At 41.9% G+C, this 72,089-nt stretch overlaps 1 protein-coding gene and 1 pseudogene across 1 annotated transcript; both read right to left on the reverse strand.

Moving 5' to 3' along the window:
* Positions 1-278: 278 nt before the first annotated feature.
* TMEM233 (transmembrane protein 233) lies at positions 279-40,557 on the reverse strand. The gene is made up of 3 exons (XM_047762328.1): positions 40,254-40,557; positions 11,881-12,017; positions 279-851 (listed from the first exon to the last, which is right to left on the reverse strand). Exons 1-3 carry the CDS (start codon positions 40,437-40,439, stop codon positions 845-847), a joined length of 330 nt encoding a protein of 109 aa, XP_047618284.1. The 5' UTR covers positions 40,440-40,557; the 3' UTR covers positions 279-844.
* A 25,810-nt stretch (positions 40,558-66,367) lies between these two features.
* Positions 66,368-66,849, reverse strand: LOC125116688 (ubiquitin-conjugating enzyme E2 variant 1-like; annotated as a pseudogene).
* Between the last annotated feature and the right edge of the window lie 5,240 nt (positions 66,850-72,089).

A 72,089-nucleotide genomic window follows, 5' to 3' on the forward strand; every position in this document is an offset into this window, starting at 1 on the left:
TTACGTTTGACAGAAAATCCATAAAATGAGTGGTATTTCCTAGTGGCACCCGGAAAAATCAAAGATCTTGCCTGAAACTTGCTACAGAGAGAAAGATAGAAAAAAAGCACATTCCATAAACACAGCCAGTATATTCCCAAAAGTGGGATGGGAAAGAGTCTGTCTGAGTGAAAAATGAGGGTGTGGTCGAGTTGACCCATGGTGGATGCAAGCAAGGGGTTATTGGGGGCGGGAGTGGTGGCATCGGGGGTGGAATTAGGGTAAGTGAGACCAAGACATAAGACCAGAAATCTTCTTCGCTTTGATGCCAGTATGTTGAACTCTTGGGGGCTGACAGAGGAGGAGCTACGGAAGACTGACGTGAAGCTGCAGTACATAAACATACAAGGACACAACACGCAAATTCAGTTCTATTAGACAACTTTAAACATGCTCAACATGTGCTCAACACTGCCAACACCAGCATCCACTGCTCTTTCTAGAAACTCCCTTTCCTCCCAGATCTGGAACCTCTCCCCCTCCACTGAAAAGTGATGAGATTTCCTGAGGCTCATCTCTGGAGGAGAGGCCTGGATACATGGACACAATGGCTTTTGATAAACTGAAACAGTTAGACTTAGCTGACGACTCTGGCTGATCTGGCTGTGCAGCTTGGTTTTCCTAAATTTTGGACTTTTTTTTTTTCTTTTTTTCTCGTTTAGTTCCTTTGCCAGGGGCCTGCCTCTGGAGAGTCCTAGAGGAAAAGATCTCACAGTCTGAAGTCAAGGATCCATTCCTCAGAAACTTCTTTGGGGTGTGTGTGGATAAGGTCCATCCTCCATGCTTGTGGCTGACCACTGGCTGCTCACGCTCTGTGTGTACAAGAGACAAAATGAGAGGGAAGGGGAGGGGCAGGAGAAGGGGGAAGGGGAGGGAGAGAGCAGAGCCTCCTCACTTAGGGCTTCGTTCTTCAATAACGATGACTCTTGTTCAACCAGTGCTGATCTGGACTGGCAGATCCGCATACCTCTGAGTCTTTGGGGTCTAAGGGCTGGCTTCTTTTGGAGAAACAAATTTCATTTGGAAACATTTTGTTTTACATGTGGCACATCAAAAAACCAAATGATACAGATGTAGGCACACTCATGCCTTGGAGTGTTTCTGAATCTTATTCTCCTCCTCAAGGTTAGAGCATTGATAGCATTTGGGGTGAATCCTCCAGGCATTTCCTTCCACTGTTTAAATCCATAAACACGCACTTAGAAATTGACCCTGTGTGTGCACGTGGGTGGGGGTTTATTTATTGAAACTCATTCATTCATTCATTTAATAAATATTTACATGCCAGGCACTGCACAAGGTGCTGGTCTTAACAACGATACCCAACAGTTACACAGTGAATACCATGTGCCAGGCACTGTGCTTTACAACGTAGCCTTCACAGCCCTATGAGGTAGGAACTATTTTATCCTTATTTTATTTATTCTTTTATTTTTGTCTTTTGTCTTTTTAGGGCCCCACCTGTGGCATATGGAGGTTCCCAGGCTAGGGGTCAAATCAGAGCTATAGCTGCCGGTAACACCACAGCCACAGCAGTGCCAGATCTGAGCTGCGTCTGTGACCTACACCAAAGCCCACAGCGACACTGGATCCTTGACCCACTGAGCAAGGCCGGGGATCAAACCTGAGTCCTCATGGATACTAGTCGGGTTCATTAACCACTAAGCCACGATGGGAATTCCCTCATCCCTATTTTATAGATGAGAGAACTGAGGCATAGGTTGGTTAAAAGATGTGCCCAAGGGCACACAAATACTTAGATTTAAACCCCAATGGTCTAGCTTCATAATAAGCACCTCTAAGTGTTATGCTCTATTATTTTGGGCAATGACAGAAAGGAAATGAAAATGTTCCTGGAATTTTCATTCCAGTAGGAGGAAACAGACCATTCTATATATATATATATATAGAATGTATGTATGTATGTATATATATGTACATGTATGTATATATGTGTATATACAGTATATATGTATATACATATATGTGTATGTATATGTATATAAATATATATTATATTTATATAAAACTATATATATAAATTATATTTATATAAAACTATATATATAAATTATATTTATATAAAACTATATATATAAATTATATTTATATAAACCTTTATATGTACATATAAAGTTTGTCAGGGAGAAGTACGTATTAGGGAGCAAAGTAAAGTTGGTTAAGGGGACGGAGGGAAGAGGGGTGGAGCTGTGGGTGCTATTTTAGAGAAGCTGGTGGGGGTTAGCCTCTCTGTGAAAGTAATCTCAAGGAGAGATGCAAGAGATGAGAATGAGCCATGGGAACATGAGGAGGAAGAAAATTCTTGGTAGAGGGATTGATAATTGCAAAGGCTCTGTGGCATGCTTGTATTGCTCAAAGAACAGAGAGGAATTCAGTGCAGATGAAGTGGAGGAGTGAGGGGGGGAGAGTGCTGGGAGATGAGGATGGAGAAGCAGCAACCAGATCATCTGGGGTCTTAAAAAGCTGTAGGTAGAAAGGGAGATACTTTCATGTTACACTGCAGTGTAATATTCCACCCTAGGAATGAACCACTGTGCATTTAAGCAATTTCTCATGGAGGGACATTTAGGTTGTTTCAAGGTTCCCCCCATTTCAAACAGAGCTTCAGTGAACATCACTGCACATCCTTGGTTCACATCCTGGGCGCATCTTAGAATCATCTGGGGGATGTTAAAACCTACCAGTGCCCTGCCCCATCACTGGAGACTCTAATATGACTGATCCAGGGTTGGCCCTGGGCACTGGAGATTTTAATCTGTAGGGAGGAGAACTACTATTTTACACGCCATTTTATGACACTAAAAAGTAGAACTGCTGGGTGGACAGGCACATAGACTTAACTGACCTCCCAAGATTGTCCCAATTTACTATTCCACTCATGGTGTAGTATCCAATTCTTCACACTCATCAATTTTGACATTATCCATCTTTTACGCTGTTTCATATGGCAAACCAAAAAAAAAAAAAATATATATATATATATACACATATAGTATTTCATTGTTGCTTTAATTTGTATTGCCCTGGTTATTGGAGAGGTTGAACTAACTTCCTTCCTTTCTTTCTTTATTTGAACACTTTTTTCATCTTTATCCTGATTTCTTCATCAATGTCCCACAAGCTTATATCTTTTTCAAAGCAAAAATCTTTCCATTGTTGATGACTTAGGTCTGACCTGTCTTTACCTCAGTTTATCTGAACCAACAAAGAAAAGCCCTTCTGATCTTCTGGAAATAGGTAATATTCCCCATTTTTTATCATGGAATCAAAAAACTCTCTGAAGATAACATCTGTGCAAAACCGGGAAGCCTTACACCAGCCAATAAAACAGGAAATACAACAGATTTGCTGTTGTTTTTGCAAGAAGGCCAACTTTTACTTATCCCCCTTGATATACATGCTTACTTTCCATTCTATGCAATGGGAAGATATTCTGAGGCCAGGAAAGGACCCATTCCAGTCTGTTTATAGGACAGGAGTTTTACCAGTACAGAATGGGTCAACTTCTGCTAACTCTGAACCTGCTAATGGGTGACAGTTGTGGGACCCTTAACCTTAGAAATTAAGTTATTCTTTAATGGAACGTTGGAACACGAAGGCTCTTATTGTTAGAATGACAAACAATGGAGTTCCCGTCATGGCTCAGTGGTTAATAAACCCGATTAGCATCCATGAGGATACTGGTTCAATCCCTGGCCCCGTTCAGTGGGTTAAGGATCCGGTGTTGCCATGAGCTATGGTGTAGGTCACAGACTTGGCTTGGATCCCATGTTGCTGCAGCTGTAGCATAGGCCAGTGGCTATAGCTCCAATACGAACCCTGGCCTGGAAACCTCCATATGCCATAGCTGCGGCCCTAAAAAGACAAAAAGGCAAAAAAAAAGGGCAAAAAAAAGAGAATGACAAACTAGCATTTTTAATACATGGTGGGCATATGCCTGGCTGTTTAAGTCCCTACAACACCACCCAGAAATGTAGGTTCAGTGGAATTGCAATGCACATGGATTTCACTTACAGAAATCAACTATTCATGTTCTTCGAAAAGAAAAAAAAGCAACTGTTTAAATGGAGATTCTGGCCACCAGATTGCTCAATGTCTAGGGGTATGAATGGGTATGTGATTCCTATTAAGCTTGGAGTGTGGATCCAGTGTTTGAACATACAACCCAAGTCCTAAACACCTAATGACTTCAACTGGTACTCAATCCAAGGAACATCATCTCTTCCAGTATTTGAGAAATCATTGGCTCTACTGGGCTGATGAGGAGATGGTGTGTGAGTCTCTAACAGGGCACCCTCCCGTGGATGCTTCCAAGATTAATATTGACTATACTCAAAGCTCACCTTATATCCTGACATTATAACTTCACTCCTGAGTAAGAAGCAGCTCCACTTTTTGTCTATCTAGGTAAGAACGTTCTCCATTAAATGCAAAGCCTTAGCACAGTGCTTCTGCAATGTCAGAACACTTAGAATATTTTTGGGGGTGGGCATACTTGTGGTAATGCATATTTCAGGGCTGCTCAGGGTTTTGATGAGGACCTGGGAACCTGCATTTTCACAAGCATCCACGCTGAATATGTTTTGTGAAACGCAAATAGAATAACCAAACCTTCCCTAAATCCTCAGGTACCAGCAGAACATAAAAGTCTGTGGACTTGTTGATTTAGGCTAGGGATGTGGAGGATTAAGATCAATAAATAGATGGCTGCAATACTTGAATGTTTCACCTCCATGATTCATTTCTCCACTTTCCCTGGTAACATGAGAGCAGGGAACTTTATATAACTCCAAGAGACTGCAAGTTTCTGATTCCATTTGGACCAGAACAGTTCTTTTCCGCCAGCTCAGCATTCCATCCAAAACTGTTGAATATTTTAGTTCAGTGAGTCCCAGATCTAAGGGATTTGATGTCATGAAACTCTATCTTTCTTGCTCCAACCACCACATGGCTTATAGAGATATCCTGTAAAATTAGGATCAATGATAGAAAAAGATCAGATTTGTGGTTACCAGAGTAAGGGAATGGGAGGAGGGAGAACTGGAGGAAGGTGGTCAAAAGGTACAAATTTCTATTTGTAAGATAAATAGGGAGTTCCCATCCTAGGAATCCCACTAGGAACCATAAGGTTGTGGGTTCGATCCCTGGCCTCGCTCAGTGGGTTAAGGATCCAGTGTTGCCGTGAGCTGTGGTGTAGACTGCAGACGTGGCTCAGATCTGGTGTTGCTGTGGTTCTAGCGTAGGCCGGCGGCTATAGCTCTGACTGGACCCCTAGCCTGGGAACCTCCATATGCCACAGGTGTGGCCCTAAAAATAAAAAGACAAAGATAAATAGGTACTGTACATTGTGATAAATACAGTGAACACACATGAACATATATGAATAAATAGAATGAACACAATGAATATAATGAACATACATGTTATATATGAAAGTGGCTAAGACAGCAAAGCCTAAGAGTTCTCATCACAAGGAAAATATTTTATTTCTTTTATTTTGTATCTACATGAGCTGACAGATGCTCACTAAACTTACTGTGATAATCATTTCATGGTGTATATAAGTCAAATCATTATGCCATACACCTTAAACTTATACAGTGCAGTATGTCAATTATATCTCAATGAAACTGGAAGGAAAAAATTAAGTGAGGTTTTTGATGAATTTGGGTAAAGACTATCATGACCTGAGTCTATTCTAAGAAAGTAAACTACCTGAGATTTCAGTCATTTGAGGAAGAAGAGACTGGTTACACTTTACTTTTTCTTTCTTTTTTTTTTGTCTTTTGTCTTTTTTGTTGTTGTTGTTGCTATTTCTTGGGCCGCTCCCGCGGCATATGGAGGTTCCCAGGCTAGGGGTCGAATCAGAGCTGTAGCCACCGGCCTACGCCAGAGCCACAGCAACGCAGGATCCGAGCCGCGTCTGCGACCTACACCACAGCTCACGGCAACGCCGGATCGTTAACCCACTGAGCAAGGGCAAGGACCGAACCCGCAACCTCATGGTTCCTAGTCGGATTCGTTAACCACTGCGCCACGATGGGAACTCCCCTAGTTGGATTCTTAACCAACTGAGCCACAATAGTAACTTCCAGTGTTCTAAATAAGGATAAAACATCAAGAACCACCTTTTTCTTAAAGGCAAGACTTCAGAATTTTAAAAAAGCAATCGTTTACTTCAGACTTCCTTTCTTTTTTTTTTTTTTTGATGAAACTCTGAAAACTGCCATATTTAAAGCATTTGGTCTCATCTCTAGGCCAGGTCTTTCCTAAAGTCAGATTTTCCCAGTGCCTCCAAGGAAGTCTTTGCTGCCTTTTTAGATGTGTTACAAAAGAACCTCTCTGTGGGTACATTTTCTACTTGGTAAAATGACTCCCCTCCTTGGCCTTGACTTAGATGTAACACATTAGGATGCTGATGTAAATGAAAACTGACCACTCTGTTAACCACTGGCTACTGTGAGTTCTTCCTTTAAGATTTGAGGGCAGGAAGTTTGGAGGTTTGGTGATCAGCTGAACCGGAGGAACACCAGGGTGGGAGTGGGGAGCTTGAAAAAGCAGATTCTTGGTCCTCACTTCCTTTTTTTTTTTTTTTTTTTAAAGGCCTCACACCCATAGCATATGGAGGTTCCTGGGCCAGGGACTGAATCCAAGTCTCTGCAGTGACCTGAGCTGCTGCAGTAGTATTCTTAGTCCACTGAAGCACAGTGGGAACACTCCTGGTCCTCACATCTGACTTAGTGAGTTGGAATTCTTTGAGGTAGGGCTCCAATGTCAACTTCTTTTAACCGCGCATCCCCCCCCCCCCCCCCCCCCGGTAATTCTTCTGCAGCCCAGAGTTTGGAAACCTCTGCCTTAGTAATTCCATGTTGCCATTCAATTCCTCCAGTAAGCCAGGATGGGAAATTTTATTTCAAAGGATTACTGAGAAATTGGTCTTATTGCTCTTAACAGAAGATAGAATTGATTTCATCCACTAAAGGCTGGTTTCTTGCTCTCTCTTACACACACACACACACACACACACACACACACACACACACACACACACGAAAAAGCCTTTAGATTTGAGTTTCTCTGGGATTCTAATTCTGGAAAACAGTTTTGTTTTCTTCGAATATGAAAGGAAAAGTACTAAAAGGAACCTGACTATTCAGATGGAGAAATAATTCTATTCTCACTTTATAGAGCGGGAAATTGAGGCACAGAGAGGTTAATAACATGCCAGGGGGTCAGGTAGTAGAGCTAGGATTTGAATCCTGAGAAAACTGGTGCTAAGGGCCATGCTCTAACCACTGAAACATTTCCTCTCAGGGGGAAGAAGGAAGGAAGGGAGATGGAACCTCCTGTCCTATCTCCCACCATTTTGGGGTGTTTTTAGGGCCACACCCACAGCAAATTGAGGTTCCCAGGCTAGAGGGTTGAATCGGAGCTGTAGCCACAGGCCTACGCCACAGCCACAGCAATGCCAGATCCGAGATGCATCGGTGACCTACACCTCAGCTCACGGGCAATGCCAGATTGTTTAACCCACTGAGTGAGGCCTGGAATCGAATCCAAGTCCTCATGGATAGCAGGTGGGTTCGTTATCTCTGAGCCACTCTGGGAACTCCGCTGTCCTATCCTTTACTACTACTGATAACCTCAATCATGAGCATACAAACATCAATCCTTCATCTCCACATAGAAATGTTTACATTAAGAATGGTGAGAAGTTTCTGTGGTGGTGCAGTGGGGCTAAGGATTTGGCATTGCTGCAGCTCAGCTGTGATATAAAGTGCAGCTGCAGCTTAGATTCAGTCCATGGCCCAGGAACTTCCACACACCGTAGGTGTAGCCAGGAAAAAAAAAAAAAAAAGCCCCTCAGATCAAAAGACAAACAGAGAAAGTTCTCATATATGAAGACTTCTGGGTCACCAGTAACACTTCTTGCATGGTGTCTAACAGGCAAACTGATTTTGAAAGCCAATGGAAACTACAAAGTAGACAATGTCTGGGCTGCATGTGCAGATTTTGTATGGTTTTTGTTTGGGGCCCTCAACATGTGTTTAAACAATGTGAATAGGTTGTCTACAACGAAAAATCAGAATACTTTAAGTAAAAAGCCAGCTTTCCAATGTCTTTTAGAAAATTGTCCCACAAGGTCTGCCTTCTATGTGGTGACATGTAGCTGGCACAGAGCGGTGGCTGCTCCCTCTAAACGGCGCTCTCTCTTCTCACTACGGTCTCCACTGCTTCCTACTGCCCTACCAGCAAGTGGCTTCATGCAGGTATGTTCCCTGACTAGCTCCTGCAGCCCTTTGATTTTGTAACCCTTGGCCCAATCTCACCACATTCTTGGGTTACCTGTAACCTCACCACAGCAGCGCTAAATTAAAATTTTATCTAAATTTTAAAAGTGTAGCTAAATTTAAAAATTCCAAATTTAGCCACAAGTTTAGTGCCACCTACTGGCCTTTGTCACTGGGTGTACTAGAAAGAACATGAGGCTTAAAGGCTGTGGGGTGTTGTGGTTAAAGACAGTTTTCAAAGCCAGATTATCCTGGGCCTAACCCCTGCCTTTATCACTAATGAGGTGTGAGCCATCAGGCAAGTCATTTCACCTCTCTGAGCCTCAGTTTGTTCATCTGCAAAAATGGGGATAATAGTCCCTACTTCATGGGGTTGCTGGGAAGATATAAGAGTTTAGAGCAGCACCTGGCATGTGGTAAGTTCCATGTCAGTGTCAGCTGCTATTATTATAACCACTTAGCTCAAACACTGATCTGGGCAGTATGTATTTTCACAAGTCCCCAGGAGTTAGGCCAGGATCTGGCCTTGTACCCTTGGAGTTTAGCTCATGCGTACAAAGCTTTGAACTCTAGTAGTATCTTAAATTCTGAGGTCCATCCCCTATCATGTTGATAACCATGGGAATAACAGAATTAATAAATGGTTGGTATTTTTTGTGCACTACCAAGTGACCAATTTACACATATTCTGTGTGTCATCGAATTAACCTGCCCAACAGCTTTATTAAATGGGTACTCTACTATGATCCCCATTTTACGAAGGAAGAAATTGAAGTTAAGGGAGGTAAGCAGTTGGCTGAAGGTCTCATAGTAAGTAAGTGGCAAAGGGGGTATTTGTGTGCAGGAAGTCTGGTCTGAAACCTGCACCATTAACCCCAACCCCCCACAGCCCCATGCTCCCACGCACAAGTGCACTGTACTTTCCTCAAAGAACAGTCACGTGGGAGTTCCCTCGTGGCTCAGCAGTTAAAGAACCCGATTAGAATCCATGAAGATACAGGCTTGATTCCTGGCCTCGCTCTGTGGGTTAAGGATCCGGCAGTGCCATGAGCTGTGGTGTAGGTCGCAGATGAAGCTTGGATCTCTTGTTGCTATGGCTGTGGTGTAGGCTAGCAGTTGTAGCTCTGATTGGACCTCTGGCCTGGGAACTTTCATAATGCCGTGAGTGTGGGCCTAAAAAGCAAAAAAAGAAAGAAAGAAAGAAAAAAGAATAGTCAAGCATGTTCACATCTATCCCTCAGCTGCCTTCTCTTCTTTCACAGCCCAACGTCTATTTGCCATCTTGCAGGCAAGAGATTCTGAGGTTCTTTTGATGTTTTAGTGTCCTGTTTTCCCTCTCTTTGGCCAAAGCCAAACATGTTTGCTTTTGTGACACTTTCTATTTTGACATCTCCCCCTTCACCCAGCTGCCCCTAACTGCTTGTGGACCTGGCTTGTCTGACAGGAAGTTGACCAACTGTAACATCTCCTACCTCTTGGTTGCCAAGGTTGGGTTGGCTGACCTGGCAGGCTCAAGGGGGTCCCCTTCCTCCCTCACCCACCTTGTGACCCCTTCCTGAAACCAAGTCAGGAAAACTGATCTTCCCAGCTTGAGGGAAATGGAGCAGAAGTCCCCTACTGCTCTGTCAGAACAGCACCAGGATTTCTTTTTTTTTCTTTTTTTTTTTTTTTTGTCTTTTTGCTATTTCTAGGGCCGCTCCTGCGGCATATGGAGGTTCCCAGGCTAGGGGTCTAATCGGAGCTGTGGCCACCAGCCTACACCAGAGCCACAGCAGTGCGGGATCCGAGCCGCGTCTGCAACCTACACCACAGCTCACGGCAATGCCGGATCGTTAACCCACTGAGCAAGGGCAGGGATCGAACCCGCAACCTCATGGTTCCTAGTCGGATTTGTTAACCACTGCGCCACAACGGGAACTCCCAGCACCAGGATTTCTCAGCGTTCCTCTCTGCCTTGCCAGGAGCTGTGCAGTGAGACAGGGAGGATCTGGGCGTGTCATTTCCAGGTCTTGGTTGTCCAGCACACCACCCTGGCCTCTGTCAAACCTCAGATGGAAAGTATCATTGATTCTAGCAGATGGAGCCCATCTCAGCAGGCTGGAGAAATCAGAACACATTTGTCCAAATCTGGAGAGAAACATCAATAGCACTCATCTCTTTATGAGATGAGAGCTCATTGGAAATACCACAAATGTGTGGAGACCCTTCTGCTCTTCAGCTAAAACGGTTAGGCTAGTTGGATGCAATGTCGTGTAGGAACTCATTCAGCAGATCAGATGCGAAGGCAGAGTGAGTAATAACCTAAATATTCCATTGACTGTCCTACATTTCCCACTCTCTTACACTTAGGGGGGGGACTATGTGACTGGTGTTAGCCAATCAATTATGAGCCTAAGTGACACGTATCCCTCCAGGGCTGAGGCAGTGAAAACCCCCGTGGGATTCTCTGGTTTTTCTCTCCCCAGTCTTGGCCTGAGAAGCCCTCCTGTTCTAGATCAGAGGTTGGGAAACTATAGCCCATAAGTCAGCTCGCTGTTTTTGTAAAGTTTCAACACACACAGCCACACCCACACATTTACATATTATACAGTTGCTTTTGTGCTAAAATGTTGGAGTTACGTAGCTGCAACTGAGATGCTGATAGTGGCCTAAAATATTTACTACTTGGCCTTTTACAGGAAAAGTTTGCTGACTCTTATTTTTTTGTGATTTCGAAGTTGGCACTTTTATTTTATTTTATTTATTTATTTTGTCTTTTTAGGGCCACACCTGAGGCATATGGAGGTTCCCAGGCTAGGGGTCAAATTGAAGCTACAGCTGCCAGTCTACACGACAGCCATAGCAACGCCAGATCCAAGCCGAGTCTGTGACCTACACTGCAGCCCATAGCAACACCAGATCCTTAAGCCACTGAGCAAGGCCAGGGATCAAACCTGAAACCTCATGGTTCCTAGTCAGATTCGTTTCTGCTGAGCCACCACGGAAACTCCGAAGTTGGCACTTTTAAAAAGATTTTTAAATTATAGTTGATTTACCAGTGTTGTGTCAATTTCTGCTGTACAGCAAAGTGACCCAGTCATACCTATATATACATTCTTTTTCTCATATTCTTTTATCATGTTCTATCACAGTGATTGGATATAGTTCCCTGTGCTGTACAGCAGGACCTCATTGCTTATCCATTCCAAATGTCATAATTTGCATCAACTAACCCCAAACTTCCCATCTGTCCCACTCCCCCCCTCCCTTGGCAACCACAAGTCTGTCCTCCATATCTGTGTTTTGACTCTTGTTTCAGATAGAGCAGCTACAAGCTGATAGAGCTGCACAGAGCCTGGACTCTGAGTGACTGTGTGGAGGAAAGCAGTTCCATAAATGTAAATGGCCCAGGTAACAGCAGTGAAGAAAAATTAAAACTCTTTTTGTTTGTGCTTGTTATGGGAGCACAATTTAGCCCATCCCCGAAGATTCCAGTGGGCTCTCAAGAAAAGGCCTTTTATGTCGAGAGGGAATAAAAAATCCTACTTACTTCCGTGTGAAGTGAACGGCACAAGAAATAGCAATGATGAGAAGGCCAATGATGATGGAGGCAACGGCCACCCACTTGGCATTCCTCCCAAGCCGCTTGGCTCCTTCAATGTCTCCTTCGTTGTAGCTGTTCAGAGACTGGGGGACACAAAGGAAGAGCTGGTGATGACATCCCACAAGGAAAAACATGTGCTGATCTGAGCAGGTGACAGGGTTACCACCTCCTCCAGGAAGCCTTCCCTGAACTCTTCATCTGCATTAACTTTCTCTCTTGTATTTACAACACTTACCATAGCATATTGAAAAGACTGAATTAGCCTCTCCCATTAAAGCCTAAGTGCTATGTGGGCAAGGACCACTGTTCATCTTGTTGAGCATAGTATACCAGCACCCAGTGCAATAGTTATCATGAAAATATTTGTGCATGAAAGGGTGAACAAGTATATCTGTCCCACCCACCAGAAGAGGTGTTTGCAAATGATGGCTCATAGGCCAAATCCAGCCTGCTGTTTTTGGAAACAAAACTTGTTTGGAACACAGTCACAAACCATTTGTTTACTATTGTCTGTAGCTGCTTTTAGGCTACAACAACAGAGTTGAGTAGCTGGGACAGAGAGATACTGCCTACAAGTCCTAAAAATACTTGCTATTTGGTCCATGACAGAAGGTCAAGGACCTTGGCTGATCTGTTTACCTTTATGCCCAATTCAAGCTGTCATTCATCGGGCAACTGCTCATACAGCTTTCCCAGCTGTCAAAGTATTGGAATCCTTTTGTACTGGCTGGTAAATAGCAGCCACTGCCCCCTGGTGTCCCAGCCATCCTGTCCACTCCTCTGAGTTCCCCCAGGCTTCCCCATGGTCCAGCAACTTCAGGGTATCATTGGGCTCAGCAGGGCATCCCTGTGCAAAGGCAGAATCAAATTCTGTGCCCCTTTGAGCACTGGTCCATGGTAGGAGTTCAAGAAATACGAGTTGGCTGAATGTCTAAATGACTACATCCATTTCTCTACAGAATACGAGTTCATTGAGGGCATCTGGGAGTCCCAGGTAGAGGTGCTCAGAGAACGCTTGCTCCTGAGCTGAAGGCCAGATGCTATTCTTTTTTCTTCTACTAAGCCGTCTTTATCACAACTCCCATGCTGAGAATTCCCCTACAGCTGTGCTGCAGCTCAAAGAAGACTGGAAAAAGGCATTTATAAGTTATGAACAGCGCAAGCTGATCCATGCTATGAACTGAAGATTTCTGTGGGAACCTCTATTCTTGATCCTGAAAGCACAGCACTTCAGAAAAAAAAAAAAAAATCACTGCTCTTCGTGGACTATTAAGGGGAATGAGGCACATGCAGACACCCACAAGGCAGAGGAACACCCTGTGGAGCACAGAGCTTTCTGTTTCCGGAGGCTTCCACCAACTCTTAGACCCAGGCCACCTTAGGCAGCAACAGGCTGGGAGACTTGCCTTTCCCGTGAGTTTTGCTTTCAGGCCTCTTATGTGAATGGGACAGTAGGAACTTGCAATAACGTCCTGTCCATCAGGGACGGCCAGCCCTGAATTCTTGAGTTTTTAACCCTGGGTGCCCATTAGAAATACTGGGATAGTGTCTTTTTTTTTTAAAAAAAAATACAGATAACTGAGCCCTACTCTGGAGAGACTGATTTATCTTGTGTGAGAACCAGACACCGGTTCAAAAAAATAAACTTTGGTAAATATGCCTAATATAAAATACACCATTCCAGGATTAAGAAAATATGGTGCATATACAATAGAATACTGCTTAGCCATAAAAAGAACGAAAAATGCATTTGCAGCAACATGGATGCAAGTAGAGATTATCATTTTAAGTGAAGTCAGAAAGAGAAAAACAAATACCACATGATATCACTTATATGTGGAATCTGAAATATGGCACAAGTGAACCTATCTACAAAACAGAAGCGGACTCACAGACATAGAGAACAGACTTGCAGTTGCCAAGGGGGAGGGAGTGGGATGGACTGGGAGTTTGGGGTTAGTAGATGCCAACTATGACATTTAGAATGGATAAGCAATGAGGTCCTCCTGTACAGCACAGGGAACTCTACCCAATCTCCTGGGGTGGACCATGATGGAAGATAATACAAGAAAAAGATTGAATATAAGTATAACTGGGTCACTTTGCTGTACAGCAGAAATTGGCACAGCGTTGTAAATCATCTATAATTTTGAAAATCAAAAAAAGTACCATTTTAATGTTTTGAGGGAACAATTCAGTGGCATTAAGTATATGCACATTTCCTGTGCAGCCATCACCACCATCAGTCATCTCAAACTCAAATTCTATACTCATTAAACACTAACTCCTCATTCTTTCCACCCCACCCACCCTCCACCCCCTGGCAACCACCATTCAACATTCTGTCTCCATGGATTTGACTACTCCATGGAGTAGGAGTGGAATCATAAAACTTGCTTTTTATAACTGGTTTATTTCAATCAGCACAACGTCTTCAAGGTTCACCTATGTTGTAATATGTGTCAAAGTCTCCTTCCTTTTTAAGACTGAATTTTGTTTATCTACTCATGAATTGATGGATACTTGGGTTGCTGCCACAGGTCTTTTTATTTTTTGCATTTAAAAATTTTTTTATAGCTGATTTACAGTGTTACATAAATTTCTGTAACATATACATACATTCTTTTTCTCACATTATCCTCCATCATGTTCCATCACAAGTGACTAGATATAGTTCCCTGTGCTATACAGCAGGGTCTCATTGCTTACTCACTCCAAATGCAACGGTTTGCATCTGCTAACCCCAAACTCCCGGTCGATCCCATTTCCTCCCCCTTAGCAACCACAAATCTGTTCTCCAAGTCCATGAATTTGTTTCTTTTTTGTAGATAGGTTCATTTGTGCCATATATTAGATTCCACATATAAATGATATCATATGGTATTTAAATTTCTTATTTATGTATTTATGTATGTATTTATTTATTTATTTTAGGGCTGCACCTGCAGCACATGGAGGTTCCCAGGCTACTGTCTTTCTCTTTCTGACTTCACTGAATGTAAGAGTCTCTAGTTTCATCCATGTTTCTGCAAATGGCATTATTTTGTTCTTTTTATGCCTGAGTAGTATTCCATTGTGTATATGTACCACATCTTCTTAATTCATTCATCTGTCAATGGACATTTGGGTTATTTCCATGTCTTGGTTATTGTGGTCCACAGGTCTTTTTAAAAAGCTTCTAAGGATTGAAAATCTTTAGTCTAGATAGCTGTCCTTAATGTCCTGCAAGCTTTTCTCACCATCTTAAGAATTAATCCAAGGAAGTGTGTCACAGAGTATGGGCTCTAAAATTAGAGAGACCTGAGTTCAAATTCCATGTCTTATCAGCTATGAGAACTAGAGCAGGTTATCAAGCATTCTAAGCCCTGGTGTCCTCATCTGAAAATTGGGGACAACACTTTTAATGCCTCCTTTATATTAATGCATGCAAAGGGTTAACACTGGCCCAGAACATAACACATGCTCAATAAATGTTAACTTTTATGGTGAACTGTCACACCTGTTTTATTCTTTTTCTAAGGCTAGGATCACTGGGGTACAAGAGAATCATCTGGACTACTTATGAGAATTATAGGTGATCAGTCTCTACCCTTTGCCAGAACAGAACCTGAGGACCCAAGTTTGGGAAACTTTGTTTGGAGGCTTCACAATCAGAGTTAGTGCATAGAATCCTAGAACCTCAAACTGTGACTTCATAATCAGTTCAAAATTATCCTGACCCTGCTAAATCGATCAGCATTCCATCATGCTGCCTTGGAAAACCCAGTTCTGAGGTTAGTCATGGTGATGTACTTGTGTTGCTGTAACTAGAGAAAAAATGAGCCCCCTCACCCCAATTCTCTCCCCAAACACCGTCAACTCCTGGCTGTTTGGGTGAAAAAACAGTTCACATCATCAGCAGCAGCAACAGTGAAAGTGAGAACAGCCAGTGTGTGCCATGTTAAAGGGTACGCCTATATCTTTGCATTGCCCAGCAGCACAGGTGAAATGGAGCTACCTGAGCACCTGAATCAGCAGAGTCATGCCAGTGACCTGGCTGAGGGGGGTTTGAATCCTGCCCGACCCTCATCACCTGCTGCCAGTCTGGCATCTTGTACGTGACCCTCCTCTCTGCAATTCACCATCTGTCTGGGGCTCATAAGGGAGATGTTGAGTCATTCCAGGAATGGGTTTATGGTTAGCTTGAAAAAACAGATGAAAAGACTCTTTCAGTATCAAGTGTGGACTCTTCACTCCCCTTCAGTCCTTTTATGAATGCCTTTCCTCCTCTGGTTCTTGGAGAAGGGGCTGCTCAAGGGTAAATCTGCTGGATAAATATCAGGATCTGGGGCGGGTAGGGGAGAGGGGCGGGATCCTCTAGAACTCTCAGCTTTCACTCTAAAGGGCTTCACAGGTTGGGAGTTCAAGTTCAGGCTCCAGGGCTAACCCTGGAGCTGGAAGCATTCATCCCCCCACCCCCACCCCGCCTCAATTCACTGGCTGTAATTCTTTTCTTTTCCAACCGGAATTGCATAGTAAGGGGCTCCTGGAGGATGCTATAGACTGAAGTGGTAGAAATGGCTTTTAGAGAAAATGCATGATTTATATATCTTTCTGAAGAGCTTAAAAAGCAAACTGTCCCATCTGCTGTGGAAGAACTAGAAAGAAACCAGGGATGGATTCGCTATTTAAAATTTATATTATCTTACTAGTTCTTTCACCATTATTAATATTAGTGAACCTATAAAGTATTCAAATGCTATAGAAACACATAAACAGTAAGCTCTTCTCCCAATTCTATTTCCCAAAGATAATTAATGTTAGTAGTGTGGTGCATTTGCTTCTAGATTTTTTTCCCCCATGAATGATACGAAAACAGACACTTTCTCCTGTTTTCCTTATTACTAAGCCCATCATGTACTAGTCATGTGAAAGAATCAGCAATTTGTGTCCTGAGATAAACCAAGAAACACAGGTTAGTCTGTCTAGCCCACGTCCTTCCAATATTGAAACCAGAAGTCTTGGCAAAAGACAATTTTCATCCCTGCCTTTTGCAATGTGGATGCCTAAACACAGGCCCCTTGCTTTATGGATATTATAATCTCTTGAGCAAGATATATATATATATATATATATATATATATATATATATATATATATTAAATCATGAACAGACTAATGTAAAACTCTGTAACTTTGGCAGATTTGCATTTGTTTCCCTTAAATGCATGTACTGTGCTTTTTATTTGGCTGACTGGTCATTTTGAAGCTGGACTTCCTTGAATTTCAAGTCAGATTTTTAATTTCTAATTGTTTGGACCTCTGAGGTTTTCTTTGACAAAATAACAATGATAACATTGAGCAATAACATCACTTATTGAGCAACTAATTATGTGCCAGACACATTGTTAAATATTTTCAAGGATCATCTCCTTAGTTCTCACAACAACCTTGCATGGCAGATGCTTTGTTTCCATTTTACTGATGGGAAAATTGAGACACAGAGAAGTTAAAATGATTTGCCCAAAGCCACATAGCTACGTCTATTCTCTATTAACTTAGATTAACGGCACTTGGATATTGCCCAGAGTTCCTTTCCAAGCTGTGAGACCTCCTCATAATTTCATAAAATAACCACACTTATTTTAGGGAGCTAGCTAGCAATTTGCTGTCCCTGTTCACCATGAAAGTATGTTGACAAGAAGGACCTTTAGATTCCTTCCAGGTTTTAGATGTAGAACAAATGGGTTGTCCTCCCACATTTTAGAAGGCCCTCAAGGTAGAGTCCCCAGTGGTACCTCTTCCCCTTTCTCTGAGTGTGGGCTTGTGCTGGCAAAATGCAACAGTCAATACAAAACCTAAAAAGCATTTCCAGGTCTTGGTCAGCTGCCTCAAGCCTTGGACAGAAAAGTGGGCAAGTTCCTTCTTCCTGTAGTAAATACAAGTGACGTCATGGTCATTACATCTAGTTATTTTCACCTTATTTACATGTCTCTTCCCTGGATGGACACCTGAAAAGCAAATACCCTGGCAGGAAAGTTGTTCAGGAGCCAGAAATGAGGGTGTCTATTTCTACGCCCAACTTCAGGAAGGCTGCAACAGGGACCAGCAAGACTGTGTTGTGGCTACCTGTCGGAAGGCACAGGTAATTCCTGGCATCCACATTTCTAAGAAGGAGACACAGAGAATAACCCCGTAAGTTTTGATAACAGGAGTTGTACACCAGTGTTGCTCATGTTCTGGGAATGTGTGACACTTTCCACCAAGGATGAAGCTGCTCCCTTGTCCTGAGCCAGGAAAATATGGAAAGTGCTTCGTCCAACCCCTCTGGTCTTCAGAGGAGAGCTTTTGCTGCATTCCACACAGCACTGGATGAGACAGCATCAACTACTGGGGTGGCTTCCAGGTGTGGACCTGAGATGAAACCTTCTGAAATTACACTTTTTATATTGCCTGTGTTGGTGGCTGCTCCTGAGAATTACCTATTTCCCCAAAACGCCTTCCAAATGCCTACGGTCAAGCCCCATCCCAGACCAATTGCATTAGGATCTCTGGATACGAGACTCCAGCATCGGTATTTTTCAGAAAGCTTCCCAGATCATTCTGAGAAGAGTTGAGAATCATGATTCTAGCTGGACAGCCATTCATTCATCCAGTCATTCATTCATTCAAAAACTATTTATTAAGCGCCACCTTCCTGTTCTCACAGTGCTTACATTCTAGTAAAGATGGAAAAGAAATGCTTAAACATGCAAATAAGCAAGATTACAGAATATTTTTAAGGTAAGGAAAATGGGGTGGTGGGAGGGTATATTCTTCCTAACGTTGGGGCAGACCTTTAAGACCTGAAAATCTCAGAAGGAGCCAGACCTGCAAAAAAGCAGACGAGCATGCCTGGCAGAGAAACAGCAAGGGCAAAGGTCTAGAGGTGAGAAACCACTTTTATGGTGAAGGTGTTAGAGAAAGCCTGGTATGACAAAAATGTAGTCACAGAAGAGGGAAAGGAGAGAGAGCGAGGGGGGAAGGAATATGAGAGGAGGCTGGAGGTGAAGCCAGGGGCTATGTTATTACGATAATGAATTACCATGCTTCAATAATAGTTAATATTGATGGAGTGCCCATCCTGTGCCAGGCCCTAATCTAGACACTTGATGTGCATCATGTAATTGAAGCTTCATAATAACTCTCACGGGAGTGAAACATTTTATCCTCCATTTTACAGATGAGAAAACTGAGATTACGAGAGAGAAGCAAGTAATGTTTCTATTGTCAAAGGCAACGTGCTAAGGGGCTGCAAAGTGAAGCAAAAGATAGGAAATTCATTGACGAGGTCCCCACAGTAACTACTTCCTTATGTCCCAAAAAACCCAAGAGCTACATTTAATGCATTATTGATAACCCAGCACCAGAGAGATGACTTGATTCTAATTTAATAAAAATTTGGCTACTAATTAAAAAAAAACAGGGCACATACATCTCTTATCTGCGCTACTGATCTCCCTGACAAAAATTCATTCATCTTCTTTGTTCTTATCTACCACCAAATGTGTTCAGAATTTCTACCCTCACCCTCAAACAAAAAATAGACACCACACATCAAATAATAACAGTGAAAGACATTGTCAGTTATTTTTCATTTTGGCTTCCTGTTCATTACGGATTTAGTAAGTTTTTCTGGTTTGTTTTTAGTTTTTTTGGCTGTGCCTGCAGCATTCAGAAGTTCCTGGGCCAGGAATCAAACCCGTGCCACGGCAGTGACCTGAGCCACTGCAGAGACAACACCAGGCCCTTAACCTACTGAGCCATCAGGGAACTCTTGGATTCAGTAAGTTAATGTACATGAGGTGCTTAAAGCAGTGCTTAGGAAACAGTATCAATAAGATTAGCTATGATAATGATACTTTGATACTGATATCATAAGCTGATGGACAAAGATTAAAGAAATGAACCATTAAATATACTTTGGTGTGGGCCATATTCCTTTGCCCACTGCTCTCCTTCATGACTGTGCCCAAAGTTAAGGGGAAAAGACCTCAGCAAAAATCAAGTTATTCTACAGCAGAAATTATCACAACATTGTAAATCAATTATACTTTAATAAAACTTATTTTTAGAGCCACACTTGTGGCATATGGAGGGTCCCAGGCTAGGGAATCAAATCAGAGCGACAGCTGCTAGCCTACACTACACCGATAGCAACATCAGATCTGAGCCACGTCTGTGATCTACACCACAGCTCAAGGCAATGCCAGATCCTTAACCCATTGAGTGAGGCCAGGGATTGAACCCACATCCTCATGGATACTAGTCTGATTTGTTACCACTGAGCCACAATAGGAACTCCCTAATAAAACTTTTAAAAAATGGAAAAAAAAAAATCAAGAGTTTTTCTGTCAAGTCCCCTCCTTCCCCAGTATGGAACAGGAGGTACATTTCTGTTACCTGAAACAGGCAACAGAGTGAAGCCTTAGGAGCTAGTGACACGTTAGTGTGAGGTTGATTTTCTGGAAAGCTCCTGATTCTTGATAATAGCCTATGAAACTAGAGCATCAATCATTTCTGCAGGGGGATGGGACTGGAGGCTGGGAGTAGCCTCTCATTGTTGGCTCCTCTCGCCTTTGGAGAGACTCACATTCTCATTCTTAGTCTGGTCTTCCAAACCCTGGGGCATGCTTCTCCAGCTTTTCTGGAGCTCTCCTCCCTGCTCACCCCCTCCCTTGTCCCTGGCCCCGGTCTTTGTCCAGGTCATCTCCTCTCCTTGGAGCCCTCTTCCCTCTCCGTCTCACATGGCCAGCTATGCTCATTCTTCCTGTCTCAGCTTACATGTTAACTTCCTCAGGGCACAGCCTTCTCAGGTCCCCTGATGTCTGCTGTGACTCAGCCCTGGTCTGTTTCCTTTATGGCTCTGGAAAAAGAAAATTGAAATGGAGATGGTATAGCTGAGAGCTCCCAAAAATGCTGCTGGGAGGCCACTGAGGAAGTGTGACTTCTGCATGCCTCAGCCTGGATGGAATCTGAACTTGGACCATTTCTTGTCTTAATGCAGCATCCAGAAGCCCAAGATACTGATCAGACCCTTACCCTAAACAACTCATGTCAGGCCATCCCTTCAGGAGAAGAAATTTTCTTTCTTGTGTCAGAATCAATCCTAATTCCACCAGATATTTCTGACAACCTTGCAGCTTTTGTCTTTATAAGCTCCTCTTTCTCTTGCTTTGCCTGGAACACTCTTTCCATTTCATCTGAATCTGTGTCTCCTGAATTGCAATTCCTAAGATTCCAGTGAACTCTTTGATTATTTGCAGGCTTCTATGTGTTTTTGGTCGACAGGTCTTGGTGTGACTCACGGTTCTTTACTCTGTGGCTTACTGACTTGGTGAATCTTTGTGACGTGAGCTCCATAAGGGCAGACACCATGTCTCTCTCTTTTTTTTAATGGCTGCACCCATGGCCTACGGAAGTTCCTGAGCCAGAGACTGAACCCTAGCCGCAGCGCAACCTATACTGCAGCTGTGGCAATGTTGGCTCCTTTAAGCCACTGTACCAGGCAGAGGATCGAATCCACACCTCTGCATTGACCCAAGCCGCTGCAGTCTGGTTCTTAAAGTGCAGCACCACAGTGGGAATTCCACACCATGTCTCTTTTGACTTACTACTCCATTCCTGGTGCCTCATGGAGAGCACTTAGTATTCCTTTAATTCCCTCATATGAAGGTGGACTGACAGAAAACCAGACTCCACAAAGAGAAACCAAAATACTCCACCAGCTTAACTTTCTGACCAACCAAGGCAACCTGTTATTTTGGCACTGGTAAAACAAAGGGTATACTGAGTGGTCTAAATTTCTGAGTTCTGAAAGGTGGGCTTCTGCCCAAAAGGGCAGACATGGGCTCGTTGTCTAAATGACTGGTAGAAGGAATTTTTGGCTCTAAGTCAAGCACTCTATGAAGGAATTTTAGTCCTTTAGCCTTCACTTCATAAGCCAGAGTTGCTGACAAATTTTTCACTTAAATGGAACCTATCCTCCCAATATTTGTATGTGTGTCTATGAACTGAGCTCTGTCCTTTTTTTTCTTTTTTGATTTTTAGGGCTACAGCTGGGGCATATGGAAGTTTCCAGGTTAGCGGTTGAATCAGAGCTGTAGCTGCCGGCCTACACCACAGCCACAGCCACATAGGACCTGAGCCATGTCTGTGACCCTCCCCACAGCTCACAGCAATGCTGGATCCTTAACCCACTGAGCGAGGCCAGGGAGAGAACCTGCATCTTCATGGATCCTAGTTGGACTTGTTACCGCTGAGCCACAACAGGAACTTCTTCTGTCCAATTTTATTATAGACGTTATATAACAGATATATGGACCTTTAATATGGTATTAGCTGAACCCAAAGGAGAATAAGGCCTTGGAGGGATGGATCTGAGTCTCAGTTTTTCTCATTTGTAAAAAATGGGGATAAGAATATCTACAACACAGGTTGATGGTGAGGCTTAACTGAGATAATGAATGTAAGAGGGCCTAGCATGATCTCGCATCAATTTGAAAACAATGCATAGAGGTCTGCATTAACATTTGTGTTGTAGAGGTGGGAAAAACCTAGGCTCAGAAAAGTTAGGTGAAGGCATGGAGCTGGGATTCAAACCTAGGAACTGAGTGCAGAGCCTGAACCCATACAGCATCTGCTTTTCAACTATCCACAGCCTAGTAGTCACAGGTGAGCCAAAGGAAAGACAGGTTACAAGTAAAAAAGGAAGTGTTTCACTAAAATCTTTGCAACACCTTAACAGTCCCCTCCAAAAAGGTTCACAAGCCAAGTGAAAAAAGCAAGGCCCAGACCACCCACTAAAGAGGAGAAAATATTTGCAAGTTACATATCTAATAGGGACTTGTATCCAGAATATATAAAGGACTCTTACAACACAACAATAAAAAAACCCTCAAATAAAAATGTGCAAAGAATTTGAACACACATTTCTCCAAATAAGATATACAAATAGACAATAAGCACATGGAAAGATGCTTAATATCATTAGTCATTAGGGAAATGCAAATCTAAACCACAACGAGACACCTACTAGGATGGCCTAAACAATGAAGACAATGACAAGTACTACTGAGGAGGTGGAGAAACTGGAACCCTCACACATAGCTGCTTTGGAAACAGTATGGTATTTCCTCAAAAATTAAATGTAGAGTTACTATGACCCAACAATTCCATTGCTACGTATATATCCAAGAAAACTGAATGCTTATATTCACACGAAAGCTTGTACATGAATATTCATAGTGGCATTATTTATAATAACCCCCCAAAATGGAAATAAACCCAAATGTCCATCAACAAATGAATGAAAAAACAAAATGTAGTCTATCCATACAATGGAGTATCATTCAATCTTAAAAAGAAGCAAGTGCTGACAAAGGCAGGAACGTGAATCTTGAAAATGGTGCAAGTGAGAGAAGCTGTTGGAGTCCAAGGAAGGTCACTCTAAAATATGCCTTAATGGCATACTGATTATTTTTTAATTAAAGTTATTTAGGAAATGGCCAATGCAAGAGGGCCACTTTGACCCTCTTTTCTGCCTCCCTGAAAGCCGGAAAAAAATCTCTCATGTGAAAAAAGTGCATTCCCAGGATCTGGAGGTAGAAGGACACTTTATTGCCAGATACAGGGAATTTGGCTGTATAAGCAAACCTTGTTACTTTTTGCTAACCCAAGTCCAAAGTCTCTTTAGATTCTTCACCAACTGAGCACTCAGAACCTAAGTTTCTTTATCCTGTCAATTCCCCACAAATGTATTGTTTTCTTGGCTAAAAGGTACACAAGCTACTGACTTTGGGTACTTCTTTGGTCCCATCTCTAGAGACCTCTGTGTTTACACATTAAATTTCTTTTTCTTCTGTTAATCTGTTTTGTGTAATTTTATGATGAGTCTAGCCACAAGAACTCAAGAGAGGTAGAGGGAGAAAACGTCCCCCTTCTCAACAAAGCCAATCAGGAAAAATCCCAGAATGTATGATTACATTTATGTGAAATACCCACAACAGCTAAATTCAGAGACAGAAGGTAGATGAGCGATTGCCAGGGCCGAGGAGGATGGGGGATGGGAAGTGACTGCTAATGGGTTTGGAATTTCTTTCAGGAGTGATGAAAATTTATTGGAATTAAATAGAAGTGATGATATACTCATCTTTTAGATGATATATTCACAACCTTGTGAATGTACTAAAAGCCACCAAGTTGTACACAGTTTTTGTCCTCCCACATCCCTGGCCGCACTGGAAGTTCCCAGGCTAGAGGTCGAATCAGAGCTGCAGCTACAGGCCTGCACCACAGCCATGGCAACACAGGATCCAAGCCGCATCTGTGAACTACACTGCAACGCTGGATCTTTAACCCACTGAGTGGGGCCAGGAATCACACCTGCATCCTCATGGACACTATGTTGGCCTCTTAACCTGCTGAGCCACAATGGGAACTCCACTGTTTTGTTTTTAAAGAAGCAAGACCTGCAGTTCCTGTGGTGGCTCAGTGGTTAACGAATCTGACTAGGAACCATGAGGTTGTGGCCTTGCTCAATGGGTTAAGGATTCAGTGTTGCCATGAGCTGTGGTGTAGGTTGCAGACGCGGCTCGGATCCCCCATTGCTGTGGCTGTGGTGTAGGCCAGTGGCTACAGCTCCAATTAGATCCCTAGCCTGGGAACCTCCATATGCCACAGGTGCGGCCCTAGAAAAGGCAAAAAGGCCAAAAAAAAAAAAAAAAAGAGAGAAGCAAGACCTAGTGACAGATCTTGCCCTTTTGAGGGCTCCAGTGGATCAATGATGAAGTCCAGAGAAACTGGTGGGATCTGGCAAGAAATGGTGGCAGGACTTAGAAGCATCATGGGGGTGCCTGACAGATACCCTCAGAGCCCACCGGAAGCATTAGCCAGGCTTGCACGTGTTAACAGTTAGCAGATTAGACTTTTGTGTGAGCATGTGAGATACACCTCCCAAAAATAAAGCAAGGCATTCTGCAGGGAGTTGACTTAGCTGGGAGGGACAAGAAGCAATGAAACCCGGGCTATTGCATATTAATGTAAGCCCTGTTTAAACTCACATGTCATTAATATCCAAGGAAACTGGGATCCAGACAAAAACAGATCCTGCTCCAGGGACCAAATTAGCTCTGAGTAAGTATTCTAGTTTGTGATGAAGGGTGAAGTAAGAGTAAACCTAGAATTGATGCTAAGTCTTGGAGCAGGTTGGTTTGAGACCAAAGCAAAGAAATGGTCTGTTAAGAGGTCTGGTGTGACATTTCACTGGATAACAAAGCCCTACCTTTCAATTTTGTGGCCTCTTCTGGGCTTCCTTCCTGGGGGAGTTAAATCCATTTTTAGTGGATGACATAAATGTCATAATAGCATATGTCCCTGGAATACACCACACTTCCTCTCTAGGGCCTTTGCACTTCCTGGCTCTGTCCAGATCTTCCCATGGCTGGCTTGTTCTCATCCTTGAGCCTTTGCACATGACCCTTTCTAAAATAGATTTTATTCACAACCTGCCCCCAAGAATCCTACACTCTCATACTTCCCTGTTTATTATAATACGCAAAAACTTATTACAGTGAATCCTGAAATTATAAGGATTTATCAAGTGCTTTGCATATATTATCCTGCTGCATTCACAGAGCCCCTTGGAGGGAGGTGATACTGTTGCCAATTTACAGATGAGAAAACTGAGGCTCAGATGTTAAGTAACTTCATCGATGTCACATAACATTAAGCAGGAGAGGCAGGATTCAAACCCTGGTAGATGCAATAATAGAATTTGTGCTTTTAACCTTTATAGTTATAAAACTATTCATAATCCTACCATTTAGAGAAAATCATTGTAGACATTTTGGAATGCTTTCCAGCCTTCCCTCGCCACCCCCCCATGCATGTTCATGTAAGTGCATATATATGCGTATGTGGATAGCTTTAACTGATAAAGAATGTGTAATCTTATTGCATATACAACTTTGCATTCTGTCTTTTTCCCCCCATTTGATCTTTGACCTTAAACATTTCCCTGCATCATAAAAATTCTTCAAAAGTGTGATTCTAATAAAATATTCTATGTTCTAAATGGATATAATTTACTTATTCAATTGCCTATGTAATCAATATTTATGTCCATCTTTAATTTTTCACATTTAAATCACAACAATGACAAACACTTTTTTTTTTCTTTTTTAGGGCCACACCCCATGGCATATAGAAGTTCCTAGGCTAGGGTTCAAATAGAGCCTACACTGCAGCCACAGAAACACCAGATCCAAGCCAAGTCTGTGACCTACACCATAGCTTATAGCAAAGCCAGATCCTTAGCCCACTGAACAAGGCCAGGGATCGAATCCACATTCTCATGGATGCTAGTTGGGTTCTTAACCTGCTGAGTCACAATGGAACTCCCAACAATGACAAATAATAATTAAGCAGTTACTCAGATCCAGGCACCATGATTCATGTTTATTAACTCACTTTATAATTCACTCCATAACAAATGCTGGAATGAACATCTAATATGTAACGTTCTCTCTCTCCATTTAGTTAATTTTTTAAAATTGTAATCTCTTGGTGAAGCTTTCTTTGTACAGATCTCACTTATTTCCTAGGTTTATTTCTGGCATTTAAAATTTTTATTTGCTATTGTGACTATACATACACACACACACACACATATATATATATATATATTTTTTTTTTTTGGCTTTTTAGGGCTGCACCCATGGCATATGGAGGTTCCCAGGCTAGAGGTCGATTCAGAGCTACAACTGCTGGCCTATGCCACAGCCCCAACAATGCCATATCCAAGCCGCATCTGTGACCTACACCACAGCTTATGGCAACGCCGGATCCTTAACCTGCCGAGTGAGGCCAGGGATCGAACATGCAACCTCATGGTTCCTAGTCAGATTTGTTTCCGCTGCACCATGGCAGGAACTCCTATGCCAGTATTTTGATCTACTGAGTTATAAATACTGAAATCCTAATTTTATTTATTAATTTATTTATTTATATTTTTTATTATTTTTTAATTTTTAGTGCCACCTCTGCAGCATATGGAAGTTCCCATTCTGGGGGCTGAATTGGAGCTGCAGCTACAATCAGTGCCACAGCCACAGCAATGCTGGATCCAAGCCACATCAGTGACTTACACTGCAGCTTTGGGCAATGCTGGATCCTTAACCCACTGAGAGAGGATGGGGATGGAAGCTATTCTCCTTCATTATCCCTTTATCTGTAGTACATATTTGTCCAAGGGAAGTGGGTGCGGTTTTCTCTCTGTCTCTGTGTGTGTCTCTCTCTGTTTCTCTTTCTCACACACGCATTCACCTACACACCTGTCTAAACTAATTATGTTCACTAATGCCTGAACATAGTCTGAGATACTTCTGTCCAGGTGTAAGAATTCTCTTTACATAGATCAATACTGTCTTAGACCACCAATTCCTAAATAGAAGACTCCACCAAAATAACCTGATGGATATGGGCACTCAGTGAATATTTTTAGTGATAATGTCTGAGTCTTTAGATGACTCTGGGATTTCTTGTTTATATTTTGCTTGTTTCTAAGTTTCTTTGCCTAAAGCTAGTGCTGTGAATTCAGAGACTGGGCTTTCAGATCACAAGGCACATTTTCTCGTCATTGCCATTCATTCATTCACACTCATCTGTCTCCGTCTTGGGATTCTGGGCCATTTTTCTCCATAAATATCTTCAAGGACAGGTGAAAATTGTCCTTTTGCCCATCTATCATTAAAATAAAAAGTCTAGAGAGAAATTCTTCCAGGCTTGATTGAGAGTGTTATATGAATGCTTCTTATATCGATGGGACAAGTCTATTAATAGAGAAAGCTCTCAGAACATCAACGCTGTGTTCTGGGCAAAGGGCAAGGCAGAGCCATAGGATTATAATGCTTCGAGAGGCCAGACTGTAAACTTCATGGGGGCAAGGACTGTTATGTTTGATTTTGTCCACCAGGTCACTTTTCTGAGCTTTGTACCTCATGGATAAATGGGGAGAAGAGCTTTTCTTGTGTATTTCATTGGAATTTTGTAAGGAATAAGTGGAATTGTGTCCAGGTAAAAATGCTTTGAGAAGTAAATATATATGGATAAATGTAGTAGTAGTAATAATAATAATAGCAATACCACACTATCAAAATTATCCAGAACAACGAACAAATGAAGTTATCAGAAGAGGAAGTTAAATATAGGTGGAGTCCTTCAGTTTGAGAATTAGGAGGCATGAGGTAAAGGGTAAAGAAAACAAAGAGAAATTTCTGAATTCTACCTGTAGAAAAAAAGATGAGAGGTAGAACATCAGCAAAAGTCTGGCTAGGGAGACCCATTAAAAATCCCTGTGTTGGGCTCAATATCAAAAAACAAACCACCCAATGGAAAAATGGGCAGGAGACCCAGACACTTCTCCAAAGAAGACAACCAGATGGCCAACAGGCACATGAAAAGATGCTCAACACGGCTAATTATTAGAGAAATGCAAGTCAAAACTACAATGAGATACCAACCACCTCATACCAGTCAGAATGGCATCAAAAAGTCTACAAATAATAAATGAGGGAGGGGGTGTGGAGAAAAGGGAACCTTCCTACACTGTTGGTGGGGATGTAAATTGGTGCAGCCACTATGGAAAACACTATGGGGGTTCCTTAAAAAACTAAAAATAGAGTTACCATATGATCCAGCAATCCTGCTCTTGAGCATATATCTGGAAAAGACAAAACTCTAATTCAAAAGGAGAGATGCACCCCAATGTTCATAGCAGCACGAATTACAATAGCCAGGACATAGAAGCAACCTAAATGTCCATTGACGGATGAATGGATAAAGAAGATGTGGCGTATATACAGAACAGAACAATGACTGGCCACAAAAAGAATGAAATAATGCCATTGGCAGCAACATGGATGGATCTAGAGATTATCATACAAAGTTAAGAAAGTTAGACAAATATCATATGATAGCACTTCTATGTGGAATTTAAAAAAAGGATACAAATGATCTTGTTTATAGAGCCACAACAGACTCAAAGATATAGAAAACTAACTTAGGATTACCAAAGGGGAAAAAGGAGGGGGAGAGGAGGGTAAATTGGGAGTATGAGCTTAACAGACACACACTACCATATATAAAATAGATGGATCTACTGCACAGCACAGGAAACTGTATCCAGTATCTTGTATAATAGAAAAGAATCCAAAAAAGAATATATATGTATAAGTGAATCACTTTGCTGTATGCTTAAAACATTGTAAATTAACTATAATTCAATTTAAAAAAATAAAAGCACATGATCTGAGCAAGGAAAAAAAAAAAACCCAACAACCTGTGTTGGAAGCAAGGTAGAGAGGTGGGTCTCTAGGCAAGATTGTTGGGGAGGGAACCCCCTGCATTATTATGCTCATATCAACAATGGATCAGCTCATTAAAAGTGAGAACCAATGTACCATTAAGAATAGTATTTCCCAAAGTGTGTTCTGCGGCATATTAGCCTTAGGATCAAAAGATGCTGGGCAACAAGCATGCTTAGTAGATGCCCCACGCTATACTGTTTCGCTGCAGAGTCACACGAAACAGTGGTTGGCCAAAAGCTTCAGGAAACCCCCAAAGAAAAAAAAATAGTTCACTTTTGCTTAACTTAGCATTTGATTTCTCAACTTCCTCCCCCATTCCCTGTCCTCTTTTGTGTGTGTATGTGTGTGTGATAAAACTTGTGAACATCAGAACCAGCCGTTTAAGAATGGTTTTAGAAAATCTAACTTAATTCTTGAACTTGCAGAACTGGAGATTTCAGATAGATTCAGGATCCTGCTCTGAAGGCATCATACGTTGAGATGAGCGGCTTTGAACTGCAGAGAATTAATTGAGAACAGAAACCAACTTCCAAAGGTGGACCCGTCGGTCTGCAATATGGGGACATTGGTGAGCTTCAGATGAGCCAGGAAAGCTATCCCTGGGAACCAAGCCTTGGCCAACTTCTCAGCAACCCTTGGCATTAGCCTGGCTTTCCTGGTTATTTTCCAAAAAAAAATTTGGCAGAAATGCAGAACACAGATGGGAAGGGAGGGTAAGCCTCAGAAATAAAAGTAGGGACATATTTAGATCTCTGTAGCCATTCATTCATTAACTCTCTCATTCATTAAACGTGTTACTTACTGACCATGTGTTCAACTTGCTAAGTGCTGCACCCTCAAGGGGCTCACACACACAAATCGGTGCAAAGAAGTAAAGATGCTCTGAGAGAAATCTGTTGAGTGTAGTGGGTACAAGATAGGGTGAGGGCAAGAGGGCAATAAGAAAGACTTTAGGAAGGAGGTGATTTTCCAGCTGAGCTTTGAAAGAGCAGTGAAATCTGCATTTGAGTAAGAGCCCCATGTGGTTAAATTTTGAGAAGTACTGTTCTAGCATCTGAGTCCTACCTGGCCTCCTCCTGAGGACTATTTGAAAGTGCCCTTCAAAATCATTTTAAGTCAGACACAGTTGGCTTATTAATTAATGACAAACTGCACTTCAACCATGACTGGCTTCACCAATTCATTTCATAGCTGCTGTTCTGTTATCTGAACACTGTTTAGCAATGTGGGAAGGGACTTTCTTTTCTTTCTTTCTTCTCCTTTTTTTAAAAAAAGTTTTATATGTAAGCTTTCAACACATTAAAACAATCAGCAGAATAATATAATGAATCTCCATGTTCCCATAACCCAGTTTCAATAACTGTCCATTAGCAGCCAATCTTATTTTATCTGTATCTCCCATATTATGACAAAGCCACTATATAATCTTATCAGTATATTAAAAGAGAATTTAAAATATTTCTTTTAAAGGAACACACAGATTAAAATCTTGTACCTCTAGTAATCTAGGTTTGAAAGGACTCCAATAGCAGTTTAAAGTCTATATACCCAAATACCAAACATCAGTGACCACCCTCTGCCACATATTAGAGAAACTTAGAAGAGCAACCATTGAGACAGGGGCTGCTTTATGATGTGCATGTCTAAAATCCATACCTATCTATAATAGAGCTTTCCAACAAAGCTGACACAGTTCAGGCAAGGTCTCCGTAATCTGAAATCATCTTAAAGCTCTTCAGAGCTTAAAGTGCAAGAACTCACAAGAGATAAATCACAAGTGTCCATAATATTAATACCCTATTTCTCAGCTGACAATCACATAGAAAGAGCTACAGAGGGTTGAGAGAAATCACACTGAGAGACCCAATGAACTACAGTATTTAGAACTTCAACTTGGAATTGATAACAAGCCTCCTGGGTCAGCTACCTGGACAAAGACCTGCTATTTTCAAGTTCTGCTTTGGTTACTGAAAAAAACCAAACCAAACCAACACACACAGACACATACACACACATCTCCTTCCTAAACCTAAGTGAAGGCCACTTAAAAGCACAGCTTTGATGTATGAGCCCTGGTGGAGCCTGGGTCAGATAGAAAGAACACCCAGTTTGGTTTGTCTTTCATTCTGTAAATATCTACTTTTATTTTTTTTTGTCTTTTTTGTCTTTTGGGGGCCACACTCGCAGCACTTGGAGGTTCCCAGGCTAGGGGTTGAGTCAGAGCTGTAGCCGCCGGCCTACGCCACAGCCACAGCAACACCAGATCTGAGCCATGTCTGCAATCTACACCACAGCTCACGGCAACACTGGATCCTTAACCTTTGAGCGAGGACAGGGATAGAACCCATAACCTCATGGTTCCTAGTTGGATTCGTTTCCGCTGCTGCTCTACAACAGAACTCCCAATTTCTACCTTCTTTTAAACCACAGACCTTGTCTTCTAGAGCAGGTGTGATCAGGCAGGGTTAGGGTTAGGGTTAGGGTTAGGGTTAGGGTTAGGGTTTGGGTTGTGGCTGGGCAGGGCTGTGGCTGTGCCAGGCCACAGCAGATAATGGATTTTGACAATGGCTTCATCCATTATCAGTTGCATCTTCTGTTGATTCATGATGTTGCTTTGTGTGGAGGAGGATTTCTCTTTGCCTTTGTTCTGTGTTGGAGCCCTTTCCTTGATCCTGCCTCTTTCTCGTTCTTGATTTACTTCCTTGTGTTGGGGGAGCACATCCTTCCATAGCTTTCTGAGAAAAGGTATATGTCCAATTTGGGGGGGGAGGTTCTTGAATATCCGAAAATGTCTTTGGTGTTTTCTTTTTCCTGAATGATTGTTTGGGTGGGTCTAGAATTGAGGTTGGAAATAATTTTTTTTTCTTCAGGATTTTAAAGCTATTGTTTCATTACTGTTTACCTTTTGGCATTACTGATGGGAATTCCAAAGCCAACATGGATCAAAAGGTGCCATGTTTCTTCTTGAAAGTTTTGTAGGATTAGAGAGAAATTTAATCCTTAAATACCTGAAATTTCACCATGATGTGTTTTGGTGCACATCTTGTTTCATTTGCTTTGTTGGCTATTAGGGAACCCTTTTAATCTGGAAACTTGTACAGTCAGTTCTGGCAGTTTTTCCTGTATTTTTCTATATGGTAATTTCCTCTCTTCAATTTTATTTGTTCTTTCTTTTGTTGTTTAAACTTTCTGATTAGATGCTGGAGTTCTGGGAATGATTCTTAAATTTTCTTTTTTTTTTTTTTGTCTTTTTGCTATTTCTTTGGGCCGCTCCTGCGGCATATGGAGGTTCCCAGGCTAGGGGTCGAATCGGAGCTGTAGCCGCCGGCCTACGCCAGAGCCACAGCAACTCGGGATCCGAGCCGCGTCTGCAACCTACGCCACAGCTTACGGCCACGCCGGATCCCCAACCCACTGAGCAAGGGCAGGGACCGAACCCGCAACCTCATGGTTCCTAGTCGGATTCATTAACCACTGCGCCACGACGGGAACTCCTGATTCTTAAATTTTCTTAATTTTCTTCATGATTTCCAACTTTGGGGGGAATATTTCTTTACTTTTTTATTGGGTAAAATACATATAAATATGTGTATTTTATATTTATACATATAAATATATATATAATATACACTATAAAGTTACCCTTTTGACCATTTTCAAACATACAGTTCAGCAGCATTAAGTAGTTCACATTGTTGTGCAATCGTTGTCACCACACACCTCCAAAACTTTCTCATCTTTTCAAATTGAGATTCTGTACCCATTAAATAATAACTCCCCATCCCCCTCTTCCTCCAGCCCCTGACAACCACCGCTCTACTTTCTGTCTCTACAAATCTGACTATTCTAGGTCCCTAATACAAACAGAACCATCAATATTTGTACTTTTGCATCTGGCTTATTTCACTTGGTATAATGTCTTCAGAGTTCACCTACGTTGTAGCATGTGTCACAATTTCCTTTCTTTTAAAGGCTGAATAATATTCCATTGTATGTATATAAAACATTTTATTTATCCAGTCATCTGTTGATGGACATTTGAGTTGCTTCCATTTTTTGGTTTGTTTTTTTGGCCTCATCTGTGGCACGCAGACATTCCTGGCCAGGGATCAAACCTAGGCCACAGCAATGATGACACCAGGTCCTTAACCCACTGAGCTACCAGGGAACTCTTTGGTATTTTTACATTTTTTTGTGTGTTATTTCCTTAAGGTTCCCTTGACTTTAACTTCTCAACCCTCCACTATTAAAAAAAAAAAAAGTATCCTTATGTTTTTAATTCCCAAGAGCTCTGTTTTGCTTCTCCAATTGTTTTATTTATTTTTCCAACCTGGTCTTGTTCAGATAAACAAGAGTTTATTATTTCTCTGAAGATGATAATCATCTATTCTTAAAGTTTTCTTCTACTTCTCGCATTATTTCCTTACACTTCATTTCTTCTATAAACATCTTGATTCAGAAGAATTTCACAAATGTATAATAATCTTTGACTGCCTCTTCATATTTGAAAGTGAGACACTGAAAAACTTCTTGAAACTTTTGTGTGGGAGGATGGGGCTTGTCAACAGGTGGATATCTGGGAATGACTGGGTGAGGATTTCATCATTTCTTTGGAGGACATCTAAATAATTGTTCTCTGTAGGGTTTTTCTTTTAGTGTGGTCACATCCTTGGAGAGAAATTTTCCAATCTTCTGCCGGATGCTAAGGTAAAGGTGCCAACTTCGGGCAGGAACTAGACTTTCCATTAATTCCCTGTTTTCAGCATAGCACCTTAACTTTACTCTCAGCTGTGCCTGGTGTCTAGAGCTGTTCTGTTTAATCTCACCAGAGAGCAAGTCTCCCATCTTCTGTCAGGGTTGTTGAGGAAGTAGGTGCCTGTCCATAGGTCGCTCCATGATCTCTGAGTTGAATGACTTTTTTTTTTTTACGGCCACATATGCAGTATATGGAAATTCCTGGGCCAGGGATTGAATCTTGAGCCACAGCTGTGGCAATGCCGGATCCTTTAACCCACTGTGCAGGGCCAGGACTTGAACCTGTGCCTCCACAGCAACCTCAGCCTCTGCAGTCAGATTCTTAACCCACTGTGCCACAGCAGGAACTCCAGTTTAATGACTTCTTAAACAGACTTCCAAAGATTCCTCCTTTGGAACTCCTACCCTTGCTCCTACCTTCAAAGATGATAACTTCAATTAGGACCTCTATAATAAAGAGTTTTGTGGGGCCAATTGGCTTTATTCTCATTGACTCCTTCTTCTGCATGACTTAAATGTCAGTGTTATCCACTGTGTAAAGTTAGTCATCTCCCAACTAACCATTTTCTATCTTCTAAGATTTTTTGCCTCTCTTATCTCTTTTCCTATTCTCCTAATTTGTCCTTGGGTATACATTTTAAAAGCTATTTACTATTATTTTATTTTATGTGGTTTCAAACTGAGTGGCATATAAATGGGTGTGTTCAATATTCCATGCTTAACCAAAAGTCTTCCTTGTTTATTTATATGTGTTTCAGTTTAGCATTAACATTTACCTTTAGGCTACAGCAATTATTTATTCTAGTGACATATTTACTAGTCATTCCTTTTATTTATTTAAAAAAATTTTTTTTTGGTCTTTTTGTCTTTTCTAGGGCCGCACCTGCAGCATATGGAGGTTCCCAGGCTAGGGGTCTAATCAAAGCTACAGCTGCCAGCCTATGCCAGAGCCACAGCAATGCAGGATCTGAGCCACATCTGCAACCTACACCACAGCTCATGGCAACGCCGGATCCTTAACCCACTGAGTGAGGCCACAACCTCATGGTTCCTACACAGATTCATTAACTACTGAGCCACTACGGGAACTTCTGCTTTTGTTTTAATCATATTTGCTACCTCAGTAAAAAGAGAAAAATTGCTACTGGAAAAGGCAATGGCTTATATCCCTAAAATATATGCATCATCATCCTTACTGAATTCTTCCTCCTCCTCCTCCTCATCAATACGTATGGAGTGCTAGCTGTATTTTAGGCAATGACATGAAGCCAATTAAACTTTACCTTTTAATCTCCACAATAGCACCTGAATTGGTACTGTCACAACCCTCATTTTATAGGGTTGAAAAATCAGGGCTCAGAGAGATTAAGACAGTTGCATGCAATCATCAATGTAGCAAATAACACAAAAGGATTTGAACCTCACTGGTTGCTATCTGGAAAGATTCTATAGATGTGAAGGAGAATCTCTGTTGAAAGAAGGTTTATAATCCACCCAATTACAAGTCATCCATTGGCTATTCTGTATACTCAGAATGACTGAATTGGCTCAACTATGCAAAATGACTGTATCATAACATAATAAAAAATGGAGGCTTGGAGTTCCTATTGTGTCTCAGCAGCAACGATCCCAAATAGTATCCATAAGGATGAGAGTTTGATCCCTGACCTTGATCAGTGGGTAAGGATCTGGCGTTGCCATGAGCTGCAGTGTAGGTCACAGACATGGCTCGGATCTGGCATTGATGTGGCTGTGGCACAGGCTGGCAGCTGCAGGTCTGATTCCACCCCTAGCCTGCGAAATTCCATGTGCCACGGGTGCGGCCCTTAAAAAAAAAAAAAAAAAAAAAGAACAACAAAAAAAGGAGGCTTGACATGGACTTGTTTCTAGTCTCTTGTGTCAGGTAGCAAATTCCAACTACAAAACAAAACAACAAAAAAAATGGTGACATCATCCTAAATTTTCAAACACTCCTGCAACTTGCCTGGAAACCTTTTTCTTCCAGATCCAGGAGGGAAGAGACCTCGCTGATCTTATTTACCACTTGATAGAGGTAAGGGAGTATATCAATGCCTGGAATAGAGCCTGGCATATAATAGATGCTTGATAAACATTTGTCAAATGAACACTCTTTCTCCAGGGTGAAATCCATGGGGACAGTCTTTGAGATGGAATAAACAGAGACAGCCAGGGATGGGTAGGAGCATAATGAAAACTAGCCTTGGCTTTACTTTCTAAGCCATGTGCTCCTGTGCAGGGCTACCTCTGGATGGAGGAGGGGGTGCCATTTTCAAATTCACATGTGCAGTATGCGTTAGCACTGGCCCAGTCAGGGAGAAATTCTTGAGATATATGTCCCTGAAACTGAGTACAGGTTAAGAGCACTTTCAACAAATAGACTTTTGGTACTTGGGGAAGCAAAGACTCTCATGTCCCTGCCTCTGGCAATGCTTGACCCACCAATGTTCTCATACAACAAGCCACACTGTAAAAGTTCTCATCAGTGATGCACTGTCTCACAGCCACCAGGACCCCCTTAGTTCTGCATGGAGTGGTGGAAAGATCACAGATGCCCACAGCTTGAAGAACACTCTTCTCAAACATGTATTTTTCAAAGTAGTTTTGTTATTCCCTAGCACCTACTTCAACTTTGTAATTTTATAGAAGGCTTCTCAGGCTTGGTTTAATAAATACATTGATTGTTTTGCGATGGCTGTCTCTTTTTACAGTTCTGAGAATTCGTTATTTTGAGGCTTGTCAATATTTATATCAGTTTGCATTATCTCCCAGTGTTTTTTGATTGGGATGCTATTGATGTTAGGGATAGGTCAATTCTTCATTGGGGGAAGGGTCTCCAGCACTGCAGAATATTAATAGTCTTAGCTTTCCTCTGCAAATGCCAGTAGTGCCCCCAAATCACTGACATACCACAGATGCTCCCCAGTACTTCCAGATGTCTCCATGGGGAGTGGCACCACTCCCAACAATGCTGTGCCTCAATTTATCACAGATTACAGATGAGTGAGATTTGCAAATAGCCAGGATTGAATATCACAAGGGAAAGTACACACTTGGCAGGTGGTCAGCCATCTTCTTCCTGTACACTCCTCCCTTTCCTCTTTATCCTTTGGACTCTGGAGTTTTTACTGCGAAACTTGTCAAATCTGCACTATTTCAAAGGGAAAATACTTCCAGTACCTTAGAGGGAGTGCAATGGGGAGGGTGTAGAAAGCTCTTTTTAGAATTTGGATCTCATTAATTTGATGTTGTTTGTTTTCATATGTGACACATGATGTTTCCAGGCTCCAAATCTATCCATCTCTCTGACAATTATTGCCTATACCTAGCACAAAGCTGGTGGCTTGACATGCTTTTATTCTGTTTTATACTTACAACAGTTTTGCACCACTTAAAACATTTTTCACATTCCCATTTTCTGGATGAAGAAACCAAGGCTTTAAAAAGGTATGAAAAATGGCCATACTCAACTTTCTGACCCCAGTGTCTATGGTCTGGCAATAAAATGGTCTCTTGCTATCAATCTAGTGAAAAAGTCTTGGGGAAGGAATGGGGATGAGGGGGCCAGAGAAAGGTTTCTATTCAAAACACATACAAATCTTCTCCCCCAGGACACAGCAAGTGGCATCATTAGTGTCCAACCTGTCATCACCAGCTGGAGTTTTAGCTCATCTCAGATCAATGGGGGTGGGGGGTGGGGGGAATCTTTGTAGGTAGTTTTCTAATTGGCACTGGGAAAAGGATAAATTGGATATCAACTCACTAATAAGCCAGGATAGAGTGTGGGCACCAATAACAGCCAGAGTCTGCTGTTGCCTGGAGATCTTGGCTGTTGCATCTTCCCCCGCTTTGCTGCACCCCCCCCCCCCCGCCCCCGCCAAGACCGGATATCCTGGGAGAGGGAGGAAGGAAGGAAGGAAACTGGCTGGTTGGTCCTAAGGAACCTGATACAGTGGTTTCCGGGGCTCTAGCATGGGATAAAGCAGCAAGAGCAAACAGATACTGTGACCCATTAACACCATTCATTCCTTCCTTCATTCATACCTGCATTCATTTGGGTTTTTTTGTTTGTTTGTTTTTGCCTTTTTGCCATTTCTTGGGCCGCTCCAGCGGCATATGGAGGTTCCCAGGTTAGGGGTCGAATCGGAGCTGTAGCCGCCGGCCTACGCCAGAGCCACAGCAACGCAGGATCCGAGCCGCGTCTGTGACCTACACCACAGCTCACAGCAACGCCGGATCGTTAACCCACTGAGCAAGGGCAGGGACCGAACCCGCAACCTCATGGTTCGTAGTCGGATTCGTTAACCACTGCGCCACGATGGGAACTCCCGTGCATTCATTTTGTAATGTTTCTTGGGCGTCTACTACCTGCCAGATTCTTTTCTAGATGAAGAAATCGCAACAAAAAACAAAAAACAAAAAACAACTACCCTCCCAGAGCTTATATTCTAATGAGGGGACACGGATGGTAAACATATTAATAAGTGAAATAACGTATGAGATGGAGATAAGTGCTTTGGGCAAAAAATATCTGGGAAGGGAGAATAGAGCTTGTGTGTTGGGGGTGGGAGAGGGAGTTGGATAGAGCTTGTGCGTGTATGGTGGGGGGAGTTGATTTTAAACAGTGATCAGAGATGCCCTCAGGAAGTGACATTTAAGTAAAGATCTAATAACATCACCATGCTGGGCACTGTTCCAAGCAGTTCACATTTATCTCATTAGTTCTCCAACCCTCTGGCTATGATCACTCCCATTTTATAGATAAAGAGACTGAGATTAAAAGAGATCAGTGACTGCAGAGATTATACAGCCAGTATGTGGTGGAAATAGGATTTGAACCCGGGCAGTGGGAACCTCAGTGGTTGAACACTTGAATGTTGGTACAAAGGGGGTTTGGGAGAGGGCAAATGAGGTCTCTGTGTGCACCCAGGAAGTCAATCAGTGCACCCAGGGCATGTGTGGGCCGATGGCTCTTCATCTTTACTGAGCTGCATTGGGACTCTCAGTGTCTGTGGCTGGGGAGTTCCGTCAGGCAAGGTGGGTGGGGGAGGGAGCTCACTGCAAGGGTTGTCCTGGGACAGAGCTGGGCCAGCTGCTCCAGTCAATAAGGCCAGGACCTCATGGGCACTCCTGCACTCCTGGTGGAGTTCGCAGCAATTGAAGAGGGCCATGGAGGTGAGCTCCGGAAGGCCAGACTGGAAGCACAGCTGCCTCTAGTAGAGAAAACAGCAGTGCAGTGGAGCCCAGCGCACAAAGGGTGCAGGGAGCTGCACACTGCAGGGATCGCGGGAGTCCCCAGTGCATTCCGGGAGCGCCCTGGGTGTAGAACCCAGTGATGGAGTGGTGCGCGGGAACCCTTGGGGGATGTCAAGAGAGGCGAGGATAGGGTGCCTGCGCAGCAAACGAGAGAGGACTATGACTTGTTGGGACAGAAAGAGTAAAAGGTGAGCCCGCATACTGCCAGTGAGAGGGGCACAGGAGACACCAAGAAAGGTCTGGAGAGAGCAACTTCACTGGAAAGAAGGGCCAAAGAGAGCCAAGAAGAGAGAGCTGCATAAGAAGAAGCACAAAGTAACTGCTGCCCCAAAGAGAACGTGCTAAAGTGTGGGATGAGGGGTCCCTTGGGGATCGTCCGAGAGTGTCAGACACAGCGCTCTGGGCGCAGCAAAGAAAGGACTAAGAGCTGAAAGACAGTGCCACGGACAGGAGGCAAGGAGGGGCACAGAACTCGGACGCTCGACAATGGGGTGTGCTTTTGCCTGCTAGGGCGGTGTGCTTTGAGGCTCTAGAAAAGCGGGTTGAGAAGAACTGGATGAGCGCCCTGGGAAGGAGGCCGGGAGAGAAGTCCTAAAGTCCAAGGAAGAACTTTCCCGGGTGGGAGAGCATGCACCAGGGGCGCTGGAAGGAAGGAAATCCTGCCTGGGGGAGGCTAAGTCTGGGCTCTGAACGCCACAAGGAGCAGGGAGAAGGCGCTGACGGGTGGGGTGGGGTGGGGGGCAGGGAGACAAGGGAGGCTGGGAAGAGCCCGAGAAAGGTGAGCAGGGGTGCACCGGGTAGTGAGGAAGCGGTGGAGGGTGGAGAGTGCTCGGAGTCCCCAGGAGGAGATCAACGCCGCCACCTAGGTCTCCCCTCCCTAGTCGCTTCGGATCCTAATTTACTCACCATGATGGAGAAAACTAAAGCCACGATGTTGATGGGGTACGCGGGACAAAAACACGAGACAATGGTGAGCCACAGGTAGTTCCTGGGCATGGGCACATCCTCCTCGGTCTTGTCATCCTCAGTGTTGGCCTCGGGACTGCTGTCCAAAGCCCTCTTGAAGTCTGAGCCGGGAGCGTACTGAGACATGGGCGAGGCCGGCGCGCAGGGAGGGCAGAGGAGCGCAGTCTGCACGGTCCCAACTCTGGCCGCCGGCTCCTGGCGAGTCTCTGAAAAGCTAGCAGCGCTGGGCTCCAGGGAGATGTAACCTCACCCCTCCTGCGCCCTCCACTTGCACCAGGGCTCAGGGACCCAGGCCAAGAGTCAGCACAGGAGGGAGGGAGCGAGTGGGGGAAGCAGTGGAGGAGAAAGAGAGTCGGCCAGCCTGAGAAACAGAGGAAAGGCGCTCCTTGACCATCAAGCCAGACAGACTCAAACTGAAGAGTCCAAAAAGGAGGCTCAGGGAAGGAAAAGCAAAGACCCTTTACAATGCAAACTGGCTCACGTGCTGGCTGAAGCTGACCAGCTCATCTTTTTAAGCAGCTGATTTGAATCCATTCAGTGTAACAGTAGGCGACCCATGTCTATCCAATTGACCACCCAACCCTACCCAGGTGGTAAGAAACTTACTACTTCCTCTTGACTTCAACGATTTGCTCACCTGCCCCAACCTTCTTCTAAGATTTTGAACACTGAGCCCCAGTAATTTCTCTTCCCCAACAGTTGGGCAGGGAACAAGGTGCTCAGCTTTGGGCCCAACCCTTCACACACACTGCACGGAGGTGGGGGGGGGGGGGGCTCTGGAGCCTGGAGTGGAGTATGGACAGGACTGTGGGCACCACTTAGGGTCTGCCTGGGTGCCCTCAACTTTCTCTTAAGTGTGGAAACTAGGAGTCCTCCTCTCTACTTTTCCACCTATAGGAGAGAGAAGCAGGTAAACCTAACTAATGTAGACAACCCAGGTAGATAATTGAGATAGGGAGAAGAGTGAAGGGTCCATTTGGGGGACCAGGGTGAGGATAGCAAGTGCATCAATATTTAAGCAATTCACAAAAAAATGGTATGGACCAGAACTGGGGCTCCAAACACAGACAGACCTGGGAAATTGTTACATATGAGTTGAATGATCTCAGGAAAACTCCTTCACTTTGCTGAGCTCCAGTTTCTTCATCCAAAAAAAGTAGAATTATAAGAGTGCTTGCCTCATAAGGACATTATAAAGACTATATAAGATCGCATATCAAGCTGGGTGATTCTAAGTGCTAAACAAATGCTAGCTATTATTAGGGTGGTATTTCCCCCCCCCCCGCCCCCAGTATATTCATTACACAGTAAACTGTTGCAAATATTTCACAAAAAAATTCAGAGAGTCTGAGTTGGCAGGATGAGAAAGCAATGCAAGTAATTTTAGTATGCACAGTCTCAACAACAGTTGCTCACACCATCACATGTAGAAATGAGATGAGGAAGTATTACGTATCTGCTTGGCTTTCTCAGAACATGAATTGATTGTCTGGGATGTTCTTACCCGTCTCCTGGGCCATACTGATTTGGTTGTCTGCCTCCCTCATTGGACTGCAAACTCCCAGAGAGAGGGACCTGTCTTGCTTATCTTCGTGTCAGCCCTTGGCACAACAGCTGGTATTGTGCTTAGCATAGCCTGCTGAGTGAACATATAAGTTGGAACAGTCCCTTCTTCACCATGCCTTCTCCCCCATTTTGGTTGGTTAATTAAAGTGGGAATAAACCAAAGAATTAGATTCATTTACTGAGTTCTCAACCAAACCTTCACCCTGGCTGTTCCCTCTGCCTGGAATGGTGAACCTCCAGAATGTCAGGTGTCAACTGAAACGTCATGTCCCCAGAGAGAAAGAGAGAGAAGAGAAAGCTTTTCTTTAGATTTATCAAGTATAAGTCAGCATAATTATTATATATTTTACTAGCTTTTTTTTTTTGGTGCCATGTATTACTATTGTTACTTATTTACTTGTTTGCTGTCTATTATTTCTTGAGACTATAAGCCCTGGATTTTGTTCAGGGCTGTATCTCCAGCACTCAGAACTGTCCTGGCACATACTAGGAATGCAAGAAGCAGTTTTTAAATGAATGAATAAGAATTACCTGGGAGTACTGAAAAATTACTTCTGGATCTGGACCAAGACCTACTTGAATTAGAACTTCCCAGGGTGGCACCCCAGAAGGCTGTATTTTTAATACCTGAGAAATCTGCATTCTTAGAACACTCCCCAGGGATTTTGATGTAACCAAACATTTTCTCAAATCCCAACAAGGTCTCTAGTTCTCAGGATACAGGTCTGGATCTTTAGTTTGGAGGTCCCCTTTGGTGCCTCCAACTCAGCATGTCAAAGGTGAAAATGTCTTCCCTAAGAACTGGCTTCTCAAGGCTTGGTTCTTGGCTAATGGGTCCTGCTTATTTCTCTAACCTCCTCTCCACCCAATCTTTCTTCCAATCACTAGGCCTTTTTTCTTTTTTCTTTTTCTTTTTTCAAGTAATACACCTAGCCCTTTCCTATCCCAACATCATGCACTTGCTCCTCCTTTGTCCTGGAGATGCATCCCTTCCTCTCTTCATCTTCTGGGTTCTTTTCAGCTTTTAGGACTCATCACCTCATGTGACCTCTGCAGAAAGTCCTTTCCTGACCATCATATCTAAAGCAGGCTTATACAATCTTATTCTCTATCCTATTACCCTGTTTATTTCCTTTATCACCGTTATCACAACCAAAAATTGCCTTATTTGATTATTGTCTGTTTCCCCCACTAGAAGGTAAATTCACAAAAGCAGATTTTTTTTCCTGTTTGGTTCACTATAGTGTCCCCCATGCTCAGTTCCTGGCCCTGAGTAGGTACTCAGTAGATCTTGGTTGACTTAATAAACCATGCATGTAGTCATCCAAGTTAGGAACTTGGGGACATCATTCTTCTCTTTCCTTCAGCCTCTACCTCAACAGTCATCAAATTTTACTGATTCCATCTCAAACATGACTCTTCATCCTCTTTTTCCCATCCTCATGGCCAGCGTTCTAGTTACAGCTCTTACCAATAGTGAAAAGGCTCCAGTGGAGGCTATATGAGCCATATTTGTGATGTGATTCTGGGGAATTTAGTTGGTGTGACTCAGTCCAAGGATTGGGTACCAAATGGAATTTTGCTTTTTCAAGGTCATGAACTGCACCATCCACCCCAACCCACTTGTGTCATCACAGGAAATACACAAAAAAGGGTTGTTGACCCAGCATAGCCAATCTCCTCTGCCAGGAAAACTACTGTTCGACATTGGTCCAATACCCTGGAATCATCAGACATTTACTGAAAACCTACTCTGTGCACTCAATACATTCTCTAAATTCATTAACACATTTAATTACTACAGCATAATGTGTAAGGTAGGTGGAAAAGTTTCCTTTTTACAGCTGAGGAAACCTAGGATCTGATAGGTAAAGGGTCTTGTGTAAGGTCTGATAGCTGAATAGAGGTGCCAGGATTCGAACTATGTTGAAAATACTTGTTCATCTAGCAGGTCCACCCAAGAGAGTTAGACGGATATCTCTGAAGTGTGCTGGAGTTTTTATACTCTACTCAGGGAAGATGGATTAATAGCTTGTTGACTGTCTAAAATGTAGTAGTGAGGAGTTCCCGTCATGGCGCAGTGGTTAACGAATCCGACTAGGAACCATGAGGTTGTGGGTTTGGTCCCTGCCCTTGCTCAGTGGGTTGGCGATCCGGTGTTGCCGTGAGCTGTGGTGTAGGTTGCAGATGTGGCTCAGATCCCTCGTTGCTGTGGCTCTGGCGTAGGCTGGTGGCTACAGCTCTGATTCAACCCCTGGCCTGGGAACCTCCATATGCCGCAGGAGCGGCCCAAGAAATAGCAACAACAACAACAACAACAAAAGACAAAAAAAGACAAAAAAAATAAATAAAATGTAGTAGTGAAACTTCGATCACTTGAAATATTTACAGTTAGATTGAAAAGAAAGTTCCCATACCAGAAAGTGTAATGTATACGGCACTTATTCTTAAGGGATGCATTAGACCACTCAACAGGGGTTTCCAGCTCTAATTTCCTGAGCTTCACTAATTTTCTCTTGAGAGGTCAATTTATTGCTCTTGAATGAAGCTTACTGGCTGATTGCTTAATAATGTAGCAATACCTTCCCTCTTTTAAAATGAGAAGAAAGTGACTTCCTAATGGCCAGTCTAGGAGGTGGGGAAAAGCTCACTGTAGCTTTCTGGATCCTGATGTAGCAACTTAACCCTTTTGACCTTTGAAAAAGTTTTATTTCCAAATGTAAAAGTAACATATATTCATTCTAGGAAAGTTGGAAAATGAATAAAAGCATAAATAAGAAATATCAACTATATCCTACAAATCCAGTGTGGATAAAACCACTATAAAATAAGGGCTACTTCCTTCTAGTCCTCTTTCCACATGTGTCTATGTAGTATCACTCTTGACAGCCTTTGCAGATTTTCATTGCTTGCATAATTTCCTGTTCATGAGATGGATTATTATCTATATAAACATTCTCTGATCATTAGGTATTTAGATTATTTTTAGTTTGTTTCTGTTGCTAAACAAAACATGAAAAACACTGTGGTGGACAGCTTTTTACCCAGTTATCAGCATCTGTGATGATTTCTTTACGACTCATGATCTTACAGGGCAGATACCCACCTGTGAAGGGGAGAGAAAACTCAGATTTTTTTGTTTGAGAAATGATAAGATGTGTACCAAGTGGTAAAATTAAAATATAGGCCAAGGAAACAATCACAGATTCAATGGACTATAGAAATGCGATGATTCAAAGGAGATAAAAGGAGATGGATTTAAAGAACAGCTTCTCAATGCCAAACGGATCTCCAAATCTACAATATTCAAGAGGGTTATAGTGAATCTATGATTTTTGATGTTAGTTATATCTAGGATTCCATGATAGAAGGAGGGAGGGAGGGAGGGAGAGAGGGTGAGGAGAGAGAGATACTGAGAATCTATCTGCTGATCTGTGCAAATGCAAGGGAAAGGTTCCAGATCTTCAGGAATGGTAAGAAGTTGAATGCATTTGCTGCCAAGTTTTGCATTAGTCTCAACTACCAGGCTTTAGTAGTCATAAAGTAACTGCTGTGGTCTCAGGGGCTTGCTACAAAAGAATAGCATCCTTTTGGCTAATATTATTAGAAAACCATTTACCTTTCCAGTTTCTAACATTTTTGATCCTCTCACAAAGGGAAGAAAAGAGCAAAACAGGAAAAAGGGAGTGTGAGGGGGGAACAGATTCTGTACAGTTACTTTTTTAAATCATAACTTTTAATGAAACCACTTGAAAATAGAGGGGCATAAAACACAAACACTCTGACTTAAAATTCAATCCTTTTCCCATTCATCCTCCATTGTACCAGGGGACTATACTCACTCCATCATTTTTATTGCTGATTGGGTGCTTATACATGTAGTATGTATGTATGTATGTGTGTGTGTGTATACATACATACATAGGCACACACATACATGTATGATATATATAATCAGTTGATAATATATAATAATGATAATGCTGTGTTGTGGACTATGCGACTTCTGGATGAACCTGTAATAAAAAAATTAATAAAGAAAAACATCAATTAAACAGAGTTGGGAGACCAGAAGTGGAAGCTCTCAAGCCCTGGATGGTAACAGAGCCAAACAGGAAGTGAAAAGCCATGGACGCTGTTGACTATGGCTCTCCCAGCTGCCTCTTGCCCTGTGGGGACTTGCATGGGGCTTGTCATGGTTGCAGACCCCGCACTGCAATTCTCTGCTGATCCTGAATAAACCCACCTTTGCTAGAGAAATATCTGACAGTCTATTCAGGTCAAGAAATCACTGATAATAATTAGCCAATATTATCAGAGTGATCATAAAATCAGAAAGAAACCACCCATACCCAAACATACTAGCCACTGATACTCCCATGCTCCCTTCTAGTCCTTGAGTATATTCAGGTACATTTTCACACACTTGCAGTCATCCTATATACGTATTTTTTAAAAAACCTTAAACTCTATACAAACCTTTCCCAAGTTATGATCCTGTTGGGCTGCACCCTGCAGGCCTACAAGCCCCATATCCTTCAGATCAAAGAGCCCGGAGTTAGCAACAGAGACATCAATGGTTTAACAGATATGGGATCTTACATGTCTGAAGTGAGGTCCTGGAGCAATACCCCACCATGTGTGGCAGATGGCGGGTGGTCATAACTCCAAGGAGGGACGGGAACTGACATCAGGCTGGCTTATCAGTTACCAGGGAAACTAGCAGAGGGGCCCACCCCTTTGATAAGTTATCACGGTGGAGATGTTCTGATCTAAAGGTATAGAAGAGTCACAAGCTGGGGTGGGGGCAAGTATGTAGGAAGGTCAGTCATGTAAGGAGGATGTAGGTGAAGCAGTCACTGGTCAAGCAGGGAACATTCGGAGAGCAAGAGAACAGCCATCTTGGGTGGTCTGATCATCCAGATCCTCTGCTGAATCATTTCTGGTGACTTTAATAATTTAATGATAATTGAACTTTTTCTCTTGTTTTGGTGCTCTGTCACCCTTTGTGTGAAAAAGAAGGTTTTTTTTTCTACCCAGAACATTACCTTGGCCTCAGTGGAGAAAATGGAGACATTCAAGGCAAGTCTTCCCTATCTGACTGCACCAGAGTCTCCTAAAGCAGAATCATTTCCAAGGAATCAGGACTGCAAACTACATTGGGTCTGAAGGCTGAAAGTTGACCTGTGGAATGGCAACCTGGAGTAGTGGGGTCCTAGGGGTGCTCAATGAGCAGGTTTGGCCTGGAGAGAGGGTGTTAGGAAGACTGAAAATGACTGGACAAGGATGGCACTTATAATGTGGACTCAAGAGGGAGAACTGGGTGTCTATGTCTGGAGTGTATCATTTGGTGCACCTGAGTTAAGGAGACCAGATGTTCTGGTTTTGTTAACCTGTATCATACTTTATCATTTAAGTCTCCTTATTCTCTCAAAAAATATTTGAGAAGCTACTATATGTCAGGCACCATTTTAGGTGCTGGGGATATAATGGCGAACAAGAGAGCCACGATCCCTACTTTTATGGACTAACAAATAAGATCCTAACAGTTTGCAATGAAGGCAATAAAACAAGATAATGTGATAGTGACATGGGGGAGTGGAGTTTTTTTAAATTAATTTTTCAATTTAAAAATTATTATGTTGAGGCACAGTTGATTTACAATGTCATATTAATTTCAGGTGTTACAACATAGTGATTCAAAATATTGACAGATTATACTCCATTTAGTTATTATAAAATACTGGCTATATTCCTTGTGTGGTATTATATATCCTTGTAGCTTATTTTATACACAGTAGTTTGTACCTCTTCATTTCCTATCCCTATCTTGCCCCTCCCCCCTTCCCTCTCCCTATTGGTGATGACTAGTTTGTTCTATCTGTGAAGGGAATAGAGTACTCTAGATGGGGTTGCTGGAGAAGGGATGCTAGATACATTCTCTTGAACCCTAGAGCCACTCCCCACCCTCTTCGCTGACCTGGTAAATTATCTTGAATGTTCTATATCCAGCCCAAGCAAATATGGCTCACTGCTTGTTTTTACAAATAAAGTTTTATTGAAACACAACCACACTCTTTCATTTAGGTACTGTCTTTGGCATTTCTCATGCTACCATGTAAGAGGTGAGTAGTTGTGACAGAGATTTTTACGGTCCCTAATGCTGAGAAAATTACCATCTGGCCCTTTTTGGTTTTGGCTGTGCCTGCAGCATGTGGCAGTTCCTGGGCCAGGGACTAAACCTGCACCACAGAAGTAACCAGAGCCACAACAGTGACAAGGCCAGATCCTTAACCCACTGGAGCCACCAGGGAACTGGTCCTTTATAGGATAAGTTTGCCAACTCCCATTTCATATCAATAGGCTTCCTTGCCCTACGGTTTCAGATGGGTTTGGTCAAGAGGAAATTCTGACATTAGATCAGAGGGGGAGAAGAGAGTGATTTCGGGCTATTTTCCCCCCAGAGCTCCTTCCCTGCTTGAGCCTGGTTACCTTGAGCTGGTGAATCACTAGATTGAAGATTGCAACCCCATCTGGAGGCAGTCCTCTCCATGGAACTCTCCTTTGAGATTCCAGACAGCCCCTGCCTTCTTCTCTTCAGGTCTGAGATGGGTACCAACCCCTCTTTTGCTTCTGCAGTATTGCTCTGTGCTTCCCTACACCTTTGTAACTAGTCCTGCTTCTAGTGTTTTAATGTGAATGTGCCAAGTGAGGGGTGCTGAGTCCAAGACTGACTTAGAAGTTCTCCTTGCAGAGGTAACATATGAGTAGAGAACTGATGGCAAAGGAGAAGCCAGACATTGGAACATTCCAGGCAATGGGAATGGCATGGGCAAAGGTCCTGAAGTAGACAAGAACTTAGGATGCTTAAGAAATAGAAAGGAAGCCAGTGAGGGTAGGAGAGGAAAACAGGGCCAGACTGTGTAGAACCTTTCCAACACTGGCAAGGAATCCGGATTTTATTCTAAAATTTTATTTTAAGGACAACAGGAAACCACTGAAGCCAGATTCTGATGTGAGCTGATTAGCATTTTTGTGTGTTCATCACCTACTCACATTCTCACCAGAAATGGATAAAGATTCCTGTTATTACCTTACTTTCTAATTTTTACCAGTCTGATGGGAGTAGTAGCATCTTATTGTTTTAATGTATATTTCTTTGATTACTAGTGAGATTGGGTGTTTCTTCATTTATGTGTCAGCCACTCAGACTTTCCCATCTGCAAATTATCTGTCAATATTTTTTTCCAAAATTTTCTCTTGGCATTTACATATTTTCTAATTGATTTTAATAGTTTCTTTTATTTTCTAGATGTTATCCCTTTTCATTTTTATATATTGCAAGCACCTTCTCTCAGGCTACCATCTACTTGTTAACCACGTGATTTTTTAAAAACAGGAATCCTTAATTTTTTTTTTTTTTTGGCTCTTTTTAGGGCCACACCCATGGCATATGGAAGTTCCCAGGCTAGGAGTTGAATCAGAGCTGTAGTTGCTGGCCTACACCACAGCCACAGCAACACAGAATCTGTGCCATATCTGTGACCTATACCACAGCTCTCGGCAACGCCAATCCTTAACCCACTGAGCAAGGCCAGGAATTAAACTGCGTCCTCGTGGATGCTAGTTAGATTTGTTTCCGCTGAGCCCCAGTGGGAACTCCAGAATCCTTAATTTTTTTTTCTCTGCATCTACAGCATGTGGAAGTTCCCAAGTCAAGGATCAAACCTGCGCCATGACAGTGACTAAAATCACTGCAGTGACAATACTGGATCCTTAACCCACTGCACAAGAGAACACCCAGAATCCTTAATTTTGATGCTTAATTCAGAACTACCAGTTTCCTACTCGTTTTGAATTTTATTTAATGTCTTTCCCAATTTATAGGCCACAAAAATATTCTTGGACAATTCTTATATTACATTTCTGGTTCCACGTTTGACATCAAGTCCTCAAGGAATTTGGAAATCACCTTTGTATAGATATAGGTAAGGCTCTGCATTAGTTCTTATCTAAAAAGTGAGCTAGTTTCCCCATATAATTTGTGATTAAGGATTTGTTTTATCCTACACTAGTTCTTTGTGGTTTTTATTGATATGAGTTTGTATGATGTAGTAAAATCTGATAAGGTGAACCCCTTTCATTATCTTTATTTGCAAAATTGGCTTGTCCAAATAACATTCACTTTTTTTTTTTCTTTTTAGGGCTGCACCTGTGGCATATGGAAGCTCCTGGGGCAGGGACTGAATCAGACCTGCAGCTGTGCCACAGACATAGCAACACTGGATCAGAGCCACACCTTCAGCCTACACCGCAGCTTGCAGCAATGCTGGATCCTTAACCCATTGATTGAGGCCAGGGATCAAATCCACATGCTCACAGAGAACGGTGGGTCCTTAACCTGCTGAGCCACGATCGGAACTCCCATACATACTTTTAAATAAGTTTCCCAAAACACATACCTATAGGTTACCCAGATAGGGACAAAAAAGTATAACATTTCCAAGACTTCCCAATTTTATATTTACTTAGGACTTCTTTTATGTTTTATCATATTTTACAATTTTCTTCATAAAAGACTTCTATTTCTAGGCACATTACATTTTTGTTGCTAATTGAACAGGATATATTTTTTCCTGTTATATTTTCTCACTAGTTGCTGTTGTTAGGATATGGAAATTTTACTGATATTTTTATGTTGTTATTTTATGCAATTATCTACCTGAACTTTCTTACTGGCACTAATGATTTATCTATAAATTCTCTTGTATTTTCTTTATTATCAATCACAGTGTTTGTAGATTTTCCTCTTTTTCTTTTTTCTTTTGTTTTTTCTAGAGCCACAGCCACGGCACATGGAGGTTCCCAGGCTAGGGGTCTAATCAGAGCTGTAGCAGTTGTTGGCCTATGCCAGAGCCACAGAAACGCCAGATCCAAGCCTTGTCTGCGACCTACACCACAGCTCACAGCAATACCAGATCCTTAACCCACTGAGCGAGGCCAGGGGTTGAACCCACAACCTCATGGTTCCTAGTCGGATTCATTAACCACTGAGACATGAAGGGAACTCTCTCCTCTCTTTTTCTCAAACGTCACTTATTCTTATCTTACTGGAGTGGCTAAGATCTCATTTACAATTTTTAATTTTTTTTATTTTTAAATTTTTTTTGTCTTTTTGCCTTTTCTAGGGCCGCTCCCACGGCAAATGGAGGTTCCCAGGCTAGGGGTCCAATCGGAGCTGTAGCTGCCAGCCTACACCACAGCCACAGCAACTCAGGATCTGAGCCACATCTGCAACCTACACCACAGCTCATGGCAACGCCAGATCCTTAACCCACTGAGCAAGGCCAGGGACCAAACCCACAATCTCATGGTTCCTAGTTGGATTTGCAAACCACTGAGCCAAGACAAGAACTCCTCATTTACAATTTTGATTATAATCAGCAGATATTTCTGTTGTTGTTTTTCCTGACATTAATGGGAATGTGCCTAGAGTTTCATCAATAAGTCTGTGTGGTAGTTTTTAAAAAAATGTTAATCAATTCTTTTTATGAAACTTATGCTTTATTAGAAATTTGAAGTATAACTTTACATGTTTACATATCACTTAGGTTTGACCAAAATAGACTTCAGTATCCTAGGTAATTCAGACTGATGTCTTATAATCAGTTGCTCTGATTTCATTTTTTAGACAGATATCTTTCATTGTGACAAAAGTTTTCAATAGTGTATTAATTTTAAAATCATTAATAAGCATTGGATTTCACTGAATTTTTTGCATGTATAAAGTTGACAATTCTATTATTTCTTGATTATTTCCTCATTTGCATTTTGTATCTCATTTGGGGATCTTTTATTAGATAAACTTTGAATCCCCTGGATTGTATCTTTATCTCTTAGCAAAATACCATATTTTGTATCTACTTTTTTGGTCCTTATGTTCTGACTCTTAATTTCTTCTCATGCTGTCTACTCAATTCAAAATTTTAGGTAGTATAGTTCCCATTGTGGCCCAGTGGGTTAAAAACCTGACATAATGTCCATGAGGACGGGGGTTTGATCCCTAGACTCACTGAGTAGATTAAGGATCCATCATCGCTGCAAGCCACAGTGTAGGTTGCAGATGTGTCTCAGATCTGGCCTAGTTGTAGCTGTGGTATTGGTTGGCAGCTGCAGGTCTGATTGGACCCCTAGCCTGAGAACTTCCGCATGCCACAGGTACAGAACTCAAAAAGAAAGAAAAAACTGGGAGTTCGAGTTGTGGCTCAGCAGTAACAAATTAGTATCCATGAGGATATGGGTTTGATCCCTGGCCTTGCTCAGTGGGTTAAGGATCTGGCACTACCATGAGTTGTGATGTAGGTCACAGACATGGCTCAGATCTGGTGTTGCTGTGGCTGTGGCGCAGGCCAGCAGCTATAGCTCTGATTCAATCCCTAGCCTTGAAATTTCCATGTGCCATGGGTGTGTCCCTTAAAATTGTTTTGACTAATTAATTAATTAGGGCTGCATGTGCAACATATGGAAATTCCCAGTCTAGGGGTCGAATTCGAGCTGCATCAGTGACCTATACCAGTTTGTGGCAATGCCAGGTCCTTAACACACTGAGTGAGGCCAGGGATTGAGACTGCACCCTCATGGATACTAGTCAGGTTGTTAATCTGCTGAGCCACAATGGGAACTCCAAAAAATTTTTTTTAGGTAGCAACATTTTTAATTTCTTAGAGCTCCTTTTATTTTACTGATATCTTCACTATTACTAGAGCCTGTAATTATTATTATTAATATGTTTTAAATGAGTATCTCTTGAATCTCTGTAAAGATACTAATTATAATTTCTTAGTTTTTATTTTAAGTTTTATTGAAGTATAGTTAATTTATAAGGTTGTGATAATTTCTGCTCTACAACAAAGTGACCCAGTCATACATATACACATATCCATTCTCTTAGGTTCTTTTCCCACATAGATTATCACAGAATTCTGGGTAGAGCTCTCTGTGCTATATAGAAGGTCCCCATTGGCCAGTCATTCCATATACCTCAATGTGCATGTGCCAATTCTATGCAAATGTAAATCAAAAGAAAGCCAGAATAGCAATACTCATATCAGACATAAAAGACCTTAAAATAAAGAAGATTACAGAAGACAAAGAAGGTCATTACACAATGACAAATGATCAATCTAAAAAGAAGATCTAAAAATTGCAAATATATATGCACCCAACATAGGATCACCTCAATATATAAGGCAACTGCTAACAGCCTTAAAAGGAGAAACCTACAATACCACAATAATAGTGGAGGACTTTAACACCCTCACTTACAGCAAAGGACAGAGCATCCACACAGAAAACCAACAAAGGAACACAGGCTTTAAATGATGCATTAGAGCAGATGGACTTAATAGATATTTACAACATATTCCATCTAAAAGCAGCAGAATACACATTCTTCTCAAGCACACATGGAACATTCTCTAGAACAGACCATATTCTGGGTCACGAATCAAGCCCCAGTAAGTTTTAAAAAATTGAAATTATATCAAGTATCTTTTCCAACCGCAATGCTGTAAGACTAGAAATCAACAATAAAAAACTGCAAAAAACACAAACACATGGAGCTAAACAACATTATACTAAATAACCAATGGATCATTGAACAAATCAAAGTGGAAATTAAAAAATACCTAGAAGCAAATGACAACAGAGACACGACAACCCAAACCCAAAACCAATGGGATGCAGCAAAAGCAGTTCTAAGAGGGAAGTTTATAGCAAGCCTACCTCAAGAAACAAAAAACTCAAATAAACAACTTAACTTTACATCTAAAGCAACTAGAGAAACAAGAACGAACAAGACCCAAAGTTGGCAGATGGAAAGAAATCACAAAGATCAGAGCAGAAATAAATGAAATAGAAATGAAGAAAACAATAGAAAAGATCAATGAAACTAAAACCTGGTTCTTTGAAAAGATCAAAAAAATTGATAAACCCTTACCCAGACTCATCAAGGAAAAAAAAGAGAGGACTCAAATCAATAAAATTAGAAATAAAAACAGAGAAGTTACAACGGACATCACAGAAATACAAAGGGACTACTACAAGCAACTATATATTAATAAGATGGACAACCTCAAAGAAATGTACAAATTCTTAGGTACAATCTTCCAAGGCTGAACCAGCAAGAAATGGAAAATATGAATGAACCAATCACAAGTACCGAAATTAAAACTGTGATTAAAAAACTTCCAATGAACAAAAGGCCAGGACCAGACAGCTTCACAGGTGAATTCTGTCAAAAATTTAGAGAAGAGCTAACACCTATCCCTCTGAAACTATTCCAAAAAATTTCATAGGAAAGAACACTCCCAAACTCATTGTATGAGGTCACCATCACCCTGATACCAAAAACAAAGATATCACACAAAAAAGAAAATTACAGGCCAATATCACTGATTAACATAGATGCAAAAATCCTTAACAAAATACTAGCAAACTGCATCCAGCAATACATTAAAAAGGTCATAAACATGATCAAGTGGGATTTATCCCAGGGATGCAAAGATTTTTCAATATCCGCAAATCAGTGTGATACACCACATTAACAAACTGAATAATAAAAACCATATGATCCTCTTGAAAGATGCAGAAAAAGCTTTTGACAAAATCCAACACCCATTTCTGATAAAAACCCTCCAGAAAGTGGGCATAGAGGGAATCTACCTCAACATAATAAAGGCCATATATGACAAACTCAGAGCTAACATCATCCTCAATGGTGGAAAACTGAAAGAATTCTCGCTAATTTCAGGAACAAGACAGAATGTCTGCTCTCATCCCTTCTATTCAACATAGAATAGTCACAGCAATCAGAAATAAAAGGAATAAAAGGAATCCAAATTGGAAATGAAGAAGTAAAACTATCACTCTTTGCAGATGACATGATACTGTACCTAGAAAATTCTAAAGGTGCTATAAGAAAACTGTTAGAGCTCATCAATAAACTTGGTAAAGTTTCAGGATACAAAATTAATACACAAAAATTGATTGCATTTCTATATACCAACAATGAAAGATAGGAAAAATTAGGAAAACAATCCCATATAATCAGATCGAAAAGAATAAAATACCTAGGAGTAAACCTACCCAAAGAGACAAAAGACCTGTACTCTGAAAACTATAAGATGCTGATGAACGAAGTCTAAGATGATATAAACAGATAGAAAATTATACCATGCTCTTGGATTGGAAGAATCAAAATTGTCAAAATGACTATACTACCCAAGGCAATCTACAGAGTCAGTGCAATTACTATCAAATTACCAATGGCATATTTCACAGAACTAGATTAATTATACTTTTAAAGATGTTTTATTTTATTCTTTTGATTGTAGGTTAGTTGTGCTATTTTCATCTTAGTTCTCATGTCTGGGGATCTTTGGTTGCCCATTCATATTTATAATGAACTTAGTTAATCAATACTAGCAGCTATTGTGAATTTTCCCTACAATATTTCCAGTAGGATGTGTCCCCTGAATGGAGCACCATTATCTTGCATAACTCTCATAGTAACTGCATTGTTATTTAGTGTTGCATAACAAATTATTTTAAAAATTATCAGCTTAAAACAACAAATGTATATTATGTCATAATATGTATTATGTCACAGTTTCTGTGGGTCAAGAATCTAAGTGCAGCTTATTTTATTTATTTTTTTGTCTTTTTGCCTTTTCTTGAGCCACTCCCATGGCATATGGAGGTTCCCAGGCTAGGGGTTGAACTGGAGCTGTAGCCACTGGCCTACGCCAGAGCCACAGCAATTCGGGATCCGAGCCGGTCTGCAACCTACACCACAGCTCACGGCAATGCCAGATCCTTAACCCAGTGAGCAAGGCCAGGGATCGAACCTGCAACCTCATGGTTCCCAGTCAGATTCATTAACCACTGCGCCACCACGGGAACTCCTCTAGGTGCAGCTTAGATAAACTATCAATATCTCACAGGCTGGGGATGCAGCCATTCCAAAGTTTGCCTGATGGGAAATTCACTTCCAAGCTCATTCAGATGGTGGTTGGTTGGCCTTATATACTTTTTGGGTGTTGATATGGCAGCTTGTTTCTCCACAGTAGTAGGGAGAGTCTTTTTGCAATCTAATCTCAGTAGTGACATCCCATCATTATTGCTGTATGCTATTGGTTATAAGTAGTCGTGAGATCCAGCACACAGTTGAGGTAGGGTGGCGGGATATACAAGAGCATAAATGCCTAAAGGTAGAGATCCTTGGGGGCCATCTCAGAGGCTGCCCTAGGTCCAATTATTAATGTCCAAGGAGGAACGGAGGCCTGGCAAGGTTAAGTCACTTGCCCAACATCCTACAGCCAGTGAATCACAGAGGTGAAGTCTGGGACCCAAATGGATCTGCTTCCAAAGTTTGCCCTCTCGATTGCTATGTTACCATCTTCCAAAGTGTAGCTACATCACTGGTGTAAATATAAAATCTTTTCTTTTTTTTTTTTTTTTTTGCTTTTTAGGACCTGTGGCATATGGAGGTTCCCAGGCTAAGGGTCGAACTGGAGCTACAGCTGCCATCCACAGCCACAGCCACAGCCACAGCCACAAGAGATCCAAGCCGCATCTTCGACCTACACCACAGCACACGGCAACACCAGATCCTTAACCCACTGAGTGAGGCCAGGGATCAAACCTGAAACCTCATAGTTCCTAGTCAGATTCATTTCCGCTGTGTCATGACGGAAACTCCAAAAATCATTTAAAGTGATACAAAGGGTCTCAGTTTGGTGCTAGCAAGGCTTTAACTCCTCAAACCCCCATTAATTTCCCATTTAGCTGAGAGAGGTCTAGCTTCATGCTCTAAATCCTGGCAAGGCAATTGCATCTAGATACACTTAAATAACATTGTTTTCTTTTAATGGTGGTTACTTCCAGTTAAGACAAATAGTGACTATAAATTAATGACAGTGACATAACATTTCCTTTAAAAATATATCTTAAAAATAGGAGTTCCCGTCGTGGCGGAGCGGTTAACGAATCCGACTAGGAACCATGAGGTTGCGGGTTCGGTCCCTGCCCTTGCTCAGTGGGTTAACGATCCGGCGTTGCCGTGAGCTGTGGTGTAGGTTGCAGACGCGGCTCGGATCCCGCGTTGCTGTGGCTCTGGCGTAGGCCGGTGGCTACAGCTCCAATTCAACCCCTGGCCTGGGAACCTCCATATGCCTCGGGAGCGGCCCAAGAAATAGCAACAACAAAAACAACAACAAAAAAGACAAAAGACAAATAAATAAATAAATAAAAATATATCTTAAAAATAGAAAATATGTTAAAGTAAGAATCTAGCAAAGATGACACTCAGATATGGTAAACATAGTGAAGATTATCTATGGATTACTCAAGCTTGGGAAATACTGCTTAAATTAGAATGCATCTATTCTGAGAAGAACCTTAGGGATAATAATTCCATTCTTTTGGTTCAGTCTTTTTTCCCTTAATATTTTTTTTTTTCTTTTTACAGCTGCACCTGCACATATGGAAGTTTCCAGATTAGTGGTCAAATTGGAGTTGCAGCTACAGACCTATGCCACAGCCATAGCAAAGCAGGACCTGAAGCCACATCTGTGACCTATGCTACAGCTTGCAGCAATGAGAGATCCTTAACCCAGTGAGCAAGGCCAGGGATCGAATCTGCAGCCTCGCAAACACTATGTAGGGTTCTTAACCCACTGAGCCACAATCAGAACTTCTCCCCCTTCATTTTATGAAATGTGTAAAATGAAACTGAGAGAGGGTAAATGACTTCCCCAAGGGCAGACAGTCCCCATCATCACAGCCCAAGTTCCATGACTCTCTTGCCAATGTCTCAATGTATCCTTTTCTCTTTCTCTCTCTCTCTTTTTTTTTTTTGTCTTTTTAGGGCTGCACCCATGGCATATGGAGGTTCCCAGGCTAGGGGTTGAATTGGGGCTGCAGCCGCCAGCCTATGCCGCAGCCACAGCAACGCCAGATCCAAGCCTCATTTGCAACCTACACCACCACTCATGGCAACGCCAGATCCTTAACCTACTGAGCGAAGGCAGGGATCGAACCTGCAATCTCATGGTTCCTAGTTGGATTCACTTCCGCTACACCACGATGGGAACTCTTTTTTTTTTTTTTTTTTTTTTTTAGGGCTGCACCTGTGGTATATGGAAATTCCCAGGCTAGGGGTTGAATCAGAGCTATCAGCTGCCGGCCTTCATCACAGCCTCAGCAACATGGGATTTGAGCCACATCTGCGACCTACACCACAGCTCACAGCAATGCTAGATCCCCCACCCAACAAACGAGGCCAGGTATGGAACCTACATCCTCATGGATACTAGTCAGATTCATCTCTGATGTGTCACAAAGGGAACTCCCCTCCTTTTCTCCTTTACTTCTCTATTTATCAGCTCGAAACACTTTGTTTTTACTCTTTCCATTTCCACTCCATTATTTCCAATTCACTTTCCTTTAATTAGAGTGTCTCAAGAGCAGCATTATTGACATTTTGGGTCAGATGGTTCTTGTTGTGGAGACTGTCCACAAAGAATGTTGAGCAGCACCCCTGACCTCTACCCACTAGAATCCCCTAGCATCCTCACCCCTAACGAACAAAAATGTTTCCAGTGCCTCCTGGGAGGAAAAATTCCTCCACTTTGGTATCACTGAACTAAAGCAGTGTTTTTTTTTCTACAAAATCTTAGGTCCTGCCAGTGCTGCTGGTCTGTACACCACACACTGAATAACACGTTTCTAAACTACACAGACTAATAAGGTAACCACTTTTTCCTTTCCATTTTTGGAGATTCCTGTACATCACAGTTGAAATGCAAAACAATATTCCCTTTAGTACATTTGGCTATGAATTAAATTAGGTCTCTATGTGGGAAGATGAAGATTCCAGCATTAAAATTTCAAAAGCAAACTTTCCTTGAGAGGTAGAGACCACACATAATGTAATCTTACCTTCTATACTTGGCAAATTAGAAATCAACTAGATAAATTAAGAAGAAAATGCTTATCAAAAACAACAATTTCAAGAGTTCCCGTCGTGGCGCAGCAGAAAGGAATCCAACTAGGAACCATGAGGTTTTGGTTTCAATCCCTGGCCTCACTCAGTGGATTAAGGATCTGGCACTGCCATGAGCTGCGGTGCAGGTCGCAGACTCGGCTCAGATCCCTCGTTGCTGTGGCTATGGTGTAGGCCAGCAGCTGTAGTTGTGAACTGACCCCTAGCCTGGGAACCTCCATATGCCGTAGGTGTGGCCCTAAGAAAAAGCAAACAAAAAAAAAAATCCATTTCATTATGCGTGATATCTTGAAAAAAAATGTCATGAGCCTCACCCACATGTTTGGCAAGCACAGTGTGAGAAAAGTTTGTAGAGTGAGTACAAGTGAAGTGAATAACTCCTTAATGTGTTGTTGCAATCCACACAAAGACCGGATGAGCTCAGACTCTTCCAAGGCAGTAGAATAACCATTTTTTAATTGCTAAAGAGAGCTTCCTGGGAAAGCTGCACATTAGCAAGAGTTTGGAGGCTGTGTATAAGTATAAGTCTTCAATTATACATGAAGGAGTGGGCTTTCTATCACAATCCAGCAAAAAAGCTCTTCTTGGGCTCTTGGGGAATTTTTGTGCATTAAGGATTAAAACTTCCTTGGATCTTTTGGGCCAACGAAGGTACAACATGCTCTTGGTAAGAGAAGAATCTCTCTATGGCTCCTCTGAGTAAGAGTGAAAGTGGGTTTTTAAAATTCAGAACCACAGTCACTAGAGCCCATATTTGACCTATCCCTTTTTTTTTCTCTTTCTATCCTCAGTAACTGCCTCCTCCCCCATTCCTCTTTCTCTTCTTTCTGTACTTTTGATCTTTCACAATGTGGGTTTAATAAGGCAGACATGCTTTTCTTTTATGATTTTCACCCTGAGATGCTCTGTTGTTTGCTTGTGTTTTATTTTTTTTCTTACAAAAACCAGAACAAAGCAGTGCAGTTCCAAGAAATGGGATGTAAAATTGTTTATCAGCTATAAGAATTTTCAACCACATGGTATTCATTAACACTGGATGACTCTCATTTCTTCAGGCAACCAATGTTTGGGAAGGGCAGAGTTGAGGCAAAAAAGCAAGAAGGTTCCAGATACTAGGACTATCAAACTGGTATTTGATGAACCCTCCACTTCTGAAAGTTTCCTGGCACAGGCTGCATATGTCAGGAATGTGAGACTGGATAAACCTGACCTCTTCCTGGCTGCTCACTGGAATCACCTGGGGGAGGCTGTCCAAAATTAGCAGACGGAATTTTTAGTCTTGGGTTCAAATCCTAGCATCTCAATTTAAAAAAATCCTCCCTTGAGACTCAGATGAAGTCAACTTGACATTAGTCCCAAATGGCATTTGCAACCAATAAACTGGCAGAACTGAAAAGTCCTTTAGAAGAGGCTGAGGACTCCTTGAGAGCTGCCATGATTTTAGGAACTGATTTAAGTCAAAGATCATGAACATCACACGAGGGATAGTGACAGCCAAAACAGCGAAGCCAAAAATGGCATGGCGCATGCCTGGACTCTCAAAAACCTGTTCTCTCACTTCTTTCTTGAGTGAATATGGACAAGTCATCTAGTATCTCTGAGCCTCAGTTTCCTTGCCTGTAAAACAGTGCCATCCCTAATGAGTTTGCTGTAGGGATTAAAGGAGATAATGCATGTGAAGCAGGGTCCCTGACATTTGACAAGTGCTCCGTGTACATACTGGGAGTTCAAAAAGAAGAAAGTTATCTTTACAAGAGGACTTGAAGTGGCATGAGATACACCAATACCACTGAGATGCTTCAAGTCAGAGGATGGAAGTTCAAGAGTAGCCATGACCCAGATCTTAACTCATGAAAGGGATAATGGAGAAGTTACTTGTTTTATAAGAATGAATGTTCTTTCCTAATTCTCAAATGCTTGGGAGAGTTCAGCTTAAACCAAATGACAGAATATATCATTCTGGACACTTAGTGAGCTTTCAATGCTCAAAGTCACACCGGACTTTTTTTCTGTTCCTCTAAAAAGTCTTGTTCTTACCTTTAGCATATTCTGTTCCCTTCAGCTAGAATACCATACCTCTGGTCTTCACATGGTTTTCAATTACATCTTTCAATTATTCTAATTATTCTATGATTACATCTTTCAATTATTCTAATTATTTATTTATCATCTATCTTTCCCACTAATATATCTTCTTGCCCTGTTGTCCATCAGGTCTGAGAACACTAGTCAACGCTCAGTAAATATTGATCTGATGAAGGAATACTGAATAAATGAATATTGATCAAAACAATAGATGAATAAATATGAAGATATATGGCCATCAAAGCCATAATTGGTGATTAAAAAAAAAACCACGGTATCTAGATATAAGCAAGCATAAGATTTGAAGGGACCACTGAGATGATTACCCTCAAAGCATTCATATTTACAGGTGGTGATATATTTAAAGAGTAGGACCAGATTTAGGATTCCGGTATCTAAGCTTTTTGCCATCATTTCCTCAGTTACCAAAGTGTGGGCATGTGTTCAATTGATCACAAGGATATATGTGAAGACAATGGACTTGTAGATTTGAAATTACGACCCTGGCCATAATGGTTGTATTGACCTGGAAAATTGGAAATAAATGGATCTAGGTCAGTTTATCTTCCTACCACACATCTGACAATGAAAGTCTTTCTAGGGGTGGTGGTTGTGTGTGTCTAAATGTTTTCTCCAGGATTTGGGAGTGGGTAAGGGTTAATTCCAAAAGGTGACTCGAATTTGGCTCCTGGAGCCTCCTTGGCACTTGGAGAATCAGCCTCAATGTTTAGTGCTGGAAAATTGAAGACATCAAAGCAGTAGCCACAACAAGTAGGTGGTATTAGCACTTAGCTTGGCTCCCTGCTGTCTCATTGGGGTTGCTGTTCTCTCCACTTCGTTTCACTGGTGGCAGAGGAGGGGTCTAGCACAATGATAAATGTCCACATATTCTCAGCTCAGGCATCTAGGCTTGAAACTTTCCACAGAGGCGATATTGCAATGCAGGTATCTTATCATTCACTCACTCATTTATTTATTTACTTAGCAGAGAGTATCAAAGGGCTACTGTTATGAGCTGTAATGTGCACCCTCCAGCAAATTCATATGCTGAAGTCCTAACCCTCTGGACTATAGAATCAGAAGTTATTTGGGGAGAGGGTCTTCAAAGAGGTGATTAAGTTAAAATGAGGTCATCAGGGTGGGCCCTAACCCAGTACGACAGCGTCCCAATGAGAAGAGGAAATTTGGACACAGACACATGGAAGATCATGTAAAGACACAGGGAGAAGACAGTCTTCGACACAGCAGGAGAGAGGCCTCAGAACAAACAAAGGAATTTCAGCCCCTGGAACTATGAGGTAATACATTTCTGTGTTTAAGCCGCTGAATCTATGGTAGTTTGTTATGGTAGCCTGATCAAAATAATACACTGACCCTATGCAATGCACTGAGGGCACAGAGCTAAGATAAGTTTAGATAAGACCTAATTCAGACTGATAGGGTGCTTATAGGTGCTCCAATGAGTTCAACTGGAGTGAATTTAACAGTAGCCCAATTGGCCCTTGCCTCCACCTGCTCACCCAGAACCTCCAGATTATGGCAAGGGATCCTCCATTCCTGTGTGGTAGACCCTGGTGGTGTGTCACATGTTTGTAGACAGGTCTGCCAGCTGTAGCCACTATGCTGAGTGTCCTATGTTTGTACCCATTAGCTCTGGTACCACGCTATGGGGCCATTTGGGCATATCTCATTGCTGTTGGTTCTGCTCTGAAGCCCTGATTTTCACGCTAAAGATGCAATTTCTTAACCCTGCCAACAGCTGAAGTGCTACAGTGGTAACCTCTGCTCAGTGAAGAAATCTGTCCCCTGATTATGAATCCAAGAATCATGGCATCCTTTTTGAAAATAGGATATTTAGTGGATGAGGTAAGATAGGGGTCAATATTCCTTTTCTTCTTTCTTTTTTTCTTTTTCTTTTCTTTTTTTTTGCTTTTTAGGGCCTCACCTGTGGAATATGGAGGTTCCCAGACTAGGGGTCTAATTGGAGCTACAGTGCCAGCCCTTGCCACAGCCACAGCCACACCAGATCCGAGCCGCATCTGTGACCTACACCACAGCTCATGGCAACGCCAGATCCTTAACCCACTGAGCAAGGCCAGGGATCAAACCCACAACCTCACGGTTCCTGGTCGGATTCATTTCTGCTGCACCATGACAGGAACTCCAATATTCCTTTTCAATGTGGATATCTAATTAATATAGCACCATTAATAATCTGTCATCAATCAAATATCTTGATACATGTGGGTCTATCCCATTGGTTTTTCTATTTGTCTCCCCTTGCATAAGTTAATTTCTGTAACTACATGAGTCTTCTGCCTGAAGAATCAACTTTATATTTCTTTCAGTAGATGGACACCTTCAGCCTTTGTTAATATGTGTATATTTAGCTACTGTTTTAAAATTAATTTATTTTGAGATAATTTCAAACTTCAGGAAAAGTTGGAAGGGCAACGAAAACATCCATATCTCATTTACTGAGCTTCTCAACTTTTTAACATTCCACTGCATTAATTCATTATTCTCTTTTTCTTTCTATAATGTCCCCGTATGTGTGCAAACTTATAGTTTTTATGAACCATTTGAATATAAGCTACAGATGTGTTGCCTTATCACCTCCAAATTCTATGTGTATTTCCTCCAAACACGAACACTCCCCTTTGTAACCCTTCAGGTAAGGAAATCAATCAAGTAAGATGCAACACTGCCATCTCATCTATATACCCTGTTCATACTGCTACCTCTCCCAAAAGGTGGTCCTGATTGCATCTAGGAACATGCACTGCATTTTATGCCTCTTTCAATCTGGAATAGTTCTTCCGTTTTTCCCTCTTAGATCCCTGACCATTTTTATGATTTAAAATTTTCTCTTTGGGTTTGCTTTATGGACCAGAATATGATCTATCTTGGTTAATATTTCATGGGCACTAGAAAAAAAAAAGTATGTGTATTCTACTCCTGTTGGGCAGTGTGCTTATATATGTCAATTAGATTTTTTTTACTCAATGAATTTTATTACATTTACAGTTGTACAACAATCATCACAACCAAATTTTATAGCATTTCCTTCCCAAACCCTCAGTGCATCCTCCCACTCCCCAACCTGTCTCCTTTGGAAATCATAAGTTTTTCAAAGTCTGTGAGTCAGTATCTGTTCTGCAAAGAAGTTCACTGTGTCTTTTAGATTCCACATGTGATAGCATTTGATGTTGGTGTCTCATTGTCTGACTGACTTCACTTAGCATGATAATTTCTAGGTCCACCCATGTTGTTGCAAATGCTGTTATTTCTTTCCTTTTAACAGCTGAGTAATATTCCATTGTATATATGTACCACATCTTTATCCACTCTTCTGTTGATGGACATTTAGGTTGTTTCCATGGATTGTGGAGTCCAGATTTTCTACGTCCTTGTTGACTTTCTTTCTAGTAGTTCTGTGCTGAGAGGGGCATAATGAAGTCCTAATTACAACTGTGGATTTTTCTGTTTTTCCTCTCATGTACCTTGAGGCTCTGCTGTTTGATGTGTACATATTTAGAACTGTTACGTCTTCTTGATAAATTGATCCTTTTGTCATTATGTAAGGTCTTTGCTTCTAGTTATTTTCTTTGTTCTGAAGTCAACTTTTTCTGATAATATAACTTCTGCCTTAAAAAAATTAATGTTTGCATGGTGTATCTTTTTTCATCCTTTTAACTTACCTATGACACTGAGTTTGAAGTGAGTTTTTTTTTGTTTTTGGTCTTTTTGGGGCCACACCCACAGCACATAGAGGTTCCCAGACGAGGGGTTGAATTGGAGCTGGAGCTGCTGGCCTATGCCACAGCCAGAGCAACTCGGGATCTGAGCCACACCTGAGACCTACACCACAGCTCACGACAATGTCAGATCCCTAACCCACTGAGCAAGGCCAGGGATTGAACCTGCATCCTCATGGATACTAGTTGGATTGTTAACCACTGAGCCATGATGGAAGTGCGTTTTTTTGAAAGCAGGATATAGTTGCTTTTTACTAATCTTCCAATATTTGCCTTTTATTTGGTATATTCAGATTAATATTTAAGATCGCTACTGATAGGTTAGAACTGAAGTCTACCATTTTATTATCTGATTTGTTTCCTTATTTCTCTTCTGGCTTTTCTATGTGTTATTTGATTACATTTAAAGATTCCATCTTGATTTATTTCTAGTGTTTTCAGATGTATTTCTTTGTGTAATTTTTACAGTAATTGCTCTGGAAATTACTATTTACCTAGCTACACCCATATATTATAAATTATATGTATTTATTACAAATTTTACATACAAAGGATGTCTAACATTCAATTTACAAATAATTAAAAACACATTATTGTTTATTGTAAACTCCAAATATCCAATTAATTCTCACAGAATACTTTTGGTGATTTTTTTTTTTTTTTACCAAACTCTTGTATCCTTAGTCAATCTATGATTGCACTGATGAATGAGTGTGTAACTTTGACCAGGAAGTTAGTTGATACTTTTGTTTAGGTTAATGAGAAGGGCAAAAATGAAAGGATGAAGACTTGTGGGAATTTTACTTATCTCTCAATGGTATAAGCAACTTTTCTGAATTGGAGAACAGTTTCAAATACTGAAAGAATATTTCTTCTGTATTCATAATGCGATGATTACTTTTAAGTTTAACTTGTACTATTAATATTTTTCTAGTTTTATCGAGATATTGACATGCAGTGTTGTATCAGTTTAAGGTGTACAATGTAAAGATTTGATATGGATATATTGAGAAATGATTACTACAATAAGGTTATTAAAACATCCTCTACCTCATACAATTATCATTTTACTTTTTGTTATTATTATAGTGAGAATGTTTAAGATGTATTTTCTTAGCAACTTCCAAGTATATACTACAGTATTGGTTTTTTGTTGTTGTTATAGCACAACTTACACAGTTCAAATGGACAAAAATTAGTATCAGTTAAAGTATCTTAAGATAAATTGCCTTTTTTTTTTTGTCTTTTTAGGGCCGCACCCGCAGCATATGCAGGTTCCCAGGCTAGGGGTCGAATCGGAGCTACAGCTGCTGGCCTGCACCACAGCCACAGCAACACTGGACCTGAGCTGCATCTGCAACCTACACCACAGCTCACGGCAATGCCGGTTCCCCAACCCACTGAGCGAGGCCAGGGATGAAACCCACAACCTCATGGTTACTAGTTGAATTCATTTCTGCTGTGCCACAACATGAACTCCCTGATAAACTGCCTTTGAACGGGAGCTTCCTTTATAGCGCTCTGAGGCCTACAAGATGTATCTAGAAAATTTACTACTGTGGAAAATGAAGACTGATTAAATCAAATGAGGGTTAGGGGAGGTCCTGTGGTTTTTCTTTTTGATTAATTGCTGTAACACTGTCCTTCAGGTGGCTGAGGGTGTTGCATATGTTCTTTAGACCTCATTAGGTATCAAAGCTCTTGCAGAACAACTTTGATGCTATGTGAATTCTGCCATTTTGCTAGCACTGATATGGCTCTGGGGTCCACCCTTCCATTAGAACTATTAACTTCATTCATATTAATTTCTATTACAAATCTTACAGGGGGGGCACTTCTGGGTATTTAGGTCCACAGTCTATTTTAAGGCTGTATATTCAGTTTTCATAAATTGTTCTTGGAGGCCCAATTATCATTCTTGTCATCTTGTAAGTGTCATGTCTTCAACATCTTGTAGACCCCAGCTAACTGCATCTCCTACTGCTTTCTGGCCTTCTTCAAGTTCTTCCAACAGTTGGAAATTGTGAGGGACTTTTACTCCCCAGCCTGTAGTGGCTGCCATCTTGCGTCATTGTTGCTCAAAGCTCAGCCCCTTCTTCACCCCCGACCCCTCCGCCCCAGCCCCAGTACTGTTAACTACTGTCGTCATGCTATACACAGATCCTCAGGACTTATACTAGGAAGTATATTCCCTTTGACCAACATCTCCCCATTTCCCCCACCCTCAGACCCTGGAAATTATCAATATTCTATTTCTTTGAGTTTGGCTCTTTGAGATTCCACATGTAAGTTGAGATCATATAGTATCTCTTTGTCTGGCTTATTTCACTTAGCCCTCAAACTTCATTCATCTTGTCCAAAAATCCAAATGACAGGATTGCTTTTTTTATGGCTGAATTATATTCATACACATACATACATGTGTGTGTATGTGTGTATGTGTATGTATATATATATATATATATATATAAACAATGTGAGAGTTAGGGGCAGCTGAAAATTTGCATCTAATTTAAGAGTGGGCTCTCCACGTCTGCAGTTCCACATGCATAGATACAACAAATAGCAGATTGTGTAGTACAGCAGTGTTTAGTGGGAAAAAAAATGACTATAAATGGACTTGTAGTTCAAACCTATGTTATTTAAAGGTCAACTATATATATAAACTCGTTTGTAAAGCCTTGGGGAGTGCTTACATTCCCATGTGACAATTTTTTAACATCTATTTTCATATCTCACAAAGTATTACTATTATTTTTATAGATACTATTTGTTTATATATACCTATTTACTGATTTTTTTTTTTTTAATGCACCCACTGCATATGGAAGTTCCCAGGCTAGGGGTAGAACTGGAGGTATAGCTGCCGGCCTACACCACAGCAACGCTAGATCCGAGTCGAGTCTGTGACCTGCACCAGAGCTCACACCAATGCCAGATCCTTGAACCACTGAGCGAGGCCAGGGATTGAACCTGTGTCCTCATGGATGTTAGTCAGATTCCTTTCCACTGAGCCATGATGGCAACTCTTATTTTTCTTCTTTTTGAAATGTATCTTTTAGAAATTATATTAATGAAATCTATTGGTACAAACTCTTCCAGTTTTTAATTTTTGGCAAATGTATATAGTCCATATCCTTGGAAGACTTTTTTCTTCTTTTTCTGGAGTACACAGTAGTGGTTTGACAGTTGTTTTTTCTTTGTATTTTAAAAATGTTATTTCACTCACAGCTGACTTTCAATGTTACTGGTAAGATGTGTGCTGTTTACCTGTCTTTACGAATGACCTTCTTTTCCTTCTGGCTGCTTTTAAGATATTTGTTTTGTTATTTGTAATCTTCCCATTATGTATATAGTAAATAAAACCTTTATCTATTCTGGTTGGGATTTGCTGGGCTTCCTAATCTCCAGAGCCACATCTTTTATTAATTTTGGAAAACCACAACCATCATATCTTCAAAGATTATGTTTTCTATTCTGATCTTTACACAAACTTTGATTATATATTTGTCAGGGCTTCTTATCGTCTTTGTCACTTAATATTTATCTTTATGTATACTTATATATATATTACATGTATTTTATCTCTGTGTCTCCATGTGGATTCCTGTGTAATTTCTTTACAATTTTTAGTTTTATCAATTCTCTATTTAGCTAGGTCTAATTTTTAGCCCACCTCCTCGGTTTTAAATGATCAGTTTAAAATAAAGAACATCTAGCAGTTCCATTTCCTTACTTTAAAAAATTTCCAGATTATCTAAGCAGGCTATTATTTCTTATCCACACTTTTTCTTTTTTTCCCCTTTACATTTTGTTAACATAAGGTGTTTCCATTTTTTGCAAATGGAAGTTCCCAGGCTAGGGGTCAAATCAGAGCTGCAGTTGCTGGCCTAGGCCACACCACAGCCATGCTAGATCTGAGCTGCATCTGAGACCTACACTGCAGCTCACGACAATGCCAAACCCTTAACCCACTAAGCGAGACCAAGGATTGAATGCACGTCCTCATGGATACTAGTTGGGTTCGTTACCACTAAGCCACAATGAGAACTCCCATTTTGTTAATATTTGTTTTATTTTTTTAAATTAACACACAGAAAAACTGGGTTTGGGGACTGTTCAGTTCTAGGAATTTTAATACATGTGTTGATCTGTGTAATCACCACCATGAGTCTCATCGCTCTGAAAAAAATCCCTCATGCTACCCATTTGCAGTCGCATTCTTCCCCTACTCTTCCTGGAGTGTGAGGTGAGCCTGAGAGGATTTTAAAGCAATCTCCACTTAGTGTCCAATTCAGAGAGAAACTTATACTGATGAACAGAAAATCAATATTCCACAATCTTGTGTGCCCATCTTTCCTACAACGTGGGGAAAGCAGGGGTGAGATGGAGGCAGATTCCTAATGGTATCATTTGAACACCTCAATCCTGCTATACCTGAAGCATCTCTCTTTGGATTTATTTATTTACTTATTTATTTATTTTTGTTGCATGAGCCAATAAAATTTCCTTTTAGCTGAAGTAGCTTGCATTGGATTTTGTCCCACATCCCCAGCAGTGGTCTTCATTTATTCAAGAAGTTGTTTGTTTTTTTTTTTTAAACTCACTTTAAAAAATTGTGGTAAAATACACATAAAATTTACCATGTTTTCCATTTTTAATTGTAGAGTTTCAGTAATGTTAGGTATACTGACATTGTTGTGGACCTGATCTCCAGAACTTGTTCTTATAAAACTGAAACTTTGTACCCACTAGACAGCTCCCATCGTGGCCCCCAGCCCTGGCAACATCCATTCTCTTTGTATGAATTTGACTACTTTAGCTACTTTATGTAAGTGAAATCATGTATAGTTGTCTTTATGTGACTGTCTTATTTCACTTAAACAAAACTGTCTTCAAGGTTCATCCATGTTGCAGTATGTGTCAGAATTTCCTGAGAGGACAAGATGGCGGAGGAGTAGGGGGACACGCTCGCCCTCTCCCACAAACACAACAAAAAAAAGCACATCTACAGAATAAATGACTCGCACAGAACAGCAACCAATCGCTGGCAGAAGAACCTAAACTCCAATAACAGCAAGAAGTTCGTGACATTACCGGGCAGAACGGGAGGAAAGAGGAGAGTGAGAGAAGGTGAATCCGAGCGGGACGGGCGCTCCCGAAAGGGAACTGAGGAGGAGAAAGGGATCCTGCACCCTGGAAAGTCACCTACACGGGGGAAAGATCAAACGAACCGGAGGAATCTCCAGATGCAGAGAAGAGTGTAGCAGTAAGTTGGAGTACGGAAAAGCTGATCAAGAACCGAACGGACCATCTGAACTACGGGCACAGTCACCAAAAATTGAGACGCCTGGGTGGGGGCTGGGCACTGAGACCTCGCCTCCGAAGGTTAGTCGCCGAGAAAGGGCCGGGGGACGCCTGGGTGGGGGCTGGGCACCGAGACCTAGGCTCCAGAAAATAGTCCCCGGGCTGGGGGGGCGGGGCAGAGCGGAAACTGCTTGGGAGGTCTAGAAACCATTTGACGGGGCAGAGACTGCCTGGGAGACTAGAAAACAAAGCTGTCGCAGAGGAAGGGAGCAATACTCTAGGGGCAGGGAAGTGGAAAGCCGCATCAGAGGGAACCTGGGAAAAGAGCCTGGTCTGCGCCCGTGCTGGGGAAGGGAGAGAAGAAGGGGTGGGTCCCCATAGAATACCCCCACATGCCACAGCAAGCTTACAGGCCCGCTGGCTAGCTGAAAGCTGTGCTTCCCAGTGCATCCCCTCCCCCCACCCCCACCACCCCCTGCGCTCTCGCAGGACCTGGGGCTGCCTGCCATCCAGGAGGGCTGGCCTCAACAATTGCCTGAAGCCTACCACCGCAGGGGCTGTCCCTGCACAGGTCTGCTTGCCCTTTGGAGGGGCTACACTTCCACAGAGTAGCACCAAACACCACCAGCCCCCGAGAAAAGGCCTGCAGCCCAGAAAAGCTAGAACAAGCCTAGCCAGGCCGTGAATAGATCTGCCTAATTCTCGGACGGTTTTTCCGAGTCGGGCTGCCCCGGGGAGGAGCCTCTTCGGTTTCCAACGGCCCTGCTACCCGCCCTAGCCCCCAGGGGGTGCCCTAGTGGATCAGCTGCATAGGACTGCCAGCTCCAGGCAGGACCCCCTGCAGCCCAGAAAAGCTGCAACAAGCTCGGCCGAGCCGGGAAAAGATCTCAGACGGTCTTTCTGAGTCGGGCTGTCCTGGGGAGGAGCCTCTTGGGTTTCCAGTGGCCCTGCTACCCGCCCAAGCCACTAGGGGGTGCCCCACTCCCGCGGAATAGCTGCTCAGCACCACCAGCCCCCTGGAAGAGCCCCTGCAGCCCAGAAAATCTGCAACAAGCTTGGCCAGACTGTGAAAAGATCTGCCTACATTCTCAGGCCATCCTTCTGAGTTGGGCTGCCCTAGGGAAGAGCCTCTTAGGTTCTCAGTGACCCAGATATCTGCTCCAGCCCCCAGGGGATGCTGCACTCCTGAGGAACAGCTGCCCAACACCGCCAACCTGCTGCAAGAACCCCACAGCCTAAAAACACCAGAGCAAGCTCTGCATGACCAAGTGAAATCTGCTACCATCGTGGTGTGGACCTCCCAGTCCTGTCTGCCCTCAGGAAGTCCTCCTTTGCTTCAAAGAAACACTGTTAGCCCCATCAACACTCCAGAAAAGCCACACTGCCTCAAAAAAGATTGACCAACAACGCCAGCCCGCAGGAAATATTCCACGGCAGTGACAAGGCAAACACTGCCCGATAATGGAGAGTACAACTCCCTCAGGAAAAAGAAAACAACAAGCAAGATGAAGAAGCAGAGAAACCACCCCCAGTCAAACCAACAGGAGAACTCACCTAAAACAGTCAACAATGAAACAGATCTCTGCAGTCTGACAGACCTGGAGTTCAAAAGAGAAATAGTGAAAATACTGAAGGAATTAAGAGAAGATATGAACAGTAATGCAGATACCCTCAGAAAGGAACTAGAAAATATAAGGAGGAGCCAAGAAAAACTAGAACATTCATTTGCAGAGATGCAAACTGAACTAAGGGCAGTAAAAACCAGAATGAATAATGCAGAAGAACGAATCAGTGACATGGAAGATAGAATAATGGAAATCACTCAATCCAGTCAACAGACAGAAAACCGAATCAAAAAACTGGAAAGCAATATAAAAGACCTATGGGATAATATAAAGCGGGCCAATCTATGCATAATAGGAATTCCAGAAGGAGTAGAAAAAGATAAGGGGATGGAAAATATATTTGAAGAAATTATCGATGGAAACTTCCCAA

Source organism: Phacochoerus africanus, chromosome 15 (genome assembly GCF_016906955.1).
Source record: "Phacochoerus africanus isolate WHEZ1 chromosome 15, ROS_Pafr_v1, whole genome shotgun sequence".
Taxonomy (NCBI): Eukaryota; Metazoa; Chordata; class Mammalia; order Artiodactyla; family Suidae; genus Phacochoerus; species Phacochoerus africanus.

Bases quoted from the DNA above. Each gene is read 5' to 3' on its own strand.
- TMEM233 (XM_047762328.1), bottom strand. From the start codon at position 40,439: ATGTCTCAGTACGCTCCCGGCTCAGACTTCAAGAGGGCTTTGGACAGC. The intron at 12,018-40,253 runs GTGAGTAAATTA...TGTGTCCCCCAG, and splicing joins CTTTAGTTTTCTCCATCATG to TCTCTGAACAGCTACAACGA.